The sequence below is a fragment of the Phocoena phocoena genome, chromosome 5, assembly GCF_963924675.1.
Source record: "Phocoena phocoena chromosome 5, mPhoPho1.1, whole genome shotgun sequence".
NCBI classification, from domain to species: domain Eukaryota; kingdom Metazoa; phylum Chordata; class Mammalia; order Artiodactyla; family Phocoenidae; genus Phocoena; species Phocoena phocoena.
Window position 1 is genome coordinate 35,775,002 of NC_089223.1, and position 72,089 is coordinate 35,847,090.

Sequence of the window (72,089 nt, forward strand, 5' to 3'; positions counted from 1 at the left end):
AGATTTGAAGATTACTTGGACCAGCATTAGACCGACCAGTGCTGCCTGTGAAAGCAGGAGCGCCTGCCATTGGCAGCAACTGAAATAATTAGAGAAGACTTCGGGCTTTCTCTTTATTTTGGCCCTTCTTTGAGAGGTAGCCATGTATTTCAGTATTGACTGTCTTTGGATCAATAAGTTCAGTGATAGGAAAGGGGTCTTCTGTAGCTTTAAGTTTGAAAGAAAAAAAGAATATGTTTTTTAGTCTTGGATTATACTTTAAAATTATGATGAAAAAAATGTCATATCAACTTATATATAGATATTAAACATATCTAATTCTCCAGATAAAATGAAGCATATTTATGAGTAAATGGCATTGTTTCTCCAGTTTTCCTAGGATGGCCTTTTCATGTATCAGTTTGCTTTTGGCACCTTTACATGCTGCCTCAGAAAGCCTTCTGTGTGAAAGCTTAACATGAGGGAAGGGGATATGTGTGATTACGTATGCTGCTGAATTTCTTTTTTATTTTGCTGAATAATCAATATTTGATTTAAAAATTCTTGAGCTATACATAACTATTTGGCAAGGGATGTGTTCATTGAGTCATACCATACATCTGAAGGGCAAACATCTGTTTCCTTTAGATACAGCCATTGCGGAGCATTCTCAAGGTTTTCTGCTGAGGTCAAGGTGATTGTGTGTCACCTGTAGTCAATACCATTGAGTCCCCAAATTGAAAACATTCACAAACTAAAGCCAAAATTGTATTTTTGAAGTTAAGATTGTATCCAAGTTTCCTGACTTTTCCTTCCTCTCTTTTTTTCTTTTTTCCTTCCTTTTTAATATGTCTCAAAGCCATTGCCTTCTGTGGAAACCTGTCTCTATGTTCTGGAAGAGCTTTTGCCTTTAGCTGTTTTCCTTAGGGAAAATACATGTGGTAGATGGTTAATTCTCATTTACTTTTAAATTCAGTTTGGATCTACAGTCAGTTTCTAAGGTTTATGTGATGAACATTGGTTTACAGAGAAAGGTCTAGTTAAAAAGTTAGAATACTCAAGTTCCGATGGGTTGTCTGTATAATCACCAACACTCTTTTCTAAACTCAGTACTGAACATTTCAAACAATAAAAGAAAATGAAAGAAAGGAATGAACAAAACAACTTAAATGTTAATCATTCTGCGCACCAAGTAGATACTGTGCTAGCACCGTGGATACAAAAATTAATAAGACAGTCCTAGCTTGTAGCTTACATTCTAAGGAGAGGACTGGGGTTTCCGGGCTCTGTGCTAAGTGAAATGATGACACTAAGCCGAGAGTGCCATAGGGGCTCCGGCTCAGAGAGTTTCCTGGGGGGAAAGGCTTTAGGTATTCCAGGGAAATTTATGAGTAAACAAGAAGGTCGAACAGCTACAGATGATCATCTGCACTGTGTATAGCTTGAGCCCAAAGGGTGGTGCTGGACATGGGAGGAGGAACGACCAGTGGCAGATTCTGGGGACCCTAACGCTCTCTAGGCCAAGGGGCCTCCAGTGGAATGGGGCCCACTGAAGGGTTCCAGGCAGGGAAGTGGCAGTCGGTTTTAGTTTCAGAAGGATCAGACTGCCAGTGTGGTGTAGGAAAGTGGGTGGCAGAGTATATGGCGCTGAACTAGGGCAGGTAAAGTAACATTTTATCATGGGTATATATGTATATATCTGTATTGTATTTCTATATTGTTAATTTGGGGATTTTATTTCAAATGACAATAGCATCATGACTTACTGAATTTCCTTGAATACTAATGAATTAGAGCTTTTTTCCCCGTATTCTTTGGCCTTTTACAAATCTTTTGTGATGTACATGTGTAAGTCTTTTGCTTATTATTCTCCTGGCATATTCTTTTTCTAACAAACATCTTTTATACATAAGGATAGTCTTCAGTTTATATTTGTTGGAAATATTTGCTAGTTTGTTTTGGATTCTTTTGCCACGTACTCTTCAAACACTACAGCCTGGATTCTTTCCCCGTAGCACCAGTGGAAAGTTCACACAAATGAATTCCTAAAGCCACATCGGGTGAGAGCCAGCAGTGTTTGAGGGAATTTTCATATACCCATGCTTGGGAATTTCCTGGCTGTCCAGTGGTTAGGACTCCGTGCTTTCCCTGCTGAGGGCCCAGGTTCGATTCCTGGTCAGGGAACTAAGATCCCACAAGCTTCACAGTGCAGCCAAACACACACACACACACACACACACACACACACACACACACACACACACACACACACACACACACACCCCGCACCCCCAGGCTTCTGCTGGAGGCCGTTTTTCTTCACATGAATTGAGTTAATTCTTTTTCCTTTTTTCTCTAAGGCAGGGTTCTCTAACCTTGGCACTATGGACATTTTGGGTGGTATAATCTTTGTTATGGTGACTGTCCTGTGTGTTGTAGGATATTTAGCAGTATTTCTGACTGCTAGGATGCCTGTAGCAACCTCCAGTTGTGACAACTAAAAATGTCTCCATACACAGGCATCTCATTTCATTTAATACTTAACATTTAGTTGAGAGCCAGTGTGCACCAGAGAACAGGGGTCAGTCAGACAGAGGTGGTTTCTGTTCTCATGGAACCTACATTCTCGTGGTGGGGTTGGGGCATGACGGGGAGAGGAAGTGAACACAGCAGACAGACAAGCCAGTATCGGGATTGAAGAATACAATTCTCCTTCTGTAAATTAGGCCTCATGGAGATTCTGATGTTAATATGACTTATGGAAAGAATTTAGCTTCCGTGTTCTGCAACCATTCAGAAAACAGAATGGCAAACAAAATGAACTTTACGTTCTCTCCCCATCCTTTTTACAGAAGACACTGTTATTTGGTAATCTCGCAAACTGATCAGAGATGCTCTTGTGAGCCTTGAATACAAAACTCCCATTTGTTAGCCTCTTGAATTCTTCAGGAAACAAACCTCGAATATATGCCAATCACAAATCACAAAAATTTCAAAACATTTCCTAGGTTTCCTAAGGAAGGTTGTTTATTTGTAAACCACGTAAGCCTGTCTCTAATTCTTCCCCTCGCATCCTCTCTTGTCTGGCCCAGCTTTTCATCCTGCTGTTCCACTGGAACTTCTTATCCAGGCCAAGGGTAGGATACCTCTTACCAGGGCTGAGTGCCCTCCTCAGCCTGCCTGCACCCTTCCTCTCAGTTGCCCACTCCCTCCTTGATTGATTTTCTTTACTCTGGCTTCCAGGACACTGCAGCCTCCTGGCTTTCTTCCAGCCACACTGGCCTCCTGTCCTGTCTCCTTTGCAGGCTCCTTTTCTTGGTGTTAGTGTCTCCTTGGCCTCTTCTTTCCAAGACACTCGCTCTTGCTGACCTCACGGCTATAGCACAGTGTACAAGCTGGCCACTTCCAGATGTGTCCTCCCTGACCTCCAGACGTGTATACGCTCCTTCTCTTCTAGATCTCCACTGCAACGGCTCAAAGGCATTTTGCAAAGGTGAGCTCTCCTCCACAGCCTTCTCTATCTCCACGGGGGTCGCTGGCTTTTCCTTTACAATAGAGTCAGACTCCATCACCTTCACATGGATTGTTGCAATAGTCTCTTAAGTGGTCTTTCAGATTCTAACCACCACTCTCCCCCCGCCCCTACCCCCCACCACCACAAGCATCAGTGTTTAGTGTAGCTGCCAAAGACATCTTTCTGAAACACATTTGACATGCGTGTTACTCTGAGGTTTCCCTAATCAGTAAAATCCCAGGTCCCTGGCAGTGACCTCCAGGGCTCTAGAAGATCAGCTCCCACCCACCTCACTTCTTTCTGCTCCTTCACTTTCTCTGTTTCAGTCACATTGTTGTTTCTGGACTCAGACACATCCCCACCTCAGGACCTTGCACCCCTGTTCCCTCAGCCTGGAATGATCAATTCCTAGGTAACTTTACCTCCTTCAAGTCTTTATTCATGTCTCTTTCTCAGTGAGGCCTCCTCCCCACTCAGCCCCTTCTTTCTCCCTTACCTTAGGGGTTCAGAATATGTCATCTCAAAATATGTCACTTTGGCATATTGGTTATTTTGAACTAAAGTTACTTAAGGAACATCCACTACAAGAAGTAAACTCTTGGAACTTCCGTGGCAGTCTAGTGGTTAAGACTGTCCTTCCACTGCAGAGGGCATGGGTTCGAACTCTGGTCGGGGAACTAAGATCCCACATGCCCTGCAGCATGGCCAAAACAAAACAAAAACAAAAAATCCCAAACAACAGCAACAACAAAACCCTACCACTCATAAAAGTCACTTAAGAAACAAAAAAAACAGAAGTAAATTCTTACCCACCTTTTTCCCTGAGAAAGCAGGAGATAAATCTGCCATGTGAAAGGTACCCTCCCCAGTGAAACTGAGCAGGACCCGGCAGGGCTCTCCTGGGTACAAAAGCCCCTCTATGTCTCTGTTTCTTGTTTGTTTGTAGAAAAGGGCTTTAATCTCCTAGGCCTTCTCTGAGTTCCAAAGAGCAGGCACAAGCAGTTACTAATTAGAGGAGTGAGGGAATGCAGACACAAAGGAAAAGCAGTCAAGAAACAATACTGCAGAGATAAAGAGTCCTGCTTCCTCCTCAAGTGCTATACATAGCAATCTGCTGCATATCTTTGAGTTGTTCAGCAGGAACTAAGACCCCACTCAGGTGGAGGATGGTGACTACAAGCTGACCACAAGCACAGACTGGTTGGAACCAGAAGGTTGATGATTAAGGTTCCTGGAGCACCACCTGGTTACCTCACCACCAAACAATCAGAAGAAAGTCATGTACCGTGCAACCCTCACCCCAATTGTTGCCTTTAAAAACCTTTCCCTGAAAACCATCTGGGAGTTTTGGGTCTTTTGAGCATGAGCTGCCCATTCCTCTTACTTGGGCCCTGAAATAAATGCTGTACTTTCTTCCCCACAGCCTGGTGTCAGTAGACTGGCTTTGCAGCATGGTGGGTGAGTGGACCCAGGTTTGGTCTGGTAACACCAGGAGGGTAGAAGACATCCTTATCACCAGACAGGGAATTTAGGGCCAAGAAGGCTGTATAAACAAACCTTGTGTAGGGGAGGAAAAATAATATCCCTCTATCCTTTTAGGTTCTTGGTTGACACCTGTCTGTAATAAAAGATAGTAAACAGGAGACAAATAGAAGTTTAATAACATGTATACCTTGTGCATACATGGGAGATACCCAGGAATACTGAGTAACTCCCCCACGTGACCCAAGCCACCACCTTAAATACCATCCAGCTAAGGACAAAAGATGTTTGGGAGTGGGAGAGCTGGTTATGGGAGGCTACAGGCAAAGCACAGTTGACAAGAGTATGGTTGTTACGCAGATTTAGGTCTTTGCCTTCTGCACTGGTAACACTTTATCAAGACGTAGAGTCATCCGCCTCTTTTTGGCACAGAGAGGGAGATACCCTTACAAATAGAGATTTCATTTATAAATGTAAATGTTTCTTACAAAAGGGTAGCTTCCTGCTTGATCACTTCTTCACAAGTCATCTTTTTATGGGGCTCCCATGCATACAAAATTAAATTTGTTTTTCCCCTGTTAATCTGTCTTATATCCATTTTATTATTAAACCAGCCAAAGAAACTAGGAGGGAAGAAGGGAAGATTTTTCTGCCTCTACAACCTGTTTGTTTTTTTCCCATTGCACTTCCCACCATCCATATTATATAATTTACTTATTTACGTTGTTTTTCTCTTCCCTGACTAGAATGTAACATCCCAATTTCAGATGTAGCAAAGATTTAAAAGTAAAAAATTAAAACCATTATCCTGCATGATACACAAGTGCACAAAGACATGTAAAATCATGGCAGTAATGTTTATAATAGTGAAAAATGGGAGAGAGAAATATCTCAATATGATAAAGGGATTTCATAATACATACACTGAAATGGTTTCAGGTGATTAAATATATATATACAAATACACATATACTGATATAGAAGTTGGCTGGTACCATATATAAAATTAAGAATAAACCTACCAGTATGGGAAACATATTTACCATGCAAGAGTCAAATATTCCTATTTAAGATTTTCATTTTGAAAAGAAATAATGCAACAGATAAAGTTAGTAGGAAACGTCAGATATGTTCCCATTTACTTCAGAATTAAGACAAAAATGTCCACACGTTATTCTGGAGGTTCCAACAAAATATTCAGATAAGAAAAAGAATATGGGTCTTTATAGATTGAAAAGGTAATGAAAATTACCTTTACTTGCAGATAATATGATTGAATACCCAGAAAACTCCAAAGATCCTGCTAGAAAAGCTTTTATTAAAAAATACAGAAATAAAAGCATTCAGTAAGGTGTCTGGGTGAAAACTTAATATGTAAATATCCGTTGCTTCATAAAAGCAACTACCAGTTAGAAGATACAGTTCAAGAAAAAGCCCCATCTATAATAACAACAAAGAAGATTAAATCTTTTTGAAGACAACTTAAGAACACTACTGAAAGTTACAAAAGAAGACTTGAAAGGCGTGGCATGTCCTCAGATAGAGACTTGACACCAGAAACATGGTGATTCCTCCTCAGTCCATCTATGAGAGGACTAATGCTATAGGATATTGGGCCCATTATTATAATAACAGTAACAAACAGTGAGATACTGTCCATGAATAGTCAGATCAAAGAAACGACATAGGAAATAAAGACATAGACTAAAGCATATATGGAAATTTAGTACTTAAAGGTGACACTTAAAATCACAGAGAAGTGAGCTCAATAAGTAGATGGTATTAAGACAACTGGGTAAAGCACCAAGGAAAAAACTTAGGTTATTAGCTCTACCTTACAGTTTGTAACTTCTGAATCAGCTGATTCAAAGATTTCATAGTTTAAAATGAAACTATTAAAGTATTAGAAATAAACAATGGGGTATGTTTTCAAAATCATCTCAGAGAGGGGAGCTCTAAGAGTTTTTAGGATTGGCATAGAAGCCATAAGTGGAAAGCCTGATATATTTAACTACATAAAAATTAAAGTTTCCCCTTGGGAAAAACTGTTGTAAGATGAACATGACAAAAGTTATAGGACAAATAAACTGGGTAAAAAATATTTACACTTCAAGTCACAGGCTAAGAGTGTGATTTATAATAAGAAATATATATTTGACACAGAGCTCCTAAAACCCTTGAAATTTCCTACGTTTAACAGCAATGGGAGCATCTTTTCTTATAATATTTGGTCTGTTGTCATCATTTCTTGAATAGCTCCAAAGCCAACCGCAGCTGAACTGAGTTTCATGAGGTGACTTTTGGAAAGGCCCTAAGGATTGGGGTTTGCTGCCTGGGAAACCAACCGAGTGATCAGAGGGCTGGAACTTACAGTCCCCTCTCTACCAGCCTCCAGAAAGGGGACGGGAGAGAGGCTGGAGGTTGACTCAGTCACCAGTGGCCAATGATTTACTCATTTGTGCCTTTGTAAGGATGCCTCCCTAAAAACCCCAAAAGATGGGGCCCAGGTGTTCTTGACGAGCACTTGGAGATGGGGAGAGGGTGCTGTGCTCAGAGGGAGAGGTTGGGGGCGGTGGGGGGCAGGTCCATGCCCCTTCCCACACACCTCGCCTTATGCATTCTTTCCATCTGGCTGTTCCTGAGTTATTAGAAGAAACCGGCAATGTAGTCAGTGGAATGTTTTCCTGAGTTCTGTGAGCTGCTCTAGGAAATTAAAGGAAACCAAGGAGGGGCTGTGGGAAGCACAGGCGACGACGCGGGCTCGTGACGGTTCCCCAGGCGTGTGGGGTGGGTGGGACCGGCAGTTTTGTGGGACTGAACTCCTAAGCCTGTGGGAGCTGATGCTGTCTACAGGTGCGTGGGTGCAGAATCACAAATTGTGGGACCCCCAGCTGACCTGGCAGGGCTGTTTGATGTGTGAGAAGAGAGCAGACACACAGGCTGGGGGGGTGCTCCTTACACAGACTAAGGGCAGAATTCTCGAATATAAGAAGAGCAACTGCCACCGAAAGGGCCAAGCACAGGAACAGAGTTCACAGAAAAGAAAACACAAATGCTTCATAAGCCTTTGAAAAGATGGTAAGTCTCAGTCATAAAAAAAAATGAGAACTCACCTGCAATGAGATAGCAAACCAGACATGAGAACGTGTTAACTGCTCCGTGAGCAAGGGTGTGGGAAGCAAGCGCACGCGTGTCCCACTGGGACCTGTAAACTGTGGAAGGCAAATTTAGAAATATCTGTCAAAATCACAACTTCATATGTCCTTTGACCCAGCAACACTGCTTCCAGGAACTTATCCTGGGGATATACTCCCACCAATTCGAAAGCATTAATTGCATGATTATTTGTTTTAACCAAGATCAGAATACAAATTAAATGTCCATCAGGAGAGGATTGGTTAAATAGCACCATCAAAAAGAATGAGGCAACCTTCTATTTACTGAGAAAAAATAATCTCCATATATGTTTTCAAGTAAAAACAGGGTACAGACTAGATAGTATGCTACTGTTTGTGTAAAAAGAAGATAAGTGTACATTTTCCTTATACATGCAGTTCCTTATATATCCATTAACTCTCTCTAAAACTAAAAACTAGTATCCTTTGTTGCCTCTGAGAAGGAGAATTAGGTGGAAGTGAGACTTCATTGTATATCCCTTTCTACCTTTTGAATTTTGAATCTTGATTTTTATACCTATCCAAATATTAAATTTCAGATTTAAAAAAGCAAAGCAAAGAAAAATAAGCAAAAGATAAATACATGCAGCTTGTAGATGATACATAGTGGTCAAAACTATAGGCACACCTCAGAGATGTTGCAGGTTCCGTTCCAGACACCACAGTCAAGTGAATATCACAATAAAGCGAGTCACATGAATGTTCTGGTTTCCCAGTGCAAATAAAAGTTATGTTTACACTATAGTCTATCAAATGTGCAGTAGCAGTGTATCTAACAAAACAACGTACATACCTTAATTAAACAATACCTCATTACTAGAAAGTGCTAACCACCATCTGAGCCTTCAACAAGCTGTAACCTTTTTGAAATAGTAACGTTGTGAGAACTACCCAAATGTGACACAGAGACAAGAAGTGAGAAAATGCTGTTGGAAAAATGATGAGTTACTCAAGGCAGGGTTGCCACAAACCTTCAATTTGTACCAAACATAGTATATTTGAAGAATCATAAACCAGTAGCTCTCACTAGAAAGAGGTGACTCTGGAGTGGGAGACTGAAAGGTGGGGGCTGAACAAGGGATTTGGGGCTCTTTATTCTATTTCTGTATTAATATTTTTACAGTGACTAGGTATTATTTTCTAATTAATAAAGAAATGTTCAACATATATTAAATTTTAAAATGTAAGTTACAACCCAGCCCAGTTAATAAACCACCTTTTAAGTAATAACATGTGCCATATATACAAAGAAAATCTGGTGTTTGCAAGAAAGGAGGGTGGGTGGATTGAACATACAGACTTACAACTCTCCTCCTTAGACCCCTAGAATGATAATAAAGAAAAAGTTAAGGCATAAACTCACAATGACCAAATAAAAGGAGAGGAAATGCCTTTTAGAAACGTGGAGATTGTAAAACAGGTAGAAGAACACTTCCAGAGTGTGGCCAGCCTGTCCGGAGGACAGTCTCTGAGATTAAGGCCCTGAGCGAGCCATGACGTAAATCAACATCTGTCAGCAAGTGTGAAGATGAGCTGACGTTTTCACAGCAAGACTTCTCAGCAGAGGATGTGGTGTGTTGGTTTGCATTCCCCTGCAAGCTCCTTATCTCCTGGGGGGCCAATAACAAATAGTTCAAGGATGGCCACTGGGGTAACTCAAGGCTGTGTTAACTGTCTCTTCTCTGATTCTCTCTTGACCTCACATTTCTAGCTCACTTGGCTTCCACTGCTCCACAGAGACTGCTGTTGTCAAGGTGACTAGAGGCCTCCGTGTCTCTGAGATGGTTCTTACCTTTTATTTTCCTAGATGTCAGCAGAGTTTATCATGCCCTCCTTGATGTACTTTCTTTACTTGGCTTCCAGGTCAAAAATCTTTTTTTTCTTTTTCAATGTTTCAAATTTGATATATTTGATTGATTTCATTGATTACATTGATTACATCAGAAATTCCACAGAAGTCCATACTGTGGGCCAAGTGTTTCATAAAAATTTCTCGGAGAACCATCTTATTTGGACAGACTGTTTATTGACATTTGATAAATTATGGGTAATCTATCATTGAAGGGATTTCTTTTAAACATTCATTGATCTGCAGGTCACCACAGTCTTGGGGTTTCTTTCCACCTTACTGGTGGAATTCTCAGTCTCCTTTGCTCTTTCCTCTTTTCCTACCCCCACTTTTAACATTTAAATACAGTAAAATTCACTGTTGGTATGCAGCTTTATGACTTGAAAATGTACATGTAAAGTTGTATAACCAATACCACAATAGTAGTAGGTTGGGACTTTGGGGAGGTTGAGATGAGGTGAATGTCTTTTGGGTGGGGGCCAGATGTGACTCTTTGGGAGACAGAGGATGGGTTGTGGTGGACAAGATAATGCCCCCCCTGCCAAGATTTTCATGTCTTTATCCCAAGAACCCATGAACTTATTCCCTCACATGGCAAAAGGGACTTTGCAGGTGTGATTAAATTAAGCGTCATGAAAGATGGAGGTGCCCGTGGGCCCAACGTAATCACAAGTGTCTTTATAAGGAAAAGAGGAAAGCAGGAGAGTCAGTGAAGGTATGACAAGGGAAGTTGACAGATTAGAAGATGCTACACTGATGGCCTTGAAGACTGAAGAAGGGGCCTTGAGCCAAGGAATGTGGGCTGCCTCTGGAAGCTGGTGAAGGCAAGATGGAAGTAATCCATTTCTTTCCTGGAGCCCCCAGAAGGAATGCAGCCCTGCCAACACCTTGATTTTAGGACTGTTTACCATCTTTATTGTAAGATGGTAAATTTGTGTTGTCTTAAGCCACAAATTTTGTAATTTGTTATAGCAGCTATAGGAAACTCTTACAACAATGAAGAGAAAGAACAGTATCAGCAGCCCTTTTCCCCAAAATACCCTAGTTCTACATTCCCTTTATACTCAGACCTTACCCCCACTCTTAACTGTGGGCAAGGATACATCTGTTCCACACCTCCATAGTTTTATCTTTTCCAAAATGTCATATAAATGGAATCCTACAGTATGTAGCCTTTTGTGTCTGTCTTCTTTTGCTTAGCGTAATACATTTGATATCCATCCATGTCCTGAGTGCCAATAGTTCATTCGGTTTCATTACTGAATAGTATTCCAGGAATGTACCACAGTTTGCTTATCCATCTCCCAGTTGAGTGACTTTTGGGTTGCTTCCCAAAAGGAAGTGACTGGGGTGATTATGAATAAACCTGCTGTAAACATTTGTGTAAAGATTTTTGTGTGAACTTCCCTGAAGTGAAACTTGCATTTCATTTGGGTAAATACCTAGGAGTGGGATTGCTGAGTCATATGGTCTAACTTTATTTATTTTAAGACAAAAGGTTTTTATTCAAAAAACACCAAGTATAAAAAAAAAAAAAAGCTCTTTTATTCCCCTGTACAGTATTTCACGCAGATAAAACCAGAAGACCACATGCTGCTCAAAACACAGCCCCAGAGAGGATGCAGAACATACACCATCCAGAACTGCTTTTCATATATCCACCCTATATACAGAAGTCAGCTACGCCCCTCCCCCATCACCCACAAACCCCATACCCACTTGGGAAGCCAGGCCAGGGGGCCCGCAGCAGTCAGGGAGCTGCAGCAGCTGTCCCACCTGAGTCCTGTCACCCTATGAAGGAGCAGAGCAAGCGCTGAAGCCCTCCCCAAAAGATCCCCAAGTCAGAGGAGGAAAGAAGAAAAGAAAACTATGGTGGCAGCCATGAACGCTTGAAGCAGGAAGGGAACCAATTAAAAAAACACATAAATACATAACATTGATCTCCAGGCTAAAATGCGCATCTTTCAAAAAAAGCCAAAACAAAACAAAACAAACCAGGTAAAATAAATTAAAGGCAAAATTAAAAAAGAATTAGATCAACTACAATGCTTTTGTACACTACCATGCCAACTGTACACACATTTACAGTTTTTTTTTTTTTGGATTTGCGTTGCTTGTGCATTTTGTGTGTGTGTGAGGTCTTGGCTTAGAAACAGTTAAGTAAAAACCAAAAAGGAAGACCAGTTCACTTGGGAGTTTTACTAAAGGAGGTGGAAAAAGGGCAGGTGGCTCAGCCTTTGGCCCTGTAGCCTCTTCCATGGCACCTTTCATATGAAGGACGGGGGTGAAGGGGTGGGGAAGAAAGAGAGGGAACCCAAACCCAGGCAGATTTTTGGAGAAGCAACAGGTAAAAGATGCAAGTTCAAGTATTTTTCCCAGCATAGCCAGAGTCCCCATAGAAGGCACTCAGAAGAGTCGGAAGAGGTGACAGGGACTTAAAATGGTGCTAGTCCTATCCCACCCCACCCCGATTTCCCCCTACCTGACCCATCGCGCATTCAGCAGAACTCTTTTTTTTTTTTTTTGCGATACGCGGGGCCTCTCACTGTTGTGGCCTCTCCCATTGCAGAGCACAGGCTCCGGACACGCAGGCTCAGCAGCCATGGTTCACGGGCCCAGCTGCTCCGCGGCATGTGGGATCTTCCCAGACCGGGGCACGAACCCGTGTCCCCTGCATCGGCAGGCGGACTCTCAACCACTGCGCCACCAGGGAAGCCCCTCAGCAGAACTCTTGATGAAGGGAACAGTTCCATGGCAGGATTCTGACACACGCCCAGCCCCCCACCCCCGGGGATTTTGCAGAGTCCAGCGATGCTGGACTCCATGAGAAGGAGAGCATCTGTGGGAGGAGTCGAGGCCTAGGGCGGCTGGAGTGGAGTCTCTTCCTCCCTCTTCCTCCCTTTGGGAGGCAGCCTCCAGGGCCTGGGGTCTGGAATGAGTTGTAAATGTTGTTCCTGTATCAAGCACTGTCCTGCTTGGAGAGAAGTGTCACTGGTACTTGGGACGCTGGGAACAGATACTTCCCCTCCCGTGAGCATCTGACAGAGAGGGGAAAACCTTCCGGAAAAGCTATTTGCTGGGCCCTGGTGACAGGCTGTGGAGATGGATCTCAGCAGTTTCCTGGGGCAAGGACATCTTGCATCCACGGATGGTTCTGGATTTCTTCGAAGGATGGCTGATCTAATGGTCTCAGGGCCAAGCAGAATCTAATGAGATGCTGTCACCCTGAAGAGAGCCTCTGCCTGTAGAAAACTTGGCCCCAGTGATCTCTTCATTATGCTCAAAGGGAATATCTCCATAGACCATATCCTACAGCAGGATCCCCAGAGACCAGATGGCCGCCGACCTGCCATGGTAGCCATGGCGGCGGATCCACTCTAGAGGACTGTACACTCGGGTCCCATCGAAGTCCGTGTAGACGGCGTCCTTGACCCGAAGTCGATGAGCTTGAGCTCGCAGCGATTGAGGCGGATAATGATGTTCTGGTCCTTGATGTCACGGTGCCTCCAGGACCTGCCAGAAGAAGCTGCGGGCCATTTCCTCCTGCAGGACCCCACTTTCCGTGATCAAGTCGAAGAGGTAGGTCTTGCGCCAGCTCGGGCCTCTCCAGGATCAGCACGAAACTGTCGGGCCTCTTGAGCCAGTCCAGGAGCCTAATGACGCCGGGGAAGCCCGAGCTCACCTTCTTCAGCAGAACCACTTCCACAGACACTCGGGTGCCATTAGGCAGCTCTCCACAGTCGGAGATCCGGTCCTTCTCCACGTGCTTGCTGGTCACCGGCAAGTTGTCGGCGACACTGATGCCTGAGTGGTGGGCCCACCTGGTACTGCGACTCCAGGGGCTCCTTCTCCTTGCCGGGTGCCAGCTTGGTGCTGTGAAGGTCGTGGCAGGGCGCGACGCGCAGGTGGGCAAGCAAGTTGATTTTGGAGAAGAGCATCCCAACCTCCAGGGTGTCGGCGCAGGGACTGTGTCTGGAGGAGCTGCAGCAGGACCTGGGGCTGGGGTTGTGCCGGTGGCTGTGCCTACAGCTGGGGCTGAGGCTGCAGGTGGCGCAAAAGGCCGAAGGCAAGTCGGAGGACTCCTGGGGGCGCTGCCGGGCTGGGGGCTGACAGACAAGCTGCCGGGGTCAGGCAGCTCCAAGGGCAGCGGGGCGGGCGGCTCCTGGGGTGCGTGCAGCAGCGCCCCGGCACAGGGAGCTTGTAGCTGCTGCTACCACCACCGGTGCCGCTTCCTCCGCCACAGCGGCCCTGGTCTAACTTTGAAAGAAGCTGACAAACTATTTTCCAAAGTAACTGCCATTTTGCACTCCTACCAGCAACTTGAGTTCCAGCCTCGGCCTACTGGCCAGAGCTTGACATTGTCACTCTTTAAAAGTTTTATCTATTGTAATAGGTGTGTCGTAGTATCTTTGTTTTAAATTTGCATTTCACTGATGGCTAGGATTTTGAGCATCTTTCGTGCACTTATTTGCCATCTCTTTATCTTCTTTGATGAAATGTCCTTTCATTTGTCCATTTTTAAAACTTGGTTGTTTGCTTTCTTGTTGATTTTTAAGAGGCTTTTAATATATTTGGATGTGCCCCAGGCATGAGCCACTCAGGAGATGTCTGGGACTTCCTGTGGGTTTACATTGCAGCTCATTTCTCAAAGCAGCTAGAGGTGGGCCTGGTGCTATCCACAGAGTTAGGGAATTCCCTTCTCCAGGTCCCACCTGCTTCCCCCACACTCGCTGACTTTCTTTTCCTATTACATGTGGACAAAATGATGGTGTTTTCCTGCAAACTTAGCCTCCCATGCTATTGCGCAGTTCTGAGCAATTGGGCCTTCCCTGAGGACAAAGTGGCAAAAGAGAAAAAATAACAGGAGACTCCATCCCCCCAACACACACACACTCTTTGTAAGAAGTGGTCTCTTTCCCCCGTTTCTGTAGCCCGGGAGTGCAGTTTCCCTGCTGGGTCGTGAACTGGTCTCAGGCAGAGCAAGGCGAGAACTCACACTCTCCATGTGCCCTTTCCCTGTCCTCTCACTAGAAGGGTCTTTCTCCAAGGGTTTGCCATCTTCGATTCACCATCCCACTCTTGGGTCAAAGCTGAGAGTAAAGGAAGGAAACCCCAGGAAACTCACTGCCACCTTACAGCTTGCTCTACACGTTTTACCTTCCCTCCCCAGTCCGCCTGCCCTTAATTACTTTTCAGACTCCTCAGGTAACTGCTTTTTGTATTTTGTCCAGGTTTCAGTTGAAATTGATGCAGGAGATAGATGGGCTCCAGGCTAGGCATTTACAGCTGGCCTCCTGTTTACATTTCTTGGGGTGAGAAAAACATGGGCTTCAGGCCAGACACTTACAAATAGCCTCCTGTTTGCATTTCCTGAGACAGGAGATAGGTGGGCTCCAGGTTAGATATTTACAACCTGCCTCCTGTTTGCTCTTGGAAAGAGAAATAACTACAGAAACAGGGTAAATAGCCAGGCTTTGTCTCCGGAGGACAGAGGGGCTAAACCCTGTTGGAGTAAAGATGAGGAGGCCACATATTTCCCATCCTTGGGGCAAGGGAGACACTGCACGTGGGCAGAAAGGCCCCTTGCAGGTCAAAAAGGAGAGGGCACCACCCTAGAAGAGGTGATGCCAAGGCTCCCCCTAGGCCTCTGGGCTGGACTCCATCTTGGAAAAAAGCTGGGCACTCGTGTTGGGGAGGGCCCTAGGGCAGGTCAGCTGTGGAAAAGGAAACCAGATAATTGGCTAAGGGTAAACAAAGACCTGGAAGAACTGCCCTATATAAATGATTTAACAGCCTCTTTACTGCACTCCTCCTCATTACCCGGGAGGCCCACACCCTTTCTCTCTGGGTGTGTATCTCTACCTTGCCTCTATCTTAAATAAACAGACCGTTTCTCTGTGTGCTCTCCCACTTGTTGTGCTGTGTCTCTAATAATATACCTTGGACCTGTTTTTACAGTTTTTACCTCCTGAGAAATGCAGTTTTCACCGGGGGCAAGAGCCAGGGAAATCTGCTTCTAGCCTCTAGACCTTGCTGGTCAAGACTTCCTGGTTTTCATCCAGGCTCCCCAGGTCTGATTCCTGGGCAGAGAACTAAGACCTCGCTTCAAGCCACTGCCCACTGCTGCCTCTCTGAGATCAAAATTGGTGGGAGAGGTAGACTATAGCAGGCTTATTCCATTTTGTTTGGCATCCGAAGTTTCTCTCCCTGGATTTTCAAGGTTGGAATGACCAAGGGCTCAGTCCTGGGCCCTCTTGTCATCTCTGTCTACTCACACCCTGTGACTTCATCTACTTCCATTGCCCAGAAATGTTTAACCTAGGCACCCCACAGCCAGTCAAGTTGACAAGTAAAATTAACCCTCACATAAATATATAAGAAAATATTGGAGACCATGTTTACAATCTGGGTATAGGAAGTGACTTTCTAAACATGACTTGAAACTGGAACCCTTTAAACATTGTTTACAGTAACTTATACCAAGAAAGAAACTAAGTGAATAGATATGTAGATAAAATATATTGGCTATCAGATAGGAAACCCCTCATCTTCCTGTAATAAGTTTGTAAGACCTGAATCAGATGGGAATCCATGCTCTTTACCTTCTTTTTAAGATAAGGAGTCACCTCTCCAGGTTCAAGGGCAAACTTTTCTCTTGTGATCCATCTTCATCCTATTTTTCTTCCTTTTAGAACTTTAAAGCAGTGGTTCTCACTTTTTTATCTCAAGACCCATTTACACTGAAGGGTAGCAGAATAAGCCTCTTTGGCATAAAGAGTATTTTGGGCTGACTATTTTGTAAAACTTTAGACATAGAAGCTCTGAAAACAGAGTAGAAGTTACCCTTTGGTAAGGAGGGTTTCATTAGAAAGGGGGCCTGAATAGCTAGTAGAATAGCTACTAGCAGAAATAACCTCTCTTGCAAGGATAACAACCTTTGTTTACCAGCTCCTCTTCTCACCTTCCCAGGAACTGCTCCCCCTTGGCAATCCCAGGCTCCCGTCCCTTTCCATAGCTCAGGATGGTATATAAATCTTAATCCTCTGGCTACCTTTTTATTTCCATGTCTTTGTGCTGCTGCCAGATGTAGATGGCATACGTAGTTTATTTTTTCTCCTGTTAATCTGTTTTTTTACTACAGGGGGTTTTTAGCCAAGAACCTAGAAGGGTAGAGGCAAAGTTAGTTTTCCTCCCCTATACCCTTAAATATTAATCAGGACCCTAAAAGAAGTTTTGTTTATGTTGGTAATGTCAATTGATAGCTGCTATTATGAATAAAACAGAAAAATTGAAGTCACTTAAAAATAATAGTCATCACATATTAATATGAAAAATATATTTCTAAAACACAAATACAAATAGTGAGAAGAGTGACATTGTTTTACATTTTTGCCAACATCTTTAATTTCTGGCTTAATAGAAGACATCTGGCTTACCATATTTGCTTCTGCCTTCAATCTGCTGTGGTATTATATGTTATGTTATCAGAAAAGTGGGTTTGCTTCTCGGTGGGTGTCAAAAGACAGAACCACACCAAAGTTCAGGAGAAGGAAGGATTTATTACTTGCAGCAAGTAAGGAGAACAGCAGGGATCTTCCCAAAGCAGTGTATCCCAGAACAGCAAAATCTGAGAGGCTTTAAGCTAAGGGTACATGCATATTCATGAAGGGGCTCAAGCAGAGGAGAATTTGGTATAGAACTGGGGTAAAGGTCAACAGACTCCAAACTTTAGTTGACTGAAGTCAAGAGTGTCAACATCCTCATTCCATCCTCCACCTGGGTGGGGGGCCTTAGTTCCTGCAGAATGCAAAAGTGTATTATTACATATATCCTTTGAGGAGGAACTAGGACTCTGCTTTATCACTGCACTATCGTTTGACTACCTTTTCTCTGTTCCTGCATTCATTTGTTCCCTTATGATCATTGACTACTGAGACTTGTTCAAGGGCAAGCATTGAGGCCAGGCTTAGATCACAAAATGGCTTAGGTCAAAACAGTCTCTCTTATGTCAAGAAAGCCATGCCTGATCATCTTTTGCCAAGGACACCCTAACCTATCTGCTTATATTACTTCAAGTCACAAAAAAAGGTATCTCAGGTGAATGAAGTTAGTGCTTTTCTATGTGTAGGAAGATGCAAGAATCTGGGATCATTGAAAATTCTTTCTGAGGTATGCATCTAACTATCTAGGGGCTCATTTATCCAAAGCACAGAGTGCCTCATCCTGGTTTTCACCCTGAATTACTAACAGGGTCCACTGTTGGGGGAGGTGACTGCTGTGGGTAGCCTCTTAACCCTTGTAGAGCCAGGGGGTGAGCAATGTTCTTTTTTCCTTTTTTTACTCAAGCTCTGGTTCATAGATGCAGACTGACTTCATAAGGAAATTCTTGAGAAATAATCTAAGTCCATTCTATTTATATATATAGAACATAATTCTAAAGTGATTCTTAAGTTGTAGAATGGATAATCACTCTGGGTGGTGACTGCATGAAGGTTTATTATCCTATTCTCTCTACTTTGTATAAGCTTTTACTTAACAGGATTAAAAAAAAAAGATTTAGCTGAAGAGAAAGTTAAAAAAGATGTTGTGGGCTTCCCTGGTGGCGCTGTGGTTGAGAGTCCGCCTGCCGATGCAGGGGACACAGGTTCATGCCCCAGTCTGGGAAGATCCCACATGCCGTGGAGCGGCTGGGCCCGTGAGCCATGGCCGCTGAGCCTGCGTGTCCGGAGCCAGTGCTCCGCAACGGGAGAGGCCACAACTGTGAGAGGCCCGCATACCGCAAAAAAAAAAAAAAAAAAAGATGTTGTAGCTGATGTAGGGGAGAGAAACTTGCCACCTCAAAATATGTTTCTGGCATATCAATTATTTTCAGCTGTTTATTTTCTAAGAAACTGCAGACATTCAGGAAAACTGTGAACGCCAAGCAGGAGTTACCCTTAAGAAACATCTACATTTATAAGCGAAATGTCCCTTTGTAAGGGTGTCTCCCTTTCTGTACCAGAAAGAGGAGGATGACCAAATCTCTAGAAACTCTTATCAATGAAAGAAGCAAGGACTTAAATCTGCATAAACAACCTGACCCTTGTTTACTGTGCTATTCCTGGTCAACTCCCATTACCGGCCCTCCGACCCTCAACATCCTCTTTTGTCTTTAGCTGAAGATGTATTTGTGGTGAAGCTTTGGCTATTTTGGTGAGGTACTCAGTTTTCCTGGGCCTCTCCCATGTACCCATGTTATTGAACTTCATTTGATTATCTTCTGTCAATCTGTTTCATGTCAATTTATTTTTAAATTAATTTTTATTGGCATATAGTTGCTTTACAATGTTGTGTTAGTTTCTACTGTACAACAAAACGAATCAGCTATACATAGACAAATATCCCCTCTTTTTTGGATTTCCTTCCCACTTAGGTCACTACAGTGCATTAAGTAGAGTTCCCTGTGCTATACAGTATGTTCTCATTAGTTGTCTATTTTATACATGGTATCAATAGTGTATATGTGTCAATCCCAATCTCCCAGTTCCTCCCACCCTCTGCTTTCCCCCTTGGTATCCATACATTTGTTCTCTACATCTGTGTCTCTATTTCTGCTTTGCAAATAAGATCATCTATACTATTTTTTCTAGATTCCACATATATGCGTTAATATACAATATGTCTCATGTCAATTTAGTTGTTACATTGAGTTGTCTCAATGACTGAAACAACCCTCCCTGGCCAGGCCCAGTAGTAACCACTTACATGAGTTCTCTTACAACAGGAAGTCCTGGTAAGGATTGCAGATCTAACAAGCTATCATCAACCCGAAGAATTCGGGGAAGTTCAATAGGAGAGAAGAGGCTCCAGTTAATATGTCCTATCAAGATTCCAGAATCCTTCTTGCTGGAATCCATCTTGGCTGAGTGACCTGCGCACCACCAGGAAGGACCCAGAGTCAGAGTGACTGGCCAGAGACAACCCAGAAACTAACCCAATTACCATAAACCCCAGACTGCGAGCCATGTGACAGAGCAGTCCTCCTGGGTTCCCTAACCCTCCTGCTCTCCACTCGGGAGCCTTCCCAATAAAGTCTTTTGCTTTGTCAGCACGTGTGTCTTCTCGGACAATTCATTTCCAAGAGTTAGACAAGAGCCCACTCTCAGGCCCTGGAAGGGGTCCACATTCCTGTGACAGTTAGACCAGCCAGAACAACCTAGAAGGGTAGAGGAAAATTTCTTTTTCCCCAACACTAAAAACATACTTTTGTGTTCATGTGAATTCAGTATAACGTGTAATGGAATCCTTTTGGAAACAATACTGGAGAAGTGTGGTATTCTTCCACTAACTTGATAAAATATAAATCATTAAAGTGAAATATATTATTACTAGTGAATACTGGTAGACTGCAGGCAAAGAAAACACAATTTCTGAAAAATAAAGTATTACTGTCATTCACATGGTACTGTAAAAGCAAATACCAATACTGCTTTTAAGTAAATACCAGTAACTATAAAGCAAAGCCCAACATAATAAGTTAATTCCTATACAGTATATACATAAAAATGAACATATCAGTAAATTAACACTTATACACGCAAAGCAGTACTTCATATTTAGAAGAAAAATCCGTTCTTAAAGACAAATGAGATTCAGGTGCCCAGTGGGGGAAGTGAATGGGAGTGGAGATCAAGAATAAGGGGGGCATATTTTAAGTAAGGGCTGCATGAAATTATGACATGGCCTCACTGAAGAGCAAGGTTAAATCAGGTCTCTCAGGAGACTTGTAGCAACACTACCTGCACCCAAAATTATATTCCCTCATAAGTCTTATTGATAAAATTGAAGCATGTTGTTTTAAAAAATCAAGTCTATTTTGTCCTATGATGCTGCAATTTTTTTAAGTGTAAAAAGAAAATCTGTATCTATTAATATTTCCAATGATAGTATATGATTTCCTTCACAATCCTTGCCAATTGGTTGTGAAGGATCAATTTAACTCTTGTTAATCTGATGGGAAGAATGTTGCAGGAAAAGGGACCCCTTCCAGGGCCTGAGAGTGGGCTCCTGTCTAACACTCAGAAAATAAATTGTCTGAGGAGACACACATACCGACAAAGCAAAAGACTTTATTGGGAAGGGGCACCCGGGCAGAGAGCAGCAGGGTAAGGGAACTTAGGAGAACTGCTCTGTCACTTGGCTCGCAGTCTCAGGTTTTACGGTAATGGGGTTAGTTTCCAGGTTGTCTCTGGCCAATCATCTTTCTTGGCCCATGTTTGGTCTGACTCAGGATCCTTCCTGGTGGTGCACACATCCTTCAGCCAAGGTGGATTCCACTGTGAGCGTTTATGGGAAGTTGGCAGGACATATTGTCTTCTCCCCCCTTCTTTTGGCCCTCCAAATTCTCCCAGTTGGGTTTTTTGTTTGTTTTGTTTTGTTTTTTGTGGTACGAGGACCTTTCACTGTTATGGCCTCTCCCGTTGTGGAGCACAGGCTCTGGACGCGCAGGCTCAGCGGCCATGGCTCATGGGCCCAGCCGCTCCGTGGCATGTGGGATCTTCCCGGACCGGGGCACAAACCCGTGTCCCCTGCATCGGCAGGCAGACTCTCAACCACTGACCCACCAGGGAAGCCGTCCCAGTTGGTTTTTGATGGCAGCACTGCATCCTTTATCCAGACTTTCTGTTGTGAGACAACTCAGGCAAGTGGTTATCATTGTGTCTGGCCAAGGAAGGTGGTTTTGGTCAGCAGTTCCCTACCAACTGCCCACTGAGAGACTTCATACTTAAGATACTTCTTGGGAATTGGGGTGGAGGCCTCTTTCTTCTGTAACTACTTCCTGCTGGGAGTGGGTGCCATCCTGTCCAGTAGAGTAGAAGTCTCTCTCTCTCTCTGATCTAAATCGAGGTATTCCATGTCTGAAACCAGCTTCTACCCTTGTAGTAACAAAAATTTAATCTGAAACTGTTGGGCCATGTTGGACCATGGAGATAAACCTTGTACACAGTTAAAACATACAGGGGCCATACAGGACACTTAACAGGATGATCAGCACTGGGCCCAGAAAAGGAAGGCAAAATTTGGGATGAAGCCTATATCCTACAGAAACAGAGGGCACAGAAAGGATTTGTACCTGGGAGACCCACAGAGTCCTGCTTGTTTTCAATCTCCCTTTTTCTTTGATACTCCTCAACATTTCAAAGGCGATGGTTGAGGGTGATGACAGCTCTGGCCACTTCCTGCAGAAATGGGGCACAGTCCTGCTTCAATTTGGGGAATAGACACCAAATTGGAAATATTTCTGAGTTCCAAGTCCTGGATCTGAGTCTTGTATGATTAAGATCTCAATCCCTTTGTCCAACATTTTGGTGTAACAGACCCAATTAGAAGTATTTGGAGGAGTGACAACTTGAGTTTTAATGGACAAAATAAATCTCATTCCCTGAGGAATCCAGGAGAATAAGCCTGAAACCCAGTTTGGACCTCACACCTTAGGGAGATTTGTACCCAAGTAACTAATTGTCTACTTTTATCTAAGTAGGTTTTAACTTCTGATATGGATTAACATATACATAACAGGAACTATTGGCCACTACTCATGTCTTCTTTTTCTGTTAACATCTAATCTAAAGCAATTTTATTATCTAAAAATTTAATAGTTGCAAGGGGAGACCTCGAGGTCATAAGGTTGCAGCTACCGATGTCTGCCAGCAGACACTGCTTTGAGAATGTCTGGTGTCATCCCAAGTCTGACACAGCTCAGAAAACTCAAGTTCTCAGAAATACAAGGACTTGTCTGAAATCACGTCCATAATGCCCCCTAGTATTACATTGGATGTCTGAACCACAGCTACTCCATTTTGACTTGCAATTGCATTTCTCTCCATAACGGCCAAAACAGATGCCACTGTTAGTGATTTCAGTGCTTTACTAGATATGAGAAGATGCAAGAATTTGGGCTCATAAAATCTTCTCCTGAAAGTATCTAACTATCTGAAGGTCTGTTCTGCCAGTTTTTCCCAGAGCATGGAGTTCCTCATTCCTGATCTTCACCCTGAATTCCTTTCAGTGTCTGTTGAAGGTCAGTGGCTGCAGTGGTCATTGATTTAATCCTTGCAGATGTAGAAGGCAAGTGCCAATTTTCTGTTGGCAGGTCCCCTTCAGAGTCATGAATTGAACCATGGTTTGGGGGGCATTTCATGGTCATTTCACCCCACGGTGCTGGGAATACTCATTCCCAGGTCTGGCGAAGATTTCACTGATAGGCCATTCAATGTGCTATTACTGGCCTAGGCACAGTAGCCAAAAGTCTCTGGACCACCTGTCTTAATAGTCTCTTATGGTCCAGGAAAATATTCCCTCTTCTTGCTTCTTCCCATATCTAGAGTTACATTATTACAATCTTTGATCTCATATGGAGCTATATATCAACATTTTATCAGAGGCTCAGTCACACATTTGGTAGTGCAAGAAACAATTTTGTAAAACAGGCAATATTTAAAAAAGTAACATAGATAGTTGTATTAGTAAGGTCATAAGTAAGAATTTAAGTCAAGAACTTCCATCAGGTCCTGCCCAGTACATTTCCAAGTCGTCTGACTTAGTCTGTTCTGTACCAATCCTTATCTTTAAGAGAAATTATATGTTGGCATTGGCCATAAGACATCTAGTGAAATTTCCTAGTGTTACTAGGCCAGTTATCCCTAGTGTGGTTTAATTGTCCCCAATATAAGGGAGCCTTTAATTTTAAATGACCATAGCCTGGTGCTAATCTCCTGGTTGCAGATCATGGAGCATCTGATCTTCATCCAGAGATAGATTACTGAGTTAAATTTCAGAAACAAATTTAGAGTGTCCTTTTACTAATTCAATTAAACTTTGCAACAGTATAACATAACAGCAAGGAGCTATCTGGGAAGTGAATCTTAGTGAAAACAGACCTCAATAACACAATAAGATTTTGATGTCCATTGAAACATCTCTTTTCCTCTAAAATAACCCTCATTTTTATCAAAGATAGTTAAATCAAAATTAATTGATTCACAAATTAAGTTTGATGAAATCATAAAATTCCTCCCAGGGCCAGGAAAGCCATGCCAAGGGCTTGCCACAGATTTCACCTTACAAATTTAGGAGAATTCCTCCCTTTCTGATGTTCAAAAAATACCTTCAGATTTCTGCACCTGTTAGGAGGTAGCCTTCCTAATTTATCTGATAAAGCTGCTGGGAACCTAAGAGTGTCCAATCTCTGGAGGGATCAGGTAGAGAGAAAAGAGAAATGTTTTCATTCTGCTTACAAGGGTATAATTTACCAAATTGCTATAAGTCATAATTAGCTTGAAGGGAAGGGTTTCTTTATATCTGGAAAACACAGATTAAAATCTTATAATGTTTCAGACAGAAACCATAAAAATTATAACCACATTCATCAGTTTACTCAATCCTACGTAACTAATCCTTTTTGTTAACAAACAGTTTCCATTAGATTTTTTAAATTTCTTACCTAGTTTAGTAGTGTGATTTAAAAGTTATCAGAAAAGTGTACTTGTCAAAAGTCAAGTGATTCTTCTGGAAGATGAAGCAATTTTGCAAAGCATCATTTTAACTATGAATGACAAAGATACTTAAAAAGGCAAGACTAAGGATCTTATTACAATGTTTTTGGCAAAGAAGATTAACCAAGTTGCTGTAACATAAAACATTTTAAGACAACAACAAAAACTATATATTTTAAATTATTTATTTATTTATTTATCTATCTTTGGCTGCGCTGGTTCTTAGTTGTGGCATGTGGGATCTTTCATTGCGGTGTGTGGGCTCTTCATTGTGGCGTGCAGGATCTCTATATAATTTTTAGAATATCTATATTAATAACATTTATTCTAAGTAGGTTTATCACTCATGTGACAATGTTCTTTGTGTAATTTAACATACCAAATAATACTAGTTAAATATTTCTCTGTAAGATGTCTCAGGGACCCTCTAAAGTGTCCTAAATTTAGCTGGAGGTAAAAAGAAAGTTAATTAAAAGTTGATATTTGGGACGTTTGTCAAAAGGTTTCAAAACATTGGGTCAAATAAGATCCTAGCTTACTCTGAGATAATACTTATTCCTTAACCAAAGTGACAAGAGATCTCAAAAGCAAATACAGATCACTTAAAGGAACAGAAACTCACAAAATCTGTTATCAAAAGCAGCATTCCAAGGAAACTTTGTTCTCTGAACAGAGAGAGAAAACCAAATCCAGTCTTTTACCAGCTTGCCTGTTTTTTTTTTTCCTGATAGGTTTTTAAATATTTTTTAATTTTATTTTATTTTACTATTTTTTATACAGCAGGTTCTTATTAGTTATCTATTTTATACATATTGGTGTATATATGTCAATCCCAATCATCCAGTTCATCCCCCTCCCATTGTCCCTGCTTGGCATCCATACATTTATTCTCTACATCTGTGTCTCTATTTCTGCCTTGCAAACTGGTTCATGTGAACCATTTTTCTAGGTTCCACATATATGCATTACTATATGATATTTGTTTTTCTCTTTCTGACTTACTTCACTCTGTATGACAGTCTCTAGATCCATCCACGTCTTAACAAATGACCCAATTTCGTTCCTTTTTATGGTTGAGTAATATTCCATTATATATATGTACCACATCTTCTTTATCCATTCGTCTGTCGATGGGCATTTAGGTTGCTTCCATGACCTGGCTATTGTAAATAGTGCTGCAATGAACATTGGGGTGCATGGGTCTTTTTGAATTATGGTTTTCTCTGGGTATATGCCCAGTAAGTGGGATTGCTGGGTCATATGGTAATTCTATTATTAGTTACTTAAAGAACTTCCATACTGTTCTCCATAGTGGCTGTATCAATTTACATTCCCATCAACAGTGCAAGAGTGTTCCCTTTTCTCCACACCCTCTCCAGCATTTGTTTTTTGTAGATTTCAGATGATGCCCATTCTAACTGGTGTGAGGTAATACCTCGTTGTAGTTTTGATTTGCATTTCTCTAATAATTAATGATGTTGAGCAGCTTTTCATGTGCTTCTTGGCCATCTGTATGTCTTCTTTGGAGAAATGTCTATTTAGGTCTTCTGCCCATTTTTGATTGGGTTGTTTGTTTTTTTAATATTGAGCGGCATGAGCTTTTATATATTTTGGAGATTAATCATTTGTTCATTGACTCATTTGCAAATATTTTCTCCCATTCTAAGGGTGCTCCTTTCACCTTGTTTATAGTTTCCTTTGCTGTTCAAAAGCTTTTAACTTTCATTAGGTCCCATTTGTTTATTTTTGTTTTTATTTCCATTACTCTAGGAGGTGGGTCAAAAAGATCTTGCTGTGATTTATGTCAAAGAGTGCTCTTCCTATGTTTTGCTCTAAGAGTTTTATAGTGTTCAGTCTTACATTTAAGTCTTCAATCCATTTTGAGTTTATTTTTGTGTATGGCATTAGGGAGTGTTCTAAGTTCATTATTTTACATGTAGCTGTCCAGTTTTACCAGCAGCATTTATTGAAGAGACTGTCTTTTCTCCATTGTATATCCTTGCCTCCTTTGTCATAGATTAGTTGACCACAGGTACGGAGGTATATCTCTGGCTTTTCTATCCTGTTCCATTGATCTATATTTCTGTTGTTGTGCCAGTACCATATTGTATTGATTACTGTAGCTTTGTAGTATAGTCTGAAGTCAGGGAGTCTGATTCCTCCAGCTGTGTTTTTTCCCTCAAGATTGCTTTGGCTATTTGGGGTCTCTTGTGTCTCCATACAAATTTTGAGATTTTTTGTTCTAGTTCTATAAAAAATGCCATTGATAATTTGATAGGGATTTCATTGAATCTGTAGATTGCTTTGGGTAGTATAGTCATTTTCACAATATTGATTCTTCCAATCCAAGAACATGGTATATCTCTCCATCTGTTTATGTCATCTTTGATTTCTTTCATCAGTGTCTTATAGTTTTCTGAGTACAGGTCTTTTACCTCCTTAGGTAGGTTTATTCCTAGGTATTTTGTTCTTTTTGTTGCAATGGTGAATGGGATTGTTTCCTTAATTTCTCTTTCTGATTTTTCATAGTTATTGTATAGGAATGCAAGATATTTCTGGGTATTAATTTTGTATCCTGCCACTTTATAAAATTCACTGATTAGCTCTAGTAATATTCTGGTGGCATCTTTAGGATCTTCTACGTATAGTATCATATCATCTGTAAACAGTGACAGTTTTATTTCTTCTTTTAAAATTTGGATTCCTTTTATTTCTTTTTATCTCTGATTGCCGTGGCTAGAATTCCAAAGCTATGTTGAATAATAGTGGTAAGAGTGGACATCCTTATCTTGTTCCTGATCTTAGAGGAAATGCTTTCAGTTTTTCACCATTAAGAATGATGTTTGCTGTGGGCTTGTCATATATGGCCTTTATCATGTTGAGGTAGCTTCCCTCTATGCCCACTTTCTGGAAAGTTTTTATCATAAATGGGTGTTGAATTTTGTCAAAAGCTTTTTCTGCAACTATTGAGCTGATCCTATGTGTTTTATTCTTCAATTTGTTAATACGGTGTATCACACTGATTGATTTGCATGTATTGAAGAATTCATGCACCCCTGGGATAAATCCCACTTTATCATGGTGTATGATCCTTTTAATGTGTTGTTGGATTCTGTTTGCTAGTATTTTGTTGAGGATTTTTGCATCTATATTCATCAGTGATATTGCTCTGTAATTTTCTTTTTTGTAGTACCTTTGTCTGGTTTTGGTATGAGGGTGATGGTGGCCTCATACAAGGAGTTTGGGAGTGTTCCTTCCACTGCAATTTTTTGGAAGAGTTTAAGAAGGATGGGTTTTAGCTCTTCTCTAAATGTTTGATAGAATTCACCTGTGAAGTCATCTGGCCCTGGACTTTTTTTTGTTGGAAGATTTTTAATCAAAGTGTCAATTTCATTACTTGTGACTGTTCATATTTTCTATTTCTTCCTGGCTCAGCCTTGGAAGTTTATACCTAAGAATTTGTCCATTTCTTGCAGGTTGTCTAATTTATTGGCATAGAGTTGCTTGCGGTAGTCTCTTAGGATGCTTTGTATTTCTGCGGTGTCCATTGTAACTTCTCCTTTCTCATTTCTAATTTTATTGATTTGAGTCTTCTCCCCCTTTTTCTTGATGAGTCTGGCTAATGGTTTATCAATTTTGTTTATCTTCTCAAAGAACCAGCTTTTAGTTTTATTGATCTTTGCTATTGTTTTCTTTGTTTCTATTTCATTTAGTTCTGCTCTGATCTTTATGATTTCTTTCCTTCTGCTAACTTTGGATTTTGTTTGTTCTTCTTTCTCTAGTTCCTTTAGGTGTAAGGTTAGATTGTTTATTTGAGATTTTTTTCTTGTTTCTTGAGGTAGGCATGTATTGCTATAAACTTCCCTCTTAGAACTGCTCTTGCTGCAACCCATAGGCTTTGGATCACCATGTTTTCACTGTCATTTGTCACTAGGTATTTTTTGATTTCCTCTTCGATTTCTTCAGTGATCTCTTGGTTATTTAGTAATGAATTGTTTAACCTCCATGTTTTTGTGGTTTTTACGTTTTTATTCCTGTAATTGATTTCTAATCTCATAGCATTGTAGTCAGAAAAGATGCTTGATGTGATTTCAATTTTCTTAAATATACTGAGGCTTGATTTTTGACCCAAGATGTGATCTATCCTGGAGAATGTTCCATGTGCACTTGAGAAGAAGGTGTAATCTGCTGTTTTCGGATGGAATGTGTTATAAATATCAATTAAAACTATCTGTTCTATTGTGTCATGTAAAGCTTGTGTTTCCTTATTAATATTCTGTCTGGTTGATCTGTCCATTGTTGTAAATGAGGTATTAAAGTCCCCCACTATTATTGTGTTAATGTCAATTTACTCTATTATAGCTGTTAGCAGTTGCCTTATGTAGTGCTCCTATGTTGGGTGAGTATATATTTATAATTGTTATATCTTCTTCTTGAATTGACCCCTTGATCCTTATGTAGTGTTCTTCCTTGTCTCTTGTAACATTCTTTACTTTAAAGTGTATTTTATTTGATATGAGTATTGCTACTCAAGTTTCCTTTTGATTTCCATTTGCATGGAATATCTTTTTCCATCCCCTCACTTTCAGTCTGTGTGTGTCCCTAGGTCTGAAGTGGGTCTCCTGTAGACAAGCATATATATGGGTCTTGTTTTTGTATCCATTCAGCAAGCCTGTGTCTTTTGGTTGGAGCATTTAATTCATTCACATTTAAGGTAATTATCTATATGTATGTTCCTATGACCATTTTCTTAATTGTTTTGTGTTTGTTTCTGTAAGTCCTTTTTTCTCTTGTGTTTCCCACTTAGAGAAGTCCTTTTAGCATTTGTTGTAGAGCTGGTTTGGTGGTGCTGCCTTCTCTTAGCTTTTGCTTGTCTGTAAAGCTTTTGATTTCTCCATCGAATCTGAATGAGATCCTTGCCGGGTAGAGTAATCTTGGTTGTAGTTTCTTCCCTTTCATTACTTTAAATATATTGTGCCACTCCCTTCTGGTTTGTAGAGTTTCTTCTGAGAAATCAGCTGTTAACCTTATGGGAGTTCCCTTCTATGTTCTTTGTTGTTTTTCCCTTGTTGCTTTTAATAAATTTTCTTTGTCTTTAATTCTTGTCAGTTTGATTATTATGTGTCTCAGCATGTTTCTTCTTGGGTTTATCCTGCTCTCTGTGCTTCCTGGACTTGAGTGGCTATTTGTTTTCCCATGTTAGGGAAGTTTTTGACTATAATCTCTTTAAATATTTTCTCAGGTCCTTTCTCTCTCTATTCTCCTTCTGGACCCCTGTAATGTGAATGTTGTTGTGTTTAATGTTGTCCCAGAGATCTCTTAGGCCTCTCCATTGGTGTAAGTGAGGGATTAAAGTCCCCCACTATTATTGTGTTACTGTCAATTTCCTCTTTCTTTTCATTCTTTTTTCTTTATTCTGTTCTGCAGCAGTGAATTCCACCATTCTGTCTTCCAGGTCACTTATCCATTCTTCTGCCTCAGGTATTCTGCTATTGATTCCTTCTAGTGTAGTTTTCATTTCAGTTATTGTATTGTTCATCTCTGTTTGCTTGTTCTTTAATTCTTCTAGGTCTTTGTTAAACATTTCTTGCATCTTCTTGATCTTTGCCTCCTTTGTTTTTCCGAGGTCCTGGATCATCTTCACTATCATTATTCTGAATTCTTTTTCTGGAAGGTTGCCTATCTCCTCCTCATTTAGTTGTTTTTCTGCAGTTTTATGTTGTTCCTTCATCTGATATGCAGTTCTCTGCCTTTTCACTTTGTCTTTCTTTCTGTGAATGTAGTTTTTGTTCCACAGGCTGCAGGATTGTAGCTCTTCTTGCTTCTGCTGTCTGCTCTCTGGTTGATGAGGCTATCTAAGAGGCTTGTGCAAGCTTCCAGATGGAAAGGACTGGTGATGGGTAGAACTTGGTGCTGCTCTGGTGGGCAGAGCTCAGTAAAACTTTAATCCGCCTCTCTGCTAATGAGTGGGGCTGAGTTCCCTCTCTTTTGGATATTTGGCCTGAGGTGACTGAGCACTGCAAGCTACAGGCTCTTTGGTGTGGCTAATGATGGACTCCAGGAGGGCTCATGCCAAGGAGTACTTCCCAGAACTTCTGCTGTCAATGTCTTTGTCCCCCTGGTGAGCCACAGCCACTCCCTGCCTCTGCAGAAGACCCTCCAACACTAGCAGATAGGTCTGGTTCTGTCTCCTATGGGGTCACTGCTCCTTCTCCCTGGGTCCTGATGCACACACTAATTTGTGTGTGTCCTCCAAGAGTGGAGTCTCTGTTTCCCCTAGTCCTGTTGAAGTCTTGCAATCAAATCTCACTAGGCTTCAAAGTTTGATTCTCTGGGAATTCCTCCTCCCATTGCCAGACTCTCAGGTTGGGAAGCCTGACATGAGGCTCAGAACCTTCACTCCAGTGGGTGGACTTCTGTGGTATAATTGTTCTCCAGTTTATGAGTCACCCACCCAGTGTTTATGCAATTTAATTTTATCGTGATTGCGCCCTTCCTACCGTCTCATTGCAGCTTCTCCTTTGTCTTTGTATGCAGGGTATCTTTTTTGGTGAGTTCCAGTGTCTTCCTGTTAATGATTGTTCAACAGTTAGCTGTGATTCTGGTGCTCTTGCAAGAGAGAGTCTGTACCAGCTTGCTTTTAACAACAAAATTCACTTATTTAATTAACTTCAGTCTACACCTAGCCAATCCTGACCATCCCCAAACCCTCTATCACTTTCTGTATTCATATTAGTTTTGTCCCTTATTTTTTTCATCCAGAAACAACCAGCTCTAAGACAGACTTACTTTCCCTTCCTGTAATAAAATGCAATTCCATTCCTCATACCTCCTTTACTGAAAATACACATCCTGCTTTTCTACTGTATACTGAAATGTTTCCTTTATTTCTTGTATTAGCTTTAATTACATGTTTAAACTAGAGTCCTCAACTCTTAAAAACCTTAATTTCTAGTGACAACCAAGAAGTAGGCCATTATGAGTTGTCTTTTACATTAGCATTCTGTAGATTGGTGAAAATACCAATGATAATTCCTAAAAACATTTACTTTCTTATAGGGAACATCTCAGGGTGGCACCAAACACATTCATTGATAGCTCTAAATACCTTTAGTTTCTTTGTTTAGTAATTGATGTCTCAGTATCTTATTTTATTTGGGAATGATCCAGCTATTCAACAAACTTTCATCATATAAATTAATTTAGCACAACTCTAAATTTCAACTTGCTGGATCTCTGGAGGAATTATTCTTAAGTACACATTCCTAAAATATAATTATTCCTATAGAGTTTACATAAAAGCACTTACTTCATTTACATTTACTGTCCTTCAAAAAAAATTTTTATATTGAGTTATTTTCCTTGTTGATGATTTGTAACAGATATAATAAGTTTTTATTTGACTTCTGTTAAACCTAGGTACAGTAAGTGTATTATATCAGTACTTAATGTTGATGACTGTTAAGACATGTCTACATTAATTAAATTAACAAGCTTAAACTAAGTTTAATACTACATATTAATTTAATACTGAATATTTCCCAGTCCATGGGAACCTGAAATTAATTCTGGCCAGTTACCTTCTGTATTTTTGAGAATTTATATAAGCACTCAATTTCCTTTAAGCCAATTAAGTAGAGCTCATTGTCAAATTAATTTTGATAATACCATCCGAAGTTAAGGACATATATACATTGCACACAGACATATAGAGAAACACAACCAGAGATCTCATAGCTTCATTTCCTAAACTTAGTCATGAATCAGGTATTACAATATAAAACTCAGTAGTTTTTAAACAGTTGAAATAAGTTAAATTTAGAAAGGCTTCTTCCCCACCCCTTTTTTTTCCTCAGTCACAAAAATTAGAGAAGATCTAGATAAGACAAGTGGTTTTGAGAGCCCTGGTCTCAAGGCACAGCGAGAGATAAGCAAGTTCTCTTAGTAGGACTTCTTCCTTAAGTGTCAGAATTCTGGAAAGATGTTTTATCAAGCTTTATTTCTCTAAGTGCATATGCAAATACGTATATCCTTGAATGAAAGCTCTCAAATATTTATCTTCTTTATTCCCAACTCCAGTCCAGTTGTTTACGGAGGAGCAGGCTGAGGCTTTGGGAGGGGAAGGAGCCTTCCCGGTCACCCACCAGGGGAGGAGGAGAGCCAGGAATCTATCCCAGGCTTTGTTCATTAGCAAATACTTCGTGAGGGCCTGTGGTGTGCCAAGAAATAACCCACAGCCTGGAAATGCAATAGTTTCTTTCCCAAACTTTTCATTTTGAAAATTTTAAAGCATGATGAAAACTTGAAAGAATGATATGATAAACACCCTTCCATCTAGATTTAACAATTCAACAATTAACTGCCTAATTTACTTTATTTCTCTGTGTGTCTGTACATATACATATCTTTCTTCTTGTTTTTTTTTTTTCTTTTTAGTTAGATTTTATTTTTAGAGCAGGTTTATGTTCACAGGAAAATGGAGGAAGGTACAGAGATTCCCATGTACCCCTTCCCCCACACAATATAGCCTCCCTGTTATCAACATCCCCTTCCACAGTAGTACATTTGTTACAATCGATGACTTATAATCGCCCCAAGCCCTTGGTTTACATGAGGGTTTACTCTAGGTTTTGTACATACTGTGGGTTTGGACAAATATATAATGATACATATCCATCATTATAATATCATACACAGTATTTTTACTGCCTTAAAAATCCTCTCTGAGTATTCTTCCCTCTCCCACCCCAGCCCCTGGTACTTTTTATTGTCTCCATAATTTTGCCTTTTTCAGAATGTCACATAGTTGGAATCAGAATATGGAGTCATCTAATGAGCTTGTGCCTCTGGACTGTGAACTTCACATGTGCTTCTCAGTCCTCCCTTCTTACTTAGGTGGGACAGGATGGCTAGAGTGAGGTAGAGTTGAGTATTTCCCTTTCCCCACATGGAAGGTTAGAGCTGACTAGTGTTGGGTATTTCCTTTTACCCAGTTCAGGTAAGCTCTGATAATTCCCCAGCAGGCTAGGCTCTGCTTAACTAGCTTCTCCTAAGGGCAAGCCTCGTTAAGAGGAATAGAGTGCTCTGACATATTTCAGAATGATTCCTTTTCCTTCCCCCTAATAGAGGCACAAGTGGATTTTCCTCTGATATTTACTGTGAGAATTTGGTCAAGATCCTGGAGGTAAATTTCACAGTATTGCGGAGGTCTCCCTAATACTGGGTCCTCTGAGAATTCTAGCTCCCAGAGTTGTCCAATGAGCCTCCAGCAATTCATTAATTACAGTTCAGGTTTTCCCACACCAGCACACATTCTCAAAGGGTTTCCATTTGTAAGTTGTGACTCAGTGTATTCATCAGTCTTGGAAAGTGTTGAGAGAGTGATTTCCAGTCTTGGGACAGTGATTTTCCTGTGAGTTCTCTCCTCTTTTACAAATTCAAGGAAAGGTGTTGATTATTCAAATCTGTTCAGCTTTTACTTGTTGTTAGGATGGAGTTAGGACTTCAGAAATTCTTATCTGTGAAACTGAATCGTACTTTTCTTGTTTGTTTGTTTTTCTGAAACATTTGAAGTTAAATCACATATATCATATTTCATTCCTGAATGCTTAAGCAGAAATCTCATAATAATGAGAACATGCTCTTACTTATAATGGCATACCATTATCATAGATAAGAAAATTAAAGCCCATTATTATTATATTATTAATTATTATATCTTCTTTTTCAAGTTTCTCTAATAGTTTCCCAAATAGCTTTTATAGTCCAATAGTCACCCCAAACAGATATTTATTACACCACCACTCCCATCCTTGATCTAATTAAGGTTAAAACACTGCATTGGGTTGTTATATCTCTGTAGTTTTTTGAATCTAGAACAATTCTCCTGCCCCATTTTTCTTTGCAAGAGATATTCAATTTTGGAAAATCCCAGCCCAATTGCGGTGTAGAATATTCTGCATTCTACATTTGACTGATTCGTTCCTTATTCTGTCCTTTAACTTGTTTCTGTATCCCCTGTATTTCCTGTTGTCTTAGTTCAGACTGCTTTCAGGTAATACCATAAACAGCAGACATTTATTTCTCACATTTCTGGAAATAAGCTGGGAAGTCTAATTTCAGGGTGCTAGCCAGATTGGTTCCTGGGGAAAGCCCTGGCTTGCAAATGGCCACCTTCTTGCTCGTCCTCACATGGTGGAGAGAGATCATATCTTTCTTGTCTCTTCTTCTCAGGATGAATCCCTTTTCTGAGGGTTCTAATCTCAAGAACTAATGACCTCCCAAAGGCTCCACCTTCAAATATCACCACATTGAGGAGTATGGCCTCAATACAAGACTTCTCGGGGGGATACAAACATTCATTCCATGGCAACTGTAAAATGAAAACCACTTCTAGAGGCTTGATTTGGGGTTAAGCATATTTGCAAAGGATACATAGCAAATGAAACTACGAACTTGCCGAAGGGTTATCTGTATACCTTTTGTATGTATCTATGAATTATGTTGCTGTCTTTGCACACATTTTTATTGGGGTTTGATTTTTTTTAATCAATGTAGTCTGAGGCTAGTCTATATTCTGCTACCAAACAAGGGACTTAAATTGATCTCTGAAGTCATTGCTAATAAGACAAGAGATGGACAAAAACGCAACTCGTAATCCCCGTGGAGAGATGTTTTTTCTGGCCCAAATGTTTATCAGTGGGTGAATGAATAACCCGATAGTGTTATATCTAAGCAATGGAATACTACTCAGCAATAAAAAGAATGAACTATTGATTCATACAATATTATTCTGAACAAAAGAAGCCAGGCAAAAGACAGCATATACAGTATGATTTTATTTATATAAAATTCTAAAAAGTGCAAACTAATCTATAGTGACAGGAAGCAGATCAATGGTTGCCTGGTGATAAAATGAGAGGAGGAGCGAAGCAGAAGGAAGAGATTACAAAAAGCCATGAGGAAGGATTGGGGGATGCTGAAGATGTTTGCTATCTTGATTATGGTGATGGGCAAAGCTTATCAAGCTCTACACTTTAAGTATATGCAAGTAAATGTAACTGAATATAATTATTATTGGGCATTTCTTGGTGTTCAGTTGATGGCTGTCAATGTTTGGATGAATAATAAAATAAATTCATATATAATTCACTAATTATTTTATGTTTTGTACACATTTTTTCTTGCCTTTATTTCAGGAAAAAATATGTTTTTATCGACATTCACAAAATGTGCCTTCTACTGACAGTAATGCCATTTGAACAAGTTTTCTTGAATGTTTTTTCTCAAAGCTGTTTTATTTTAAATTTTAGAAACTGCACTCTGTTAATGCAGTGATACCTGGAATTTCAAAAAAATGCTTCAATCAATATTTAGATTTGGAAATAAACCATGATTTTTGTATATCACATCAAACACTGCAATGGAATTGCAGATCATGAATTAATTTTATCAAAGAAATTATAAAATTTTAATTTAATGACATAAACCACTCTTACATGTCATGATTGTCAGCATCTCTTTAAGCAATCCCTAGATCCATATATGATTTAAGTTCTATTTCTTTAAAAAAATGTTCTTCTCTCTAAAATAATTGAAATAAACTATTTATATTACAAAAATACAAATTATCTATATTATCAATATTTTAAATAAATTAATTAAATCTGGAAAGTTTAATTTTTTGAAAATTTAGTTAATTTTATTAAATGTTCAAATCAGGGTCCTCTTTTTTTTTAATCGAGGCATAATTGATATGAAACTTTATATTAGTTTCAGATGTATAATCTAATGATTCTATATTTGTATATATTGTGAAATGATCACTGCAGTAAGTCTAGTTATCATCATAGTTACATCACAATACAGAGTTATAAAAATTTTTTTCTTATGATGAGGACTTTTAAGATTTATTTGTATAGCAGGAGATCTATATTCAATATCTTATAATAGCTTATAATAAAAAATAATCTAAAAATATGTATATATATGCATTTATATATATAAGTGAATCACTGTGCTGTACAACTGAAATTAACACAATAGTGTAAATCAGGTATACTTCAATAAAAAAATTTAAACTTAGCAACTTTCAGATATGTAATACAGTATTATTAAGTATAGTCACCACACTGCGTATTAAATCTCCATGACTTCTTTATTTTATGACTGGAAGTTGGTACTCTTTGACCACTTTCACCCATTTCACCCACCATTCACCCCCACACTTTTGGCAGCCACCAATGTTCCAATCTGTTCTCTGAATCTATGAGCTTGTTGTTTTTGTTTTTTCTTTTTAAATTCCACATGTAGGTGAAATCATACACTACTTGTCTTTCTCTGTCTGACTTATTTCAATTAAAATAATACACTCTTAGTCCATCCATGTTGTCACAAATGGCAATATTATATTCTTCTTTATGGCTGAAGAATATCCCATTATATATATACCACATCTTCTTTATCCATTTATCCATCAGTGAATACTTAGGTTGTTCCCATGTCTTGCTGATTGTAAATACTGCTGCAAAAAACATGGGAGTGCATACACATTTACAAGTTAATGTTTTTATTTTCTTAAGATAATACCCTGAAGTGGAATTGCTGGATCATATGGTAGTTCTATTTTTAATTTTGGGGGGAATCTCCATACTCTTTTCCATAGAGGCTGCACCAATTTACATTCCAACCAAAAGTGCACAAGTGTTCCCTTTTGTCCACATCCTCACCAACATTTGTTATATCTTGTCTTTTTGATAATAACCATTTTGATGGGTGTGACATGATATCTAACAGTGGCTTTGATTTGCATTTCCCTGATGTTTACTGATGCTCATCATTTTTTTCAGGTGTCTGTTGGCTATCTGTATGTCTTCTTTGAAAAAAAATGTCTATTAAGATCTTCTGCTCATGTTTAATTGGATTCTTTGTTTTGTTGTTGTTTTGTGGGGTTTTTGTTTGTTTTCTGTTTTTGCTACTGAATTGTATGAGCTCTCTTTATATTTTGGATATTAACGCCTTATCAGCTGTATGATTTGCAAATATTTTCTTACATTTAGGGTTGCCTTTTTATTTTATTGATGGCTTCCTTTGCTGTGCAGAAGCTTTTTAGTTTGACGTAGTCCCACTTGTTTATTTTTTCTTTTGTTGCTTTTGCTTTTTGTGTCAGATTGAAAATATCATTGCCAGAACCAATATCAAGGAGCTTAACATCTATGTTTTCTTCTAGGATTTTTATGGTTTCACATCTTATATCAAGTCTTTAATCCATTTTGAGTTTTTTTGTGTATAGTATAAGGTAGTGCATAGTATAAGATTCATTCTTTTGCATGTAGCTGTCCAATTGTCCCGATACCATTTATTGAAGAAATTGTCCTTTCTTTATTTCATATTCTTGGCTCCTTTGTCATAAATTAACTATGTATGCCTGGGTTTATTTCTGGCCTCTCTCCTCTGTTCCATTGTTCTATGTGTCTGTTTTTATTCCAATACTTTACTGTTTTGATTACTGAATCCTTGTAATAGAGTTTGAAATTAGGAAGCATAATGCTTCCAGCTTTCTTCTTTCTTAAAATTTCTTTGGTTATTGGGGATCTTGGGTGGTGCCATTCAAATTTTAGGATTGTTTGTTCTATTTCTATGAAAAATGCCATTGGCAATCAGAGAAGAAAAAGAAATAAAAGGAATCCAAATTTGAAAAGAAGTTAAACTGTCACTGTTTGCAGATGACCTGATACTATAGATAGAAAATCCTAAAGAAGATGCCAGAAAACTACTAGAGCTCATCAATGAATTTGGTAAAGTTGCAGGATACGAAATTAATACAGAGAAATCTGTTACATTTTTAGACACTAACAATGAAAGATCAGAAAAAGAAATTCAAGAAAAAATCCTTTTTTCTATTGCACAAAAAAGGATACAATGCCTAGGAATAAACCTACCTAACGAAGCAAAAGACCTATGCTCCAAAAACTATAAGATGCTGATGAAAGAAATCAAAGATGACACAAACAGATGGAAAGATATACCATGTTCTTCGGCTGGAAGTATCAGTACTGTCAAAATGACTATACAACACAAGACAATCTACAGATTCAATACAATCCATATCAAATTACCAATGGTTCATCAAAATTACCATTTAATAATAATGATAATAATAATAAAAAAATAAAGAGGGAGGGAGGAAACTTTGGGAGGTGATGGATATGTTTATGGCATAAATTGTGGTGATGTTTTCATGGATGTATATGTATATGCAAACTCATCAAGTTGTATACATTAAATATGTACAGCTTTTTGTATATCAATCATACCTCAAAAGAGCAGTTTTAAAAATTACCATTTAATGTAACGGACAAGGACTTAATCTCCAAAATATACAAACAGCTGATACAACTCAACAACAAAATACCAAACAACCCAATCAAAAAATGGGCAAAAGATCTAAATAGACATTTCTCCAGAGAAGACATACAGATGGCCAAGAAGCACATGAAAAGCTGCTCAACATCACTAATTATTAGAGAAATGCAAATCAAAACTACAATGAGGTATCACCTCACACCAGTCAGAATGGGTATCATCAAAATGTCTACAAATAATAAATGCTGCAGAGGGTGTGGAGAGAAGGGAACCCTCCTTCACTGTTGGTGGGAATGTAAATTGGTACAGTCACTGTGGAGAACAGTATGGAGGTTCCTAAAAAACTAAAAATAGAACTACCATATGACCCTGCAATCCCACTCTTGGGCATATATCCAGAGAAAAATATGATCTGAAAGGATACATGTACCCCAATATTCACTGAAGCACTGTTTACAATAGCCAAGACCTGGAAGCAACCTAAATGTCCATTGACAGAGGAATGGATAAAGAAGTTGTGGTACATGTACACAATGGAATATTACTCAGCTATTAAAAAGAATGAAATAATGCCATTTGCAACAACATTAATGGACCTAGAGACTGTCATACTGAGTGAAGTAAGTAACACAGAGAAAGAGAAATATTATATGATATCACTTATATGTGGAATTTTAAAAATGATACAAATGAACTTATTTACAAAACAGAAATAAACTCATAGACTCAGAGAACAAACTTTTGGTTACCGGAGGGGAGCGGGGGCAGAGGGATAGTTAGGAAGTTTGGGATTGACAGAAGAAAAATTGTATATCACTATATTATACACCTTTAACTTATATAATATGTACATCAACTATACATCAACTAAAAAGTTAAAAAAAAGAAAAATGTCATTGGTATTTTGATAGAGATTGTGTTGAATCTGTAGATTGCTTTGGGTAGTATAGACATTTTAAAAATATTAACTCTTCTAATCCATGAACATAGAATATCTTTCTATTTATTAATATCTTCAATTTCTTTCATCACTGTACATGTCTTTCCCTTCCTTGGTTCAATTTGTGTTTTTAAATGGGATTTTTTTCTTAATTTATCTTTTGAATAGTTTGTTGTTAGTATATGGAAACATGAAATTTTGGGCTATTGATTCTGTATCTTGCAACTTCACTGAATTTGCTTATTCTCACAGGTTTTGGGTGGAGTGTTTAGAGGTTTCTAAGCCCCCTCTTGACAACATTATAACTCACAATTTCCGAGGACTTCTTTTGTTTAGAGGGTGGAAGTTTAGCTATTTAGAGAAGCATTTGTTTTAAACCTGATTGGTATTAGTCACATGTGGATATTTCATGTTATAGGTGCTTAGCACTGAGCGCCACATTCTGAGAGGAAACCATGAGTGTATTAGTGTGTTTGTGTGTGTGTGTGTGTGTGTGTGTGTGTTGTAATCTGCTGTTCCCTTTGAAGCATGAAGACTCTGGCAAGGCATCTTTCTTGGATAAAAATGTGGAATAATATTTGTAGCCCTTTGTCAGTTGTATAAATTGGAAATATCTTTTCTCAAATTTCCCCACACTCTCTTTATACTGCCCTCTAATTAAAAGGAAGTCTAAAATTTCATATGGTCAAACTTACATTTTCCTTCATGGCAGATGCATTTTTGTAGATATTAACTAAAAACAAATTTTAATTGAGAGATCATGAAGATATTCCTCTATTTTAGCTCCTTAATGCCCTATAGTATGTCCATTCATATGTGGTTGGAGTTGACTTATATACACAGAATCAGTTCAGTATTCTGGATCCCTTCTCATTAAATGACTGAAATTTAATTGGGGGGGGGGAAATGACATCATTATAACATTCAATCTTCTTAATATTTTATGTGGTAATTCCTGTCATCTATTTTTGTCCTTTTAAAGATTTTCTCTGTAATGCTTTACAATCATCTATGCAGAGACATGCATATTTTTGTGAGATTTCTTCCTAGGTATTTGCTGTTTTTTGGTTCTATTACAAGTGGCAAGTTTCATTTTCTGATTGATGCTCTTATACAGAAATGCACTTGAATTTTGCATATTGATCTTGTATGTAGCAACCTTGCAAAATTTACATATGTATTAAATTCATTTGTAAATCATTTTGGGTTTTCTATGTAAAAAATCATAAAATTTAATAATAGGAAAATTCCTATTTTTTTTTCTTTCCAATTATTATAGTTGTTCCCTCCTTGACTGTTTGTGCTGCTTATGAATGCCAACGCATTGTTGAATAGGTGTCGCATTTCCATTCTAAGAGAAAACTATCAGAATTTTATCAGTGTTGTAGGGTTTTGGTAGATATCCTTCAACAGATTAAGGAAGTTCGCTTCACTGTCTAATTTTCTAAATTTTTTTTTCTTCTCGTGACTCCATGTATTAACCTGGGAAAGCTGACTTACAAAACACCACAGACTGACTGGTTTAAACAAAACAAATTTCTTTTCTTGCAGTTCTGGAGGTCCAAGATCAAGGTGTCTGCAGGTTTTTCTACTGAGGCCTCCTTGGCTTGCAGAGAACCTCTCCATGCCCTCCCATGGCCTTTTCTCTATGCATGCACATCCCTGGTGTCTTTCTCCTTTTAAGGACAGTCATTGAAGTAGGGCCCAACACCGTGTTAAACAGGTGATAGCAAGAATCCTTGTTTGGGGCTTCCCCGGTGGCGCAGTGGTTGAGAGTCTGCCTGCCGATGCAGGGGACGCGGGTTCGTGCCCCGGTCTGGGAGGATCCCACATGCCTAGGAGCGGCTGGGCCTGTGAGCCATGGCCGCTGCGCCTGCGTGTCCGGAGCCTGTGCTCCGCAACGGGAGAGGCCACAGCAGTGAGAGGCCCGCGTACCGCAAAAAAAAAAAAAGAATCCTTGTTTGAGGTCCATTGTCAGACAGAACACTAGCAGAATTTCATCACTGTGGTGGGTTTTGGTAGATATCAACTAACACATTAAGGCAATGACCTTTTCCTAATTTGCTAAATTTTCCTTTTTTTAAATCACTGACTGGTCATATTAGATTTGTCACCATTTTCATTTAACATTGATTACCTACTTAAGTGCCCCACCTCTGAATACAGTTTGTGGTGGGACACATTCAGTCCATAACTATGGATGATGAATTTTATCAAATGATTTTTCTGCCATCTATTGAGATAAACATGAGACTTGTTTTCATTTAGTCTATTATGTAGTAAAATAAATTGAGTATTCAGTGACGTTTCTTATTGGTCTCTGGCTTTTTAGAATATAACTTTATTGGTTGTAAAGATATGCATGTGTGGTAAACCTTTCAAGAAAAACAAAGGAATTATTAATATCAAGATACTGGATGCTTCAAGCTGAGGAAAATGGGGGTGATATAGTGTGTTAGAATCCATGGGGCCTCTGAGCTACCATGTAATGTTTGATTTCTTCACCTAGGTGTTATATACATGGGTACTAATTTTACTATTCTCCTTTAAATTGTATCTACATGTTTACTACACAAACTTATATGCCTGCTTTTCATAACAAAACAAAAATAGATGAGTCACACTCAAAGATGAAATAAGCTACTGTGAAAATTAGAAATAGAATAGAAACATGCTTAAATGTTGGAACCAGGAAGAGAAAAGTAGCAGCCAGTTTAACCCTGTTGAGACATGGAAACAAACCTCCCTAAGCACAGGAAGGAGCAGGGACAATCTGCAAGTATTTAGGGGAACTTCCCTGGTGGTCCAGTGGTTAAGACTCAGAGCTTTCACTGCATTGGGCGCAGGTTCTATCCCTGGCTGGGGAACTATGATCACACATGTCACAGTGGGGGAGGGGGTGTTACTAGGCCCCCAAAATAAAAAACCAAGGAAAAGTATAAGACTGATCTTTTTCTATGTCAAATATCTCCCAGGAAGATGTATAAATCATCTCACATAATGTCACAGCTACTGGACAATCTCAAATTTCAAGTAAGAGAGTAATTACCAGTACTACTGGTAATGAGCAAAATCCAACCTCTGTATAAAAGGCAATAAATCTGCCTGACCTTTGCCCTCGAGGGAGACTGGACAGTATACAAACCTGCCTGTGCTCTGATGGAGATGCCACCTCTATCTTTCAAGGCTGTTTCCCATAAAAACGTCCTGGGAAACACAGTCCTGAGTGGTCGGTCCCTTGCTCCCGACGTGTGTAAGACGCCCCCTGAGAACTGTCTCCACACAGGTGTGTTTCCTCTCCCACATGGAACGTGTAAGGTGCTTATGGAACAGGTAAATGTATAGGTATAGGAAATATGCAAGTGTTCACACATTTACTGAAGCTGTGAAATTACAATTTTATACGCTCCAACGTTAGAATTCCAGAAACGCTTTACAGTTACACTCCACGTCCCTGTTAGTTCCCACAACATTTCTACTGCTATGGAAACACCACCAACAACAGCAACAAAATAGAAAACAAAATGAGAAAAACTTACTTCATGACTTTAAGTCAAATAAACATTAAAAAAAAAAATCTCGGTGCCAGATGTAAGGACAGTTGTAAACATTCTACCTACTGTCCATAAATTTCAGGAAGAAAAAGAAGCAAAGTCAAAGATCATCCTTAGTAATCTCTTACTGCGCAGATTGTAAGAGGTTGAGTATAGCATCCGATAGAGAAATAGGGCTTTAAGATCTCAGAAAATTTGTCGGTGAAAGAGTGGATGTGGGACCTGTCCTTCCAACTGTAGAAGGAAATCGCGCCCAACTCATAGTCCAGATACACACCGATCCCGCCAGGCTCCTCCTTCAGCTCCAGGGGAAGGGCGCCCCCCGGCCCGCGGGCCTCACAATCCCCTCCGCGAAACCCCAGAGTCCAGAGGCGTCTCAGTCCCTACATGCGCCCAGCGCCGGTCCTGGAGGCGGAGTCTGCGCAGACGCCCACAGCCCACGAGGCCCCGCCCACCCACCCCTCCCACTACCGCCCGCCGCTGGCAAAGCCCACAGAGCCCAGCACCGCAGGCTCCGTGCAGAATCTCTGCGCGCTTGGGGGAAAAAGCTACCTGCTCCTCGCAAACGTCACCGACTTTCTATCCTCGGACACGAGCAGGTTGGGATGCGCTGTCTCGGGGTCCAGGCTCACGTCCTCCCGGAACTTCTGAATGATTTTCTGCAGAGCCAAGTGCTGCGGGGGGCAGGCTGCAGCCTTCCCGCCTCAGCTGGAAGGAGTAGACGTCGGGGCACCTCAGACGCTCGCACCTGCCCAGGACGGCCCCGATGCCACTCAGCAGCCTGGCTCCAGGCAGCACGCTTCTCTCTGTCACCTCGTGCAGGAGGCCCCGCTGCTCGCAGATGTGGTCTGAGGAGGCGGTGATGTTGGCGCCCCGCTGCTCCCGGATGTCCTGCTCCTCCTGGACCAGTCTCGCCAGGACGGCCTCCTGCTCGCCGTCCACAGCCCGGCTCAGCTGCCGGAACTCCGAGGCCAGCTCCAACTGCTGGCGCTGCACCAGCTCCCGCAGCTCCAGCAGCTTTCTGTCCTGCGCGGCCACCAGGCTGTGGGCATCTGCCACCCGCCTCTTCAAAGGCTCCACGTAAGCGCCGAGCCTCTGCCGGTGGTCAGCCGCAGCCTCACCCACCGGCCTCACCAAGTGGCCCTGGTGCTCAGGGGTCCGTGCGCACAGGGGACACTGCACGTCCACGTGTTCCTCGCAGAAGAGGCTCAGGACCTGACGGTGCAGCTCACACAGGCGCGGCTCCTCACAGCTCCTCCTGTTGCTCCGGCTGCTCTGGAGCAGCCTGGCCACACGGATCATCCTGCCCAGCTAGGTGTTGCTCCTCACCTGCCGCTCCTGGCACAGGTGGCGGCACACAGAGCAGGGGAACCTGTCCTCCAGGTGAGCCCAGGACCACTGGATGCAGAAGAGGCAGGAGTTGTGCCCACACTCAGTGGTGATGGGGTCTCTCAGGCCCTCCAGACAGATGGAACAATTGGCTTCTGCCTGGAGTCCAGCTAGGGCCGCTGCCACAGCCATCGGGGCTGCACTGAGGTGGGTTTCTTAGGAGGCCAGGCTACTGGGTCTCTGCGCTGAGTAGCAGGTGAACCCTCGGGTCTCCCTTCTTCCTGTCCTGAATGTTGCAGGACTCTGGGGTGCAGGCAGGTGTTCAGAGAGGCTTCCTTCATTCCTGCGGCCTATCGTAGAGTAGCTAGGCGACTCGCTGCCCTCAGTAGCTCCAGGGTGTGAAGCCAAGCTCAGCAACTCTCTGGGTCAGAGAGAAGACACAGCTCCAAAGTGTCTTTTCCTTCCTGGGAATGAGAAAATAATCCTTCCTGTGAAAAGCCTGCCCTGTGTCTTGAGGGACTCTCACTGCCACAGTGAGGCATCCTCTGATCCTCCCCTCCACCACGACCCACCTACACCCACATGGACCACAGGTTGATGGGACCAGGTCCTGGGACCGTGGAAAGTGTGTGGGTTTGAAGACAAGAGCCCAGGGCCTGGATGGGACTCCCCCTCAGTCACCTCCTATCTGGGGACCTGGGGAAAGTTACATAACATTCCATTTCAAAGAGAATCTGGTTAAAGGACAAAAAACCCAGCTTCAATAATTTCAATCTTGTCAAAAATCTAATTTAAAAAACTGGTACTTTTTGGCTTAAACCACAGATACTTCTAACAGCACTGAATTCATAATACATCAAAATTTACTTTTCAGTTAAGCTTCTCAACTACAGAATATATGAAATTTTTTGCATAAGTGGATGGGATTTGGACTAGATGAAATTTGCTCTGGGCACCCTCCCAAAACTGACTTCACTTCAAGCTCAGAATGAGATTGAGATCAGTACGTCAATTTGAGTTGAAGCTGAGAAACACACACACATACAAACGTACTCCCTGACGACAGTGGTGAGCTACCAACTAGTGAGGATTTTGTGGAGTCAAGATCCTAAGAAGGTGTGGAGCTTTCCTTTTGAAGCATCTACTGATTCTTAGAGGCTGAGAGGCCACCAACTCTCAGGGCTGAGAACTCTTGAGTTCAGGGCACCCACACAAGAAGAGTCCTGTTAGGCGCTCCAAACTTTCCACTGGGATCAGCAAAGTGATCCCAAAGCTGAAAGTGAGCATCCATGGAGGGTATGGGGGGAGGTGGGAGGTGGTGGGGGTGTATTGATTTAATCATCTCCAGCCCTGATAGGTTACAGACAATCTCTGAGTCCAGAGACCCCAGAAGTGTTTCAAGTGTTAAGATATAACATCTTGGAGATATGTGGTGTCACTGGATCATTCATACACAGCTGGTGAGAGGTAAGTGGGCACAACCACTTTTGAAAATTATTTTGCATTATTAACTATCTTAGAACACACACTCAGTTATTTTACTCAGGCTGTGTAACCATCCAGACTATGAACCAGGGCTACAAACTCTGTGCGCAAAAATACATACACGAAGGTTCAGTACAACGCTTTTCACAAGTCCAAACTGGAAATAACCCCAAAGTTCCACGGCATTAGAATGGCTAGACGAATGTGGTCTGTTCATACAATGGGACATTAATCAGCAATGTGTGGACACTAAATACTCTTCACCCCAAAACTGGGGTGAATCTCAAAGATGTAACGTGGTGTGACAAAAAGCCAGGCACAAAAGAATACACACCATGTGTGCAGGAAAAATGACTTCATGGTGTTAGACCTCAGCATCAGTGCTCATACTGGGGGAGGAGGGATGGGCTAGTGATTGGGAGGAAGGTGAGAAGGGCTCTAGGGGTGCTGGTAACAATCTATTTCTTCATCTGGGTGGTGGTGTAGGGTTACAGGCTTATGCAGTTTTCACTGTGCATATCTAATAAAAACAAAAGTGACCATAAAACCATAGACTATAGAAATAAATTATAAAGAAATATGTTCCATCTGTTTGGCCAAGGAAGCAAATTTTTGAAAATCAGAAAACTACATGATTACTTCAAGCATATAATTAGCTTATATCAAGCAATTCAAGCAAACATAATGAAAAATCTGGACATAAAAATGGGTAAAGAAGATAAAAAGATGCCAATAATGAAATCAAAGCAGATCATTTTTAATAATCCAGAGATATCAGAGTGAAAAACAAGAGAGATTGTTCTTTGTGCCTTGTCTGATTGGCAAAGATTTATAAAATACTGCAAACAGGGTAGTGGAGCCAGAAAGAGAGGAAGCCTGGTAGGGTGGAGCAAGCAGAGATTCTGAGCCAAGCTGCCTGGGCTGCAATCCTGGCTCTTCCATCTATGGCCCTGTGACCTTTGACAGGTCAGAAGGGATTTATGGAGGAGGGGAAAATGTGCCTAGCAGCAGGCCTGGCTGGAAGGTGCTCTATGGTACTCAACTAACAAAACCCCAGACTTTCCATGCTCAGGATGCTGTGATCAAAGAATATGTCTTTCACTGTCACCACTAACACCTTTGCCAAAGTCCCTACATGTTCCTCTGGGTGCCTGCACCAGCCTCTGACCACCCAGCCCACTACCACCCGCTGGGCCCCTCCAGTCTCCTCCCACCCACACCAGGATCTAATCACACCCTCTCCTGCAGGACTGCTGTTCCTGGCACGAGAACCACGTCCTTCCCTCAGCTCCAGCTTCTCCCAGCACCAAGCTCTCTGCAGCACTCAACCTCCTGCCCTCTTCCTGCAGGTTCAGCCCGCTCTGGTCCCAGCACCTTTGTACAAGCAGAGCCCTCACTTGTCTCCTCATTCTCCCAACTCAGAGCTCACTTGTCCCTTCCTCCTGATCCCAGCTTCCCGACTCCATGAGGGGTCACCTCCCCCAACAAAATGTGCCAGAGCTGTAAGGACAGGATCAGGAACTCTTTCCACTCTGGCTGTTGTAAATTTACCCAGGTTTTGGAAATCTGCATCCCACACGTGACTGTCAACTCCTTGTTATCCCGCCATGATGGCATCTCCAAATATCACCTCAGTCCCCGACTAAGCTGTTGAATGACTAAAATCCTGGCCAGGTTTCCAGTCTCCCTTAGGAACTGAGTGACTTTGGGCAACTTAACTTGTACTCTCTGTGTCTGCAAGCAGGCAGTGGTGAAGTTGAGGAAGACCGAGTTCGTTCAGGGCCCCATAGCTCTAATCCCTCCACTCTCCACCTACACACTGATGACGGATTTAAAAATCAAAGAGGAGCCCGGTGGCCACCTTTGTTGTGGTTTCAGACATGACCGTGCATCACTGAGAATTTGATTTTCTGAACTGGTTGCGGCTCAAGGACACCACCAGCCATTTTCACAACAGCGTCTGCTGACAGCTCTGGGGTAACTTTGCAGTTTCAACTTCCCCGCCCCCGCACCTGCAGCTGTGTAATCGTTTGCAGCCCCAGCCAATGCTTCTTTGCTTAGCACCCTTATTTTATGTAACCTTGCAGGTTCTTTGCCTTGATAAGCCTTCCCCAGCTTGGACTCAGGGAACACAGGTCAAGTGCTTCATGAATCTGGGTCTCTGGGGCTGCCGTCCTAACAACCCCCAAATAAAGGCCTCTATTTCAATCAGGTCTTGGTTTCTGAAATTTTGGTTACCACCACAAAGTGCCCCTGACTGAGCCATCTTGGAGAGGGATCCCACAGGGGCTTCAGACCAGCCTCTGGGGGCTTTCTCACACACAGATACCAGTCTCTCCATCCTTGGGCCCTGGACAGGGTGGGAACTGGGCATCTGTGCTCTCAGCAAACATTTAGGTGAGTTAGGACAAGGCCCGCTGTGGGACTGGGAACCCTAATAAAGGACAGGTTTTTACATACGCCAAACCCCAGTCTGGATACCCTTGGAGGTGGATCCCTAGGCTGGGCCTGGAGCAGCGGCTCAGGAAGCCCCATGGTCTTGCCTCATCCTTGATCCCTGCTTACCTGAGGGGGCAGTTCTCTCTGGGTTCCTGGGCCAGGTCCTCAGGCTGCTCTCCCAACACATGGTGGGGTCTGGGATGTGACGGGTATATATACACCCCCAGGAGGGTGGAGCTGTTGGGGTCCAGCCCTAAAGGCTGTGGCTCCTCCATAGATGGGAGGGTGGGCCCTGGGCATGGAGGGGTGTGTGGGGCGTGTTCAGAGGTGCTGCTTAGAGATGAGAGAGGAGGGCCAGGCCCCGCCTAGATTAGGTCAGGTGATAAACAGGCTCTCCATTGCACCTTTGTGATCCTCCTTTGATCCTCTCAATGCCACTTAATTTCATCTTTGCTGATGATGAACTGAAATCTGAAAAGCTTTGTAAGGTTGTCCATTTACTCCCAGAGGAGGGGAGATGTGATTCAGGGCCCTCTGGCTCCCCCGCCCTTCCCGGTTAGGTAGCAAATTGTCAGGGAGGCTGCAAAATTACACGTCCCTGAGCAAAATTTGCAGAAGGTAGTGGGGAGGCTGGGGAATATTAGGTAAAAGGAAAGTTACTGATGAGGGAAAAACGAAGTACGGCACACTAGGCTTTTCATTGGTTGGCAGAGAACATTTATTATGATTACATCATATGCAGAGTATAAGACTCCCATGAGGCTCAGCTGCACTACATCCCTGAGAAGAGGGCAGGTTATCCTGCCTCCCTTGAAAGCTGTTTCCCCATTTGTAGGTTGGGGACAGAAACAATACTTTACACTTAGAGTATCTCTAGCCTAATAACCAGAAATTCAGTAAATATTTCAAATGCGAATGCATGGAAAGTACATACTACCCATGAAGTACTTCAGTTTTGATTGGCATTATTTTCACTATTTTGATTAATATTTTCTTATATAATTTTATATCAGGAAAATAGAAATTTAAAAACACATAAGAGGGCTTCCTTGGTGGCGCAGTGGTTGAGAGTCCGCCTGTCGATGCAGGGGACACGGGTTCGTGCCCCGGTCTGGGAAGATCCCACATGCCGCGGAGCGGCTGGGCCCGTGAGCCATGGCCGCTGAGCCTGCGCATCCGGAGCCTGTGCTCCGCAACGAGAGGGGCCACAGCAGTGAGAGGCCCGTGTACCGCAAAAAAAAAAAACAAACAGCAACAACACATAAGAACACTAATGGGGGGATAATCAGCCATCATCCTACCACTTAGATAAATCAAGATTCATGCTCTCAACTGTGTGCTTTCAGAAGTTGGTATATATCCACATCTTTTTTTTTTTATACGACAGGTGATAAATGGCAGTATATTTTACATGCAGTTTCATAATCTGCTTCGCTCTACTTAACATTATATAAAATGGTGTCCTTCACAATCATAAAATTGTTTCTCTAATAGGAAATACAATTTTTTAAAAAGGGAGTGTATATTGTTTAAAATATGTAGAGGATAAAAAAGGAAGTCCACCAATGCCCCCAAATAATCTGTTAATGCATTAATTTAAACCTTTTTTTTTGCTGCATATACTGTACACTCACAACATAAATACTAGTGTATTTACACATTGTCACATGAGCATCGAGTAGCACCTAAGTGTTCTTAGTGTTGGGGAAACTGAAGTAAACAAAACCAAGTCCTTGCTCGCCTAGAGCAGCACAGATGAAAAACAAAAACATAAATCTCCTGCATATATGCAGGGGACAAAAATGTTTTAACATATTTTTTTAATATCTGATCCAATAAAGTGTCAGGTGATGACAGCTGATAAAAAGAAAAATCAGAATGAAAATTGGTCCAACCACCTTGAAAACCAGTTTGGTTCTTTCTACTTAAGCTGAGTATGCACCTACACAACCCTTCAGCTCAGCAATTCCACTCCTGTTATTTATGTTTAGAAATGTGTCCATTTGTGCAAGGAAGCACGTAGCAACACAATTCCCAATAGGGGAAATCTGGAAACAACCCAAGGGCTTTCAGCAACAGAATGAACTAATGAACAGCAGTACAGGCATGCAATGGACTACTATTCACCAAGAAAAGGGATCTGAAAAACAGAAAAATAAGGATGAATTCCCCACCTATCATATTGAGCTGAAGAGTCCAGAAATACAATAACATACTGTGTATGGCTCCCCTCATATGAAGATCAAAACCAGGCCAAACCAGTGCATGGTTTAGCAGCAGGTGGCAGTTATCTTTGGGGAGGAGAGTGGAGGCAGTGATGGAGAGTGGCCAGGAGGGGAAAGGGAGCAGGTACTGTTCTATCTGTGGGCTTGGTGGCTTATGGGACTATGTTCACTTTGTAATCATTCTCAGGATATGTAAAATGATGTGTGTGTGTCTTTATGTATGTATGGTCTACATCCATAAATGTTTACTTAAAAAAAGAAACTGCTTCTGTTCTGTCTCCATAGGTGAGCCAGGGAATCTGCATTTGCAGCAAGGATTTTGGTGACCCCCAGCCAAGGGAAACGGTGATAACAGGGATGTGCAGTAAGAGGAAACTGAGTTCAGACCCCTGGTCACTCACTAACTAGCTGTGTGACCACAGACGTGCATCATGGTCGGGTCTCAAGTAGCCTTCCTTCCAGCCCCACCTCCAAGCTGCACAATGTCCCCTGCCCTCTGCCGTGTCCCAGTGACCCTAGGTGTGGTCAGTGTGGAGTGGACTCTGGAACAAGACTCTGCATTTGAGTCCGGGCTCTGCCAGTTAGCTGGAAGCTTGGGAGCACGGGTTAGCTCACCCCCCTGTGCCTCGATTTCATTCTCTGTGAAGTGAGTTGGTGGTAGAACCTACCTCCTCGGGTACTTGAGACTCAAGCAAGCAGTGAGAAGACAGAAAGTGACTCTTGTAGTGAGGAAGATTATAATTGCATCTGAAGCAGATACCCATTAGCCTCTACTGTGAGTCTCAGATCTGAAGAGTGTGGTTCCTGTGAGAGTGGATCTGACACTGGCTCAGCCACTTACCAGCTGTGCCCCTACTGTGCACCAGGCCCATGTTCACACAGTTGTGCTCAGGCCAGGAGTGTGAACACCAGTTTGCCTTACTGGCGGCTGTAATGGTTTCCAACTCTGGTGAGAGAAAGAGCTCTCTCATGATTGAGTGGTTCAGGACACTCCTTGTCATCCCCTCTGTAGTCAGGATGGAGGGGTCACTGGATCTGATCCTGGCTTGTGCATTTTTAAATAAATTTGTCTATGGAAGTCTCACATACATCAAAAAAGTTGTAGAATTCATTAGCGTACAGCTTGATGTATTGTCACAAAGAGAATGCAGGTCTGAAATAAGAAGCCAGGTATTAAAAAACAAGCATTGCCAACAAACTCCCCTCACAAGCCCTCAGTCTAGGGTCAGGATACTTATCCTAATAACAGTAAAGGAGATGAGTTTTTAAAGCAGAGGTGTAATAAGATCAATTTTTTTTTGAAAAGTGCATTCCAGAGAACAGAATGATGACAGGGACTGAAGAGGACCCAGCGAATGGGCCATTTAGGATAATAGAGAAGTGGCCCTGGTGAGAGCTGCTGCCACCCTGATTTGGGAGAGAGAAATGGAGTTGAGGAAAAGTGGTGTGGGCCATTGGGTGTGGAGATATTATTCACTGAAATAGGTAATCCCGTGATTACCTACCTCTTAACAGGCTAGGAGGGGTAATTAATTCAATGTAAGACAGAGTGAAGTGTTGGCAATTGGGGAAGAGGCATCTAGAAATGGCCAAATGGCATTTGGACGCAAGACTTTCAGGTAGATCCACCTGAACCACACCTAGAGATTGAGGAACCTTTAGGACACAGCTGGTAACTGTGGCCTCTCCAGTGAGGGGGAGCACATAGAAAGTGTTTGTAAATCAGTTTTAAATTTCAGCATGTGTCAGAATCACTCAGAGATATTACTGACACATGCATAACTCAGAAAATGTGGGTTTGGTCCCAGACTACTCCAAGAACAGGACTATCACAAAATAGTGAGTCATGCAAGTGTTTTGGTTTCCCAATGTGTATCAAAAGTGTGTTTACACTGTACTGTAGTCTATCATGTGTGCAATAGCATTTTGTCTAAAAAACAATGTAATGCCTTAATTAAAATTTTTTTATTGCCATGCTAACAACCATCATATGAACCTTCAGCGGGTGATAGTAGTAACTTCAAAGATCACTCATCACAGGTCACCATTCAAATATAATAATGATGAAAAACTGACATATTGTGAGAATTACCAAAATGTGGCACAGAGGCATGAAGTGAGCAAACGCTGCTGGAAAGATGGCACCAATAGCCCTCTCGATGCAGGGTACCACCATCCCTCCATTTGTAAATAAGTCACAGCGTGATGAAAGGAAGAAGGCCTGTACACAGACTGCTGAGCCACCCCTCCATGTTCTGACACAGTAGATCCCAGGTGGGACCCAGGAAGCTGCATTTTTAACCATCTCCCAGGTGATGCTGATGATGTTGGTCTGGGAACCACACATTCAGAACAACTAGAGGGCGCTGCGAAGGGACCACATACAGCCTTCTGGATTCTCTAGGTACCTCGTTTGTCACTTCTTCCAGTTACTAGATTTTTACCAAAGAAATGAATCAATAGTACATGTTTTTCAAAAATAAACAAAAGAGACCTAATGGAACTTAAAAGCTTTTGCAGAACAAAGGGAACTACAAACAAGATGAAAAGACAACCCTCAGAATGGGAAAAAAATATTTGCAAATGAATCAACAGACAAAAGATTAATCTCCAAAATATATAAACAGCTCATGCAGCTCAATAGTAAAAAACAAACAACTCAATCAAAAAATGGGCAGAAGACTTAAATAGACATTTCTCCAAAGAAGACATACAGATGGCCAAGAAGCACATGAAAAGCTGCTCAACATCACTAATCATTAGAGAAATGCAAATCAAAACTACAATGAGGTATCACCTCACACCAGTCAGAATGGGCATCATCAGAAAATCTACAAACAACAAATGCTGGAGAGGGTGTGGAGAAAAGGGAACCCTCTTGCACTGTTGGTGGGAATGTAAATTGATACAGCCACTATGGGGAACAGTATGAAGGTTCCCTAAAAAACTAAAAATAGAACTACCATATGACCCAGCAATCCCACTACTGGGCATATACCCAGAGAAAACCATAATTCATAAAGACCCATACACCCAAGTGTTCACTGAAGCACTATTTACAGTAGCCAGGTCATGGAAGCAACCTAAATGCCCATCAACAGATGAATGGATAAAGAAGGTGTGATACATATATACAATGGAATATTACTCAGCCATAAACAGGAATGAAATTGGGTCATTTGTAGAGACGTGGATGAATCTAGTGACTGTCATACAGAGTGAAGTAAGTCAGAAAGAGAAAAACAAATATCATATATTAAGGCATATATATGGAATCTAGAAAAATGGTACAGGTGAAGCGGTCTGCAGGGCAGAAATTGAGACACAGATGTAGAGAACAAACATATGGACAACAAGGGGGGAAAGCAGCGGGGGGTGGGGATGGGGGTGGGGGTGGGAGTGTGATGAATTGGGAGATTGAGATTGACATGTATACACTAATGTGTATAAAATGTATGACTAATAAGAACCTGCTGTATAAAAAAATAAATAAAATTCAAAAAAAAGAAAAGCAAGATGCGGAAAAGTGTGAATAATACAACCCTGTTTCTATAAAACTAACAACAATAAAAATATTTCATATACATGTAAAAAAAATCCGTTGGATTTGGCAATTAGTGGATTAACAACGTCATTCTGAAAGTGGTCTTGATAGAGCCAGATGAAGGTGACGTGTCCATGAAGGAGAGTGGCTATTAATCAATGTGATACTGACTATAGATATCAACATTATGATTTTTTTTAAGTGTAAAAAATAGTACATGTTTTTGACAAAATTCAATTAACAATCAAGTTAAGAAGAAAAACGGGAATTTCATTTGAGCCAAACTGAGGATTATAACCTGGGTCCTAAACTTTAATATTTTGAAATAATGATAGATTCAAGGAACTTTTAAAGATAGTACAGAGGGGTCCCATGGACCCACTGTCTACGTTCCCATGTTTCTTAGCAATATTATATGAAAACCAAGAATTTGATATTGGTCAAATGAGTACATATAGTTCTGTGACACTTATCACATGCAGATTCATGTAGCCACCACCAAATAGAGAACTATTCCATCTCTATGAAGTCTTATAGTCACAGCCATCACACTCCCACATCATATCAAAACCATGACACCTGCTTTTGGTAAAGTAGTATTTCAGAGTAACATTCAAAGTTCATGACCCCTCATCTATAAGTATTTCATTATGTATTTCCTAAGAATAGAATACTTTCTTATGTAGCTAAAGTGTAATTTTAGAATTCAAGATGGTTAACTATGATATTACTCTTGTCCAATAAATAGTGCGTATTCAAAATTTCCCTTTTGTCCCATACTATCCACTTTACAGCAGTTTTCCTGCCTATCTAGAATCAAAGCTTAAGATCATGAATTTCTCTTAGTTGTTTCTTTAGTCTCTTTTAATGTAGAACACTCCCCCATAATTTCTTTTTCAGTGTCATTCTTGCTTATGCAGTGTTTAAGACCATTGAATGTTCCATGGTTTCAATTTTGGTGATTATTTCCCTGTGACTAGATTCGGATAATGGTGGGGAGGGGGGGCAGAACTGTTCCATATGTGCTGTTTTTCTTCCCATCGCAGGCCATCAATTTATCCATTCATTGGTCAGGAAGTGTTCTCTAGTCTCTACATTGTAAAGCACTTATTTTGTCTCTCTATACATGAACTATAATTCTCAGAGTGATATTTTGAGATTGTGTGAGTATATTATTTCCCATGAAATTTTACCTTACAGTATTTGCAGTCATTGATGATTCTTGCCTGAAATAATTATTATATTGTGATTGCCAGTCTAGGAAATTTTGAAATTAAAAGCTTTTCTCCCCAGTGGAGAGATTACTTGCTTGAACCTGTGGTTAGTTACTTGTAGAAGAAAGTCATTAATGTTAAATCTGGGTGGGCTAATTTGTGATAGAGCTACAAGCAGTGAATCTCCCTTGCCCTTCAAGTTGAAGTAGGTACAGGGGACTGAACATGACTTCGGTGGCTGTCATCAGTATGGCGGTCCAGTGAAACATAAAACTGTTCAATCTGCTATCGCTGGGGGAGGATATCCACTTCTCACTGGGTCTTGAGCTTGAGCAGGCCTTGCCAGAGGGAGCATTCTTATCCACCACTTCTGTTCTCAACTCAGTGGAGTTCGTGACAGCCTTGGTACAGCCACAAGAGGTGTCTAGCTACCCCCATCTGTGTGGATAACTGGAAAGATCCAGTAACCATCAACTGTGGGCACAACTTCTGTCACTCATGCATCAACATGGCTTGGAAGGACCTAAGTGATACCATCCCCAGCTCAGTCATTTGACTGAAATTGCTAATTTACTCCAGATCAGAAGGAGCACGTGGAAGGGGCAGAAAGAGAGTTCTGTGTGTGAGAAGCACAATCAGTTTCTGACCCTTTTTAGGGAAGGACCTAGAGGTTTTATGTACACAGTGCAGTTTCTTCATTCAACAATGGAAACACTACATTTGCCCCATTAAGAAAGCTGCCTCTCATCACAAGAAAATTCTACAGTGTACCGTTGAGCCCTTGAAGAGTGATATGGAACAAGTTGAAAAAGTGATAACTCTGCAAGCCAGCCAATCAGTTGAACAGAGGAAGCAGGTTAAATATAGGAGAGAAGAAATAAATTCTGAATGTGAGCAAATTTAGACTGTTTCTACAGAATCAGCAAGAGGATATTCCCAGGCAGATGGAAGATGAAGAGATGGACATTTTAACAAAACTCTATGAAAACTTTGTAACATTTACAGATCATGCTTCCACATTGAAACATCTGCTGAGGGAGGTAGCGGGTAAGTGTGTGCAGTCAGAACTGGAATTACTGAAGCAGGTTAAGAGTATCCAGTGCAAGTATCAAATCCTGAAATGCTCTGAGCATTTTCATTCCAATTAAACAAGTATGGATTTAACCTTCCTCTACAATATTCTGGCATTGATAGAATTACCAAGCCATTTCTAGTAGATGTGATTTTAGACCTTGAAACAGCACATCCTCAACTTATTGTCTCTGAGGATGGAAAAATTGTGCAATATGGAAAGAGAAAGCCAAACTTTTTATTACCCAAGTAGATTTTATCTCTGTCCTGCTGTCCCATGTTGTAATAGATTTCATTCTGGCAGACATTATTGCGAGATAGAAGTGGGAAACAAGACTGTGCTGAGATTATTTTCCTAGGAACTGGCGACATCACCCAGTAGCTGAGGGTCGATTCTAGGCAGAAGGGTGATATGTTTAGAGAACTTATGTTGTGTCAAGTCCTAAGAGAAACCATCCTGTCCATGGTAGAACCCAGTAAGATTGGTATTTTTCTGAACTATGAGTTGGGTGGGGTTTCCTTCTACAATTAGAATGATAGATTTGTTCCCTATACTTTTTTTTAATCTTTATTGGAGTATAATTCCTTCCCAATGTTGTGTTAGTTTCTGCTGTATAACAAAGTGAATCAGCTATATGTATACATATATCCCCATATCTCCTCCCTCTTGCGTCTCCCTCCCACCCTCCCTCTCCCACCCCTCTAGGTGGTTACAAAGCACCAAGCTGATCTCCCTGTGCTATGCGGCTGCTTCCCACTAGCTATCTATTTTACATTTGGTAGTGTGTATATGTCCATGCCACTCTCTCACTTCGTCCCAGCTTACCCTTCCCCCTCCCTGTGTCCTCAAGTCCATTCTCTGTGTCTGTGTCTTTATTCCTGTCCTGCCCCTAGGTTCTTCAGAACATTTTTCCCCTTTTTTTTAGATTCCATACATATGTGTTAGCATATGCTATTTGTTTTTCTCTTTCTGACGTACTTCACTCTGTATGACAGACTCTAGGTCCATCCACCTCACTACAAATAACTCAATTTCGTTTCTTTTTATGGCCGAGTAATATTCCACTATATATATGGGCCACATCTTCTTTATCCATTCATCTGTCAATGAACACTTAGGGTGCTTCCATTTCGTGGCTATTGTAAATAGTGCTGCAATGAACATTGTGGTACATGACTCTTTTTGAATTATGGTTGAAAAAGTACTTTAAATATCAATGGACTAAAAGGTCCGATCAAAAGACATACAGTGGCAGATTGGAAAATAAAACAAGAATCTACAACATGCTGTCTACAAGAGACCTACTTTAAGGCAAAAGACACACATATTTTGGAAGTGAGGGGAGGAAAAAATATTTCATCCAAATGGAAATTACAAGAAAGTAGTGGTATCAATACACATGCCAGACAAAATAGACTTTAAAACAAAAGCCAGAAAGAAAGATGAAGTAGGACTCTATATAATGGTAAAAGAGTCAATACCTTAAGAGGCTATCAAACTCTTTAACATATATGCACCCTGTATAGGAGCACCTAAATACATAAAACAAATACTAACAGACAGAGAAGGAGAAATTGACAGGAATATGGTAAGAGTCAGAGACTTTAACAGTCCAATGACATCAATGGACACATCTTCCAGGCAGAAAATCAATATGGCAACAGAAATCCTAAATGACACAATAAGACAGCTAGACTTAATTGATGCATACAGGATGCCACATCCAAAAAAACCCAGAATACACATTATTTCAAATGCATATGGAACATTCTCTAGGATAGACCACAGTCTAGGACACAAAACAAGCCTTAACAAATTTAAGAGGGTAGAAATTATTTCAAGCATCTTTTCTGACCTCAATGGCATGAAATTAGAAATCAACCACAGAAAGAGAAATGAGAAAAAAATGAATACATGAGGACTAAACAACAGGCAACTAAAAAGCTATTGGGTCAACTATGAAATCAAATAGAAAATTTAAAAATACCTTGAGCCAAATAGCAATGGAAACATAACCATATAAATGCTATGGGAAGCAGCAAAATCAGTTCTAAGCAGGAAGTCTATAGCCATACAGAACCTCCTCATAAAACAAGAAGCACTCCACATGAACAACCTAACCTACCACCTGTAAGAATTAGAGAAAGGACAAACAAAACTAAAAGTCAGAAAAAGGAAGGAAATAATAAAGATGAGAGATGAAATAAATAAAATAGAGATTAATAAAAACAATATAGAAAATTAATAAAACCAAGAGCTGTTTTTTTGGAAGGATAAACACAATTGACAAACCTCTGTCTAGGTTCACCAAGAAGAAAAGAGACAGGACCCATTAAACAAAATAAGCAACGAAAGAGAAGAAATAACAACAGATATTGCAGAAATAAAAAATACCATAAGAAAATATTATGAACAGTTATATGCCAACAAAATGGACAACCTAGAAGAAATCGACCAGTTTTTAGAAAATACAGCATGGCAAAATGAATCAAGAAGAAACAGATAATTTGAACAGACAGATCAGTAGAAATAAAATAAAATTTATAGGAAAAAGAAACTCCCTGCAAACAAAAGTCCAGGACCAGATGGCTTCACTGGGGAAATGTATCAAGTCTACAAAGAATAATTTATACCGATCCTTCACAAACTCTGCAAAAATACTGAAAAGGAGGCAATACTCTCAAAGACATTCTATGAAGCCACCAGCACCCTGATACCAAAAGGAGACAAAGATACCACCAAAAAATACAATTATAGGTGAATATCTTAGATGAATACAGATGTCAGAATTCTCAACAAAATATTAGCAAACCAAATCCAAGAGACATAAAAAAGATTATACCAGCAAGCCCACCCCTGGGCATATATTAGGAGAAAACCATAACTTGAAAAGATACATGCACCCCAATGTTCATTACAGCACTGTTTACAATAACCAGGACATGGAAGCAACCTAAATGTCCATCAACAGAGGAATGGATAAAGAGGATGTGGTACATATATACAATGGAATATTACTCAGCCATAAAAAAGAACAAAATAAAGCCATTTACAGCAACATGGATTGACCTAAAGATTGACATGATGAGAGAAAGACAAATATCATATGATATTTTTTTTGCTTTTTGTGCATATTCCACTTATATGTGGAATCTAAAAAAAGTGTACAAATGAACTTATCTACAAAACAGAAGTAGAGATACAGATATAGAAAACAAACTTATGGTTTCCAGGGGCTAAGGGGGGAGGGGTTAATTGGGAGAATGGGATTGACATATACATGCTACCGTATATAAAATAGATAACTAATAAAGACCTACTGTATAGCGCAGGGAACTCTACTCAATACTTTGTAATGGCCTATATGGGAAAAGAATCTAGGAAATAGTGGGTGTGTGTGTATGTATAACTGATTCACTTTGCTGTATACCTGAAACTAATACAGCTCTGTAAATCAACTATAATCCAATAAAATTTTTTAAAAAGAAAGATCATTCAAGATGACCAAGTAGAATTCATCCTAAGTTCACAAGGATGGTTTAACATACACAAATCAATCAATGTGATAAACCACATCAACAAAAGATAAAAACCACCTGACCATCTCAATAGATGCTGAAAAAACATTTAATAAATTTAACATCCCTGCATGACAAAAACTCTCACCAAAGTGGGTATAGAGGGGATATATATCAACATAATTTAAACCATTTATGACCAACGACCAACATAATACTCAACAGTGAAAAGCTGAAAGATTGCCTGCTAAATTCTGGAAAAAGACAAGGATGCTCAATCTCATCACCTCTATTCAACAGAGTATTGGACCTCCTAGTCATAGCATTCAGACAAGAAAAATAAATAAAATGTATGCAAATTGGAAGGAAAGAGTTAATATTGTCAGTATATGCCATTATCATGATACTCTATATAGAAAATCCTAAAGACTCCACGCAAAAACTATTAGAACTGTTGAATTGAGCAAGGTAGCAAGATACAAGATTAACATACAGAAATTTGTTGAATTTCTTTACATTAACAGTGAAATATCAAAAAGAGAAAGTTAAAAAAAATCACATTTAAAATCACATTGAGGGCTTCCCTGGTGGCACAGTGGTTAAGAGTCCGCCTGCCGATGCAGGGGACACGAGTTCTTGCCCCGGTCCGGGAAAATCCCACCTGCCGCGGAGCAGCTAGGTCCGTGAGCCATGGCTGCTGAGCCTGCGCGTCCTGTGCTCCGCAACGGGAGAGGCCACAACAGTGAGAGGCCTGCGTACCAAAAAACAAAAAAAATCACATTGAAAAAAAAAAGAAACCCCTCAGAATAAACCTAAGCAAGGAGGTGAAATACTTACATGCTGAGAAGTATAAAACACTGATAAAGGAAATTGAATATGATTCAAGGAAATAGAAAGATATCCCATGCTCTTGGAAGAATTAATACAGTTAAAATGGTCATACTTCCCAAAGCAATCTACAGATTTAATGTGATCCTTATCAAATGACCCATGACATTTTTCACAGAGCAAGAACAAAGAATCCTAAAATTTATATGGGACCTCAAAAGGCCCAGAATTGCCAAAGCAAGTCTTAAAAAAAGAAGAAAGTATCCTACAAATTTCAGAGGACTACTACAAAGCTTTAGGAATCAAAACAGCATAGTATTGACACAAAAACAGACATATGGATCAATGGAACAGAATACAGGGCCCAGAAATAAACCCACACACCTACAGTCCATTAATTTTAAAAAGTAGGCAAGAATATACAATGGAGAAAAGACTGTCCCTTCAGCAAGTGATGTTGGGAAAGGTGGACCACTGTATGTAAATCAATAAAGTTTGAACACTCCCTCACACCATACACAAAAATAAAATTTCTTAAAGACGTAGATATAAGACATGACAGCAGAAAACTCCTAGAACAGGGCAAAACATTCTCTGACAGAAATCACTGCAATGTTTTCTTAGATCAGTCTCCCAAGGCAAAAAAAAAAAAAAAAAAGCAAAAATAAACAAATGGGACCTAATCAAACTTATATGCTTCTGCACAGAAAAGAAAACCATAAATAAAATGAAAAGACAACCTATGGACTGGGAGAAAATATTTGCAAATGATGCAACCAAAAAGGGCTTAATTTCCAAAATATACAAAGAGTTCAAACAACTCAACATGGACAAAATAAACCCAATCAAAAAATGTGCAGAGGACTTAAATAGACATTTTTCCAAAGAAGACATCCAGATGGCCAACGAGCAAATGAAAAGATGCCCAATGTGGCTAATTATTGGAGAAAAGCAATCAAAACATCAATGAGGTATCACCTCCCACTGGTCAGAATGGCCATCATCAAAAAGTCTACAAATAATAGATGTTGGAGAGGGTGTGGAGAAAAGGGAACCCTTCTACACTGTTCATGGGAAGGTAAATTCGTTCAGCCACAATGGAAAACAGTATGGAGGTTCCTTAGAAAGTATAGAGTTACCATATGATCCAGCAATCCCAATCCTAGGCATATATCCGGAAAAGAGGAAAACTCTAATTCGAACAGATATGTGCACCACAATGTTCATAGCAGCACTACTTACAATAGCAAAGTCATGGAAGCAACCTAAATGTCCATCAACAGAAGAATGGATAAAGAAGATGTGGTACATATATACAATGGAATATTACTCCATAGAAAAGAATAAAATAGAAAGAATATTGTAGAATAAAATAGCCATAGAAAAGAATAAAATAATGCCATCTGCAGCAACATGGATGGGCCTAGAGATTGTCATGCTGAGTGAAGTAAGTAAGATGGAGAAAGGCAAATATATGATATCACTTATATGTGAAATCTAAAATATAGTAAAAATGAACTTATATACAAAAGAGAAACCGACTCACAGAAACAGAAAACTCATGGTTACCAAACAGGAGAGGAGGGAGGGATAAATTAGGACTGTGGGAGTAACAGGTACATCCCACCCTACATAAAATAAACAACAGGATTTACTCTATAGTACAGTATATATACATACATACATACACTACTGAATCAGTTCGCTTTACATCTGAAACTAATACAATACTGTGAATCAACTATACTTCAAAAAAGACAAATTAGATATTTTGTGACAGAATTTTCTGGAAGAACCAATAGTGTGAAGTGTTTTTTTTCCTTTGTTTTGTTTTGTTTTTGGTAAATATTACATTTTCAAGGAATTTGTAATAGATTTCCAAACTTTTCACAGGAGAAATGGGGAATTGCAAGTTCAGTATTATAATTTTAGAAAACATAGGCTGAAACATCCTGCATTATGGTAGCTGAAAAATAAAAATGAATATACCCTGCCTCTGGGGATCAGAATATCTGAAAAATAAACTTGGATTATACAGTATTCTAAGGACCATTATGGTCAACCCAGTGAGGCAAAACTCAAGCCACACAAAATTTGATTCTGCTGTCAAAACTGCTAATGCCACAAACACACCAAGAGGGTGTAAAATGGTTTATTTGCACTCACTGAAGCTTCATGTGGAGTCAGGGAGGCCACCGGTCCAAAAATGGCTTGAGAGAAGGGGAAAAAGCCACTAGCTTGGAGGTTTTTGCTGGTTTGGAAGAGCTCCTCTGCAGGTAGGGCCTTCCTGGGTTAGAACCACCCTAAACCTAGTCAAGGTCAGGTTGCCCTGACCATTTGCCCAGATATGGGGCAGAGGTGAAGCCAGAGGGGGAGAATTAAAAAGACATCAGCAGTCAGACATCAAAGATGGACTCAGACTCTTTATTGCAAGGACTTTACCTGAACACAGGAAGAAAGTAGAACACACAGAATGCCTTCCAAGGGAGCTCAGCACTCATCTTCAACTAGATTTATTGTAAGAGATTTGGAAGAAGGTCCAATAGAGAAATAGGGCATAAGTCTTTCTGTAAATATGTCACTGAATGTATATAAATGAGATCTATCATTCAAATTGTAAAAAGAAACTTCCCCCAACTCATAGTCCACAAAAACACCAATCCAACAGGTGTATCCTGAATTCCGTATGCCATGAGTAGTACCCCAGAGCTGAATTCACCAGCAGCCATTGCTTGGTGATGGTGATGATGGAGCATTTCTGGGGAAAGTTTCTTTACACACACCTAAGGACCATTCACCCAGGCCTTTTTCTTTTACCTGCCAAAAATGCCTGCCAGCGTCAAATCCCTCAGAACTCAGGACTTCTAGGTGAGAAGTAAATGCCTCGGGATTAAGAACACAGTTTGGTTCTATCCCTCGAAATGTTGCCGTTTTCCTGTCCTGTGAGATGATGAGACTGTGGTGAGCAGTTTCAGGATTAAATGTCAAGTCTATGTGAAATGTGCTGATCATTTTGTGGAGGCCAAAATATTGTTGGGGGAGAGTGAAAACCTCCTCCTTTAAATCATAAGAAAAGCCTGCAGGACTCTCTAAGCTTTCATATGTGCTGTGGATCCTTTCAATGTCTGTCAGTAAATCCAGGTCAGGCTGCAAACACTTCTCAGTTATTTCATCAAGCAGACTTTGCAATGTGGGTCCGTGGTTTGATATTTGGTTTTTTTCTTCAATTATTTTATCTTGAACACGCTTCTCTTCATTTAGTAACCTAACATGAACTAGATCGTGCTCCATTCCCAAGAAATGCTTAATGTGTACAACTTCAGAGTACAATTAATTCCTTTGATTCTCCACCTCCCGCATCAAGTCAGATGATTTGGAGATTTGCATCTCTAATGCCTTTTCAGCATCTTCAAGCTGCTTTGTCAGGGGCTCAATGTGGGCTTTGATCCTCCTCCTGGGAGAGGGTGCAGCCTGCTCCATGGGTGCCAGGGGGTGACCACGGTGGTCAGAGGAGACCCTGCACTGGGGACACAGCAGCTCCAGGTCCTTCTCACAGAACAGGCTCAGAACATGCCTGTGCTTCCCACACGGGGGTTTCTCTTTCTGCCATTTCCTCATGTCCTCTGTGTTGGGAAGGTTCCTCACACAATCAATCATGAGACATAACTGGCTGTTCCTCCTGATGCCCTTGTCAGGGCAGGGCTGGAGGCAGACAGGACAGGGGAAGATGTCGTGGAGACCCTTCCAGCACTGCTGGATGCAGGGGTAACAAGGAGTTGTGCCCAGTCAGTGGTCACTGCATCTCTCAGGTAATCCAGGCAGATGGGGCAGCTGGCCTCTGCTTGGAGCTGTGCCAGGGAAGATGCCAGGGCCATTGTGCAGGGAGGGTTTCTGTCTGAGGAGACTCCCTTCAGAGAAACCTGGCTCTCCAGGGATAGGGACAAATGAGAACCACCTGGCCCTTCAACCTTCTCTCTGCTCCTTCACGGCTGCCAGTAGGTTTGCTAGGATCTGCAGGGAGCTGTGGCCACTCAGGCCTATTTCTACCCCTTCCCTTCAGCCCTACAGCAGCCGCCGGGAGGACTGAAAGCCTCAGTCAATCTCTGCTTCCTTTGGCACTTCTGACCCTTTTACTTAATGGGCTGAAAGCGAGCTTTCTAGGTGGTCCTCTTCTTCACAGAGAGCCACTGCTCCCAGTAGTGACGAAAATCAACAGCACAGGGACACAATCGGCAAAATCCAGGTGTGGGCAACTCTATGGCACAATTCACCAGGCTCCTTCAAGAAAATAGTAACAAGAGGGAAAAGAATGTATATTACAGAAATAAAGAGCATGTATATAATCAACAATATTTGACAAGGCTTTTTTTCTTTTCTTTTTTTTTTTTTTTAAACATCTTTATTGGGGTATAATTGCTTTACAATGGTGTGTTAGTTTCTGCTTTATAACAAAGTGAATCAGCTATACATATACATATGTTCCCATATGTCTTCCCTCTTGCGTCTCCCTCCCTCCCACTCTCCCCATCCCACCCTTCCAGGCTGTCACAAAGCACCGAGCTAATATCCCTGTGACAAGGCTTTTTTTCTTAATTGAAATACATACATCCAAACAAAAAGACAATTGTAGTCAGTTGGGACTGTGGACATGTGATAATTTTTTAAAGGTTATTAATGAAAAGACATCCTATACTTGAAAGACACAGAGTACACTATTTACATTGAAAACTCTATGATATGCAGGATTTGCTTCCCAGTGATGAGGAGCAGGGTTGGCTGGGGGCATCACTCACTGGATGTGTACGTGGGATGTTGTGGGCTGAACTGTGTGCCCCCCACGGTCCGTAAGTTGAAGCTTAACTCCCAGTACATCAGAATGGGACCCTATATGGTAATAAAGTCTGTAATGTGCTGATTAAGGTAAAATGAGGCTGCTGGGGAGAGGCCCTTATGCAACATTGACAGGTGTCCTTAGAAGGGGAAGAGACATCAGGGATGGGCACCCACAGAGGAAAGGCCATGTGAGGTCACAGCCACGAGGCGGCCACCTAGGAGAGAGGCCTCAGGAGAAAGTGAACCTGCCAGGACTTTGATATTCAACTTCCAGCCTCCAGAACTGGGAAAATGAGTTTCTGTTGTTGAAGTCACTCCAACAGTGTGTGGTGTTTTGTTTTGTCAACACTTGGAAAGGATATATTGGGTTTGTTCTACTATTTTCCCATTAAATTACAAGCGTAACTTGTTCTATGTAAAAACTCTTTTCACAAGGCTGACCAGTGTTCTCAGTGTGCTCCTGCCCCAGCCAGACCAGCCAGCTTTTCTCTTCTTTCTTTGAGCCACAACTCTCCCTCTTCCTCCATCCTAAAGTGTCCACACCCCTTCAGTCTCTCTATCCAAGGGGAAAGTTAGAGATTACAGCAGACTCAGAAGACGTACCAACCTGTGAATGTAATTTGGTGTAGCCAATATGCAAAACAGTATGGAGGTTCCTCAAAAAAACTAAAAATAGGGCTTCCCTGGTGGCGCAGTGGTTGAGAGTCCACCTGCCAATGCAGGTGACACGGGTTCGGGCCCCGGTCCTGGAAGATCCCACATGCCGCGGAGCAGCTGGACCCGTAAGCCATGGCCGCTGAGCCTGCGCGTCCAGAGCCTGTGCTCCACAACGGGAGAGGCCACAACAGTGAGAGGCCCGCGTACCACAAAAAAAAAAAACCTAAAAACTAAAAATAGAATTACCATATGACCTGGAAATCTCAATTCTGGGCATATAGCTGGACAAAACTATAATCCAAAGCGACACATGCACCCTTATGTTCATTGCAGCACTATTCACAATAGACAAGACATGGAAACAACTTAAATGTCCATCAACAGAGGAACGGATTAAGAAGATATGGTATATATATACAATGGAATTCTACTCAGCCATTAAAAAGAATGAAATAATGCCATTTGCAGTAACATGGATGGAACTAGAGATTTTCATACTAAGTCAGAAAGAGAAAGACTAATGCCATATGATACCATTTATATGTATAACAGAAGACATGGTACAAATTAACCTATCTATGAAACAGAAACAGACTCACAGACATAGAGAACAGACTTGTGGTTGGAAAAGGGAAGGGGAGGGAGATGGACAGAATGGGAGTTTGGGGTTAGCAGATGCAAACTATTATACATAGAATGGATAAACAACAAGGTCCTACTGTATAACACAGGGAACTGATATAAACCATAATGGAAAAAAAATGTATATGAATCACTTTGCTATACAGCAGAAATTAACAAAACATTGTAAATCAACTGTACTTCAATTAAAAAAAAAATGATGTACCACCATTACAAGTAATTGACCTGAGCTGGCTGCAAGTTCAAATACATGAAAATAATACTATCATTCTAAGACAGGAAGACAAGAGCACAGACATTTTGGAAAAGGACCTGGGAACAGCCTTGGGCACAACAGGCATTGCAGGTTAAAGAACAAAAATCCCTGGGGCCTGAGTCCCAAAAGAAGAAAAAAGAAAAAGAAACAGGACTTAAAAGGTTAACCTTATATCTGTTACACTAAAACAGATTTCACACAGTTGATTACAATATCAAAGGAAACTGTGTGTATATGTCCTTATGATAGCCAGCAATTATTTATCTTCCATAAAGTAACAACACAGGCACATACATAAAACCTTAACTAGGGAGCCCATATATTGAGAAGAAAACGGAACAGCTGAGAGCAGGGTGCTTGACACACAGCAGGTCCCAAACCCACACCTGCCCCCCACCCCCCAGCCACAGGAGCCCCTGGGACTTGCCCACACCTCCCGCAGGTGAGAGGCAGATGTCAGGTCACATCCACACCCACAGCTGAAGATTCCCTCCTCCCTATTCTCCTCTGAACCCACAGAATTTTCCACTCTGCCAGCCAGAGAGTCTGTTCCAAATGAATGGAATGAGAACCTCCTGCCCTCTAGGACCTCCCAGACCACCCCAACTTGGCCCTTCTCCACCAGGGTGGGGTCACACAGTGTCGCCTGAGTAGCTTGTTTGTCCCTGCTCAGGCCCACCTGAGATTCTGTCCCCAAGTCCATGCTCGCCTGCTCACGCTTCTCAGTCTTGGCTCTGTGCTGGGGGAGCTGCTCTGTATCCTCAAGGCCTTTGTGGGTATCCTGGCTCCACCCACTGGGACTCTTGGCTTCTTCCCCACAGAGCAGAAGGTCTTCCTCAATCCAGGTCTGGATCCAAGTCTGAAAGCATGAAACAGTCCACCTTCTCTGTTCATTGCTGGGGTCAGAATCCGGCCCCTTGGGCCTTTATAAGCCTGTAGTGAGGTTCCTTCCTTCATCCCAATGGACAGATTGCAGGTGCAATTAGCCTGGGGAGATTACAGGCTGCTGATGACACCTCCCATCTTCCTCTCTGATTGCATCTTCTGTCCAGGGCATGGAAGACACTCTTACCTTAATCCCCTCTCTCTAATCTCATCAATGATCTAGTTTCTGGATCTATGGAAAGTCCTCACTTTTGTTTTTCTCAGGTGAAATTGTTGAACATTCTTGGCCTGTCCCTTCACAGGTTGCTTCAATTCTGTCTACCCCTTAAAGGAGGTGTTTCCAGACTTTGTCCTCTTTCTGTTTTCTAGATTTCCAAAGCCTTTCTCAACTTCTCAGGCCCTAAAGGCAGCAGACAAGCTCTCAGGACCCTGCACAGTCTAAATGGGTTTCTTCACCACACATGACCCTCACAACAATAATGGCTCCCAACTGAGAGATGAGAAAATTGAGGGCCAGAGAGGTCATAGAAGGAGAGTGAGATCACAGCCCAGGTGAGTTCTACTCAGAATCCCAAAGCCTAGACACCTACTATCCTGCCCTACACAAGGGTTGTGAAGAGCCCTGACACTTCTATCCCCTGGGCCTGGGCCTAAAGGTGCAGCCTGCCCCTGCCCCTGCCCCTGTCCCTGCCTCTGGAAACCTGGGACCATTCTGAATCCCACAGGACCTGCCCCCTCACTACCTCCACAAGCATCCTACACTTTATGCTTTCAGTAGTGAGACAGCTCACAGTTGAGGATGACATTTTCTGGAAAAGTTTAGGGCAGCTTCTTATCCTCTCACCTGAATTCTCCATCATGTGTGGGCTGAGACAAATGTTGTGTTGCTTCCAGTCTGTCCTCCTAGAAGACTCTACCTCCACAAAGAAGGGACTGTTGAATTATATTCTGAGTTGATATCAAAGGAAACATTCAAATACTTCCTGTAACTAATGTAACCCCTCTTTTGATTCATGACTTTTGATATAGAAGGGTGATTTTGTTTTAAATTTATGCTAATTTTTAGTGAAATTTATTTTCTTCACAATATATATTTGATGATTTTTGAATGATAAATTCATGGATCAGTGTGGTTGTATGTTTTCCTATAGAACATTGAACTATAGTGAGTATAATTTAATATTTCAGTGATTAAGAAGTGCCCCGAAGATATTTGAATTGCAAGAGCTCTGCATTTTGAAATTTTATCTGTGAGAAACTTTTCGAAGCATACCAATAGTTGTGGTAGTAAACCTATTCTGCTATTCTGGTATGAGAACTGCTATCAATAAAAATGTATTAATATGGTTTAAAAAAAAGAAGGGACTGTGTCTCTCATGTCAGCATTCCATGCATTCAACAGGGCTAGTGTGGGAATTTAATAGAAAGTGATTTTAAATGGTTTGTCAGGAAATATATAGTTTTCCTCACATAAACACTGCACTGTGTATACTGGAAATCAGCTGGAATTCATTATTCATTCAGTACAGTATTTTGCTACTAAACCAGGAAAAATAAAATCAAACACCTAAAATGAAACATAGTGATATTGGTAAATATCTGCCTATCGTAGACAACCAAACGCAAGTGACTTCTGGATACTGAAGTCCAATATATGTGTGGTCCTGTAAAAACAAATATCAGTCCTGTATTTCAGTAATTTAAAACAATACCCTACTCCAAATGCACTTGAATGATTCATGTATGATACACATAGATACACAAGCATAGCAGTAAAAGTAGCCATCTAGCAGTCATAACAACAAAAAGCAACACTTCATATTTTGCCAGGATGCATAAATATATAAAAAATTTTGTCAAGTGCAGTAGTGTGTGTGCCTGGGTGAGGGAGATTAGGAGTAGGAGTGAAGATAAAGGGAAAAAGTAAAAATGAAGAGATTACTCTTGCGTAAAGTAATAATGACAGTATACAATGAACTGCAGAAACCCCCAAAACACCTACCAAACAAAAATAAAACAAGCAAGTACATTCAATGAGGATGAATAAATTCCCTGAGTAGTGAAAGCCATGGGAATAATACATTATCCATAGTGAGTGGTAAATTACTTTGTTAACCTAATATCTTTAGAAAATTTTTATTAATTAACCAAATATTGAAGTATGCATATTTTTTAAAACTCAAATGGTACAGAAATATATGGGATCAATTTTTCCTCTACCCTCCACATCCTCCACTCCACTAACCCATCTCTTAAAACACAATTTCATCACTCTCTTCAGTGTCAGCTTCTGTTGCCTTTTCATGTATGTTTCTGCCTCATTGTTTTTTTGTTTTTATATATTTAGAGACATATGTAACACTTTTCAAGAAATATTCATGTAAAATCTGGAAAAAGACAAGGATGCCTACTCTCACCACGTGCATTCAACATAGTATTGGAAGTCCTAGCCACAGCAATCAGACAAGGGAAAGAAATAAAATGTATCCAAATTGGAAGGGTAAGGTAAAATTGTCATCATATACAGATGACATAATCTCTATATAGAAAACCCGAAAGACTCCAGGTAAAAAATACTAGAACTGACAATCAAATTCAGCAAGGTAGAAGGGCACAAGGTTAATATACAGAAATTAGTTGCATTTCTTTACACTAACAATGGAATATCAGAAAGGGCAAGTTTTAAAATCCCTTTTAAAATTGCACCCAAAAGAATAAAATACTTAGGAATAAACCTGACCAAGGAGGTGAAAGTCTTATATGCTGAGAACTATAAAGCATTGATAAAGAAAATTGAAGATGATTTGAGGAAATGAACCTTCGCCTCTGGGAGGGAGCTGTGAAGGAGGAAAATTTTCCGCAGACTAGGAATTCCTCTCACTGGTAGGGATGGAAGGGAGCTTCGGAGCCCCAGAGGAAAGTACAGCAACAGGGGTGCCAACGGAAAGCAGAGAGAATGCTGCACAGAGGATCAGTGCTGACCAGCACTCCCCAGCCTGAGAGGCTTGTCAGCTCACCTTCCAGGGCAGGTGGGGGCTGGGTGCTGAGGCTTGGGCTTTGGAGGTCAAATCCCAGGGAGAGGACTGGGGTTGGCTGCGTGAACACAGTCTGAGGGGGCTAGTGCACCACAACTAGTCAGGAGGGAGTCCAGGAAAAAGCCTGGGCCTGCTGGAGAGGCAAGAGATGATTGTTGCGGGGTGCTTGAGGAGAGGAGCTTACTGCTCCGTGCAGTCACAGATGGCAGGGCACCTCCTACATGAGCTCCAGAGGTGGGCGCAAGCCGCGTCTGTTATCTTGGACCAGAGAGGTGGGTGATGGCCGCCACTGCAGCCACCAAGTGTCCTGTGCGCAAGCGCAGGTCACTGGCCACACCTTCCTGGGAGGCTGCAGTCCGCCACTGCCAAGGGTCCTGCGATCTGAGTCCAACTACCCCAGGAGAATACACAGCATGCCTGGGGCCTTGCAACTTTACGCCGGCCTCTGCTGCTTCCCGCACTCCCCACACATCTCAATTGTGACTGCCATATCTCTCCCTCTCCCTGGCCTGAGAGAGCAAATGAGCCTTAATCAGTGCTGCTTTAGCCCCCTTTGCCTGGGTGGGGAAGAGACACCTGACAGGCAGAGACAGGGCCCAAACCAAACCCGAACCCCAGGGCAGTGTGACCAAAGGAAAATCTCTCCATGCAGCTGCAAAAGCAGCAGATTAAATCCCCACAATCAGCTTGGTAAACCCTGCATCTGTGAAATATATGAATAGACAATGAGTGTTC

General features: G+C 41.1%; 1 protein-coding gene and 2 pseudogenes across 1 annotated transcript; 1 reads left to right on the forward strand and 2 right to left on the reverse strand.

The window, feature by feature from the left end:
- Positions 1-13,069: 13,069 nt before the first annotated feature.
- On the reverse strand, positions 13,070-14,129 carry LOC136123670 (serine/threonine-protein kinase pim-1 pseudogene; annotated as a pseudogene).
- Positions 14,024-44,913, reverse strand: TRIM75 (tripartite motif containing 75). The gene is given in 4 exon segments (XM_065877210.1): positions 14,024-14,257; positions 43,521-43,775; positions 43,965-44,075; positions 44,077-44,913. Coding segments are annotated over 4 exon segments (1,437 nt in total).
- A 7,550-nt stretch (positions 44,914-52,463) lies between these two features.
- LOC136123144 (tripartite motif-containing protein 60-like) lies at positions 52,464-56,952 on the forward strand (annotated as a pseudogene).
- Positions 56,953-72,089: the final 15,137 nt, after the last annotated feature.